Raw genomic sequence first — 60948 nt, forward strand, 5'->3', positions numbered from 1 at the left:
ATGCATAAAAGCTCTTTTTTGTCCCTGCTTGTGAGTTAAATAGGTAGGGAAATTTTTATTTTTCTGTGCCCATGGTTATATTTTGTTTTTAAAACAGTTTGCAAGATTCTGTTTAGTTGTGTGTTACTATTTTCTACCGGTCCAGTAAACTACAAAACACGGGCCGAGTCTGGTTTAGACTGTATGTTCCATTTAGTATAATCATTTCTTTTTTTAAACAGCGACGTTTTTAAAAAGTCACTGATGAATCGGGACTCAAATAATTAGAGAGTTATGGCTCAATAATTTCTCTGGCTTCATTGACTCGGTGTTTTGTCGTGCTATAGTCTAGTAGTGAAACATCTTGTTGTGCGTAGCCAATTAGTCCAGCTGTAAGTGTTGAAGGGTGGTCTAAAGATTATCAATATGTATCTCTATGATAAACGAAATAGATAATCGATATTATGTAAACCCATGATAGAAAAAAAAAACATTTTTGTAAAAAACGACAAATGAGAAGTCCCATGTAAACAATTGTGGTCCTTTGTGTAACGGTTTTTGCATTTGAATGAAGGAAGTGGGTATGTAGGAATGCCATGTTTTAGAGGTTGAAAGTATATACGTTACTACTATAACTGAAAAGTCAAGAATACAATGGCGTTGCCTTGACCGATGATTCATAGAAACCAAAATCGGTTATATAAAGTTTTGTTTAATTAGTAATTTTCGGTGGATGCACTTTTATAGCGTCTACGTACTTATCAGTAAACGGTCTCCTTAAAATGTTCAATTTTCAGTGAGAAATAGGTTAGGTTAAAGTTAACAGCTCCGCTGCATACCTACTAACAGTAAGGTCAAGGTAAAGTTCGAGTTTGAACGTTGTTTGCTGCAGGTAACACACTTTGTTCAGTTAGTTGGAAATTGTCATATTCTTTAATTCCAATCTTTCATTCCAAAGGTCATGGTTGAGTACGTCCAATACGGCTCTATAGTCAAAGAGGAAATTATTTTTTTTCTCTATGAGAAGGTGTCGAGATTCATCCAACTTAAATTATTTTGCTCTGTGTATAATGTAAAAGGTAGAACCGAAATGCTAATTTTTATGTCGTTAGTGTGTATTCTTCAGTGGTAGTATTCCATTGCTTCCGACAATAATATTTTTTTCTGTGTCTTGGTTGAGTACCAAGAGTAAATCATTGAACTGTGGTCCATTGATTCAAGAGTGGTCTTCTTCCTGTATTTCTGTTTGCAATGTTATTGGTTTCTGTTTGTTTTTGGTGAAAAATTGCTGTAATATATTTTCTAACTTTTCGTAGACGACTCTTCGAGAAATGTCACCTAGAACGTTGGTCATTTCTACAAAAGTTTTTTGGAGTGTTGTTTGTTTGAATTACTAAAATTCATTTATTTATAATTTTGTAACTTTGTGGTCTTGGGTAAGAAGAAACCAATCGAATTGGTATCCGGAAAATATTGCTATTTGATTTGTTCTAAGTGCTATTTTAGTAGTTTGTGTATCAGTTTGTTTAGGATTCCAGTGATAAGAATAATCTCTTCGTTCTTTGCTGTTGCTTCGAGCGCAAACATTTCCTACAACGCTTGAGGAAGAGTGGCTTTCCTTCACAATCGGTATCGTTTAATTACTGTGTTGCACTACAATAATGCCCTATGCAATGTCTTTCTCCGTTCTTTTAACGTCTTTTTGATAATATCAATGGCCATGATTTTAATATTTATTGGTGTTGCAAGAGCAGAACTCATGACTTTCTCTCAGTCAATTTATGTTCTTCTAATTTGTGAATTTCTCATATCTGGTGTGTTGAGAGCAAATGCTTTTCGAGCCATTTGTTCTAAGTGTTTAAATTTTAAAATTGATCTGCAAGACATTCGTGATCTGTTTTCGAGTAAAAGATGTGCCTGAATTTGTGACTGTTGGTAATCAAAAGCCTTTTACAATTTGCGACAAAGCTTGCCATTTCTTTTTATATTCTAATTGCAATTGAGACTACCATTGTTGAGCTGGGCAACCGAAACTCTTTGGATTATTGCAATTCTTTAAAGGATCAAAACTTCTTATTGCAGTCCAGCTGTGATAAGATTGTTTGCTGCAATAGCATTTAACAAATCTTCTGTAGAGTATGTTGGATCTGTATCAACAAATATTCTTAACAAATTTTACATGAGAACTGAGCTGCCTATGTTTGGGTCAACCATTTGGTTGTTTTTCGCACTGTAGGCGAAGTTGTTTGTGCAGATGCCACTTGTATATAATATGGCAACAGGGCATTAGTTATTGCCCAGTTATTCTATGATTTCTGTTGACTAACTTGTACAGCTGGCATTTGTACAGTTTGATAATTGCTTTTGAATATCTGATTGACGTTGTATTTTATTGTGTTTAACCGGTTGTGAGCTGAAAAGTACTAAAGTTTTTTCATATAATCTTGATAGTGGTTTTTTTAAATTTGGTAACAGGGTTAATGTAGAGTTTAAATTTTGGTTTCAATTTTGTGGTAGTTCTGTCGAATTTTGTCGATTGAAGTGGAAATTCCTTGTTAATTGATGTTCCCCTAGTGATAGGTTCAAAATTGTGTCTGAACAGAACATTGTACCATCAACCAAAAAAATGGAGTTAAAATCAGTAGCAACAGAGTCGCTTGGGTTCGTATTCATGAGTTGTGAGTGTATTATTGATTCTACTTTTTGTTGATCTTGTAGAGAAGTTTCAAGGACGTGTTTGGTGCTATGTTTGTCATCTACCGCAAAATGGTTGTGCTTCCGCATTTTGGTTTTTAGGCGTATTTTTCTCTCTGTGATTCTGCACAATTTTCAACAGAACTTCACATTGAATTTCTTGTAACATTTCAGAAAGTGTGTCTGAGAGGGGACAGAATAGTGTATTGTATAATAGCGAAACGTGGCAGCGAGTGATAGAACCACGTTAAAAAAGTATAGTCCTTAAATCACTTGTTGACGTAAGTTTTCAATTAAATAGGATGTAAATGCTATTTTGGTGATTTGCGAATTCTTATTGTCTATTGAAAGATAAAGTTATTGTTGTTTCTTTAGTTGTGAGGCTGCATTCGCTTTAATTGATAGTTTGTCGGCAATTCGAATATTAGTTACGTAAAATGGTGCGACTGCTGGTTCTCTTACTGTAAAGAGAAAAGTTGTTCCGCATCGTAAGCGGCATCAGATGAGAAGAGCATTTCCGTCATTTTATGTATGCTCATTTTTTCCTTGAAAGATTTTTTTTCTTTTGTTTGCTGTGTAGCCAGTTTTATATTAATTTGTCTCTTGTGACTGGGTCTATTTTACAAAAACGAAAAAAAGTTGGAATCGTACAAATAAACTGAGTGAAGTTTGTGATTTTGTTCGAGTTTTTTATGGTTAGTATTTGTTAACTCACTGGTCACACCAGTTTAGTCGGACCAATGGTGGGCTCTGTTTACAGTCTTAACGTTGGTATAGCTCGGGCAACTTATTTCTGCGCGCGAAGTAGACTTACAGAGGTCTTTCAGACTAACCGACTCATTCAAACACTGAATGAGAAATTCAACTATAAGGTCAAAGCATAAAGTATATGCCCTAGTTAGAGACAAAAAAACTGATTAGAACAGTGTAGCAAGCCCTATTCAAAAGAGAATATAGTCTTCTCAGTCTATGATTGGTGGAGAACTCACATTATGCATTTTCATCTGCTACAAAATCAGCAAGAAGTATTCAAAACTTTGCACACTATTAGAACCGCCAACAAAAAATGGCAGCAGGATACGAATTGCTATTCGAATTTGGGGAGTGTTGCCGTTACGTAGACTTTTGTTGAGTAAAACCGCAGGAAAGATTATGTCCACCTAATGTCCATCATCGGGTCCACTTTTCCAGCTGAAGAACCACTGAAACACGATCAAAATTTAAAGTAGGTTATTTCTTTCTTCATTTCTGCTCCTCTTATTTCGGTTATTCTGACATTCATCTGTCAATTAATGAGCGTCTCTGATTGTAAGCCAGAAAGAAACTTTAAAAAAATGAATGGATACGGAGTGAATATTAAGGATCCTTTTGAAGTTGATAGCAAAATTGTTCCAGCCAAATCCACTCGAAGACATAAAAGTTATGTTAGCGCCAGAAACTACAGGTCTGGCATATCTATAACTTTTTAAGAAATGCGCTGAAACTTTATTGATTCTACGTTTTCTCAAAAGCGCAGAAATTTTTTTACGGATGCGCTGCAGTTGCGCTGAAACTTTGTAAGAAATGCGATGAAACTTATGCAAGGACTATACTCAAAAAGCGCTAAAATTATGTAGGAAGTGCGCTGAAGATGCGCTAAAATTTTGAATTTTCAGCGCCTTTTCAAAGTTTCAGCGCTTTTCTTACATAATTTCAGCGCATTCAGCGCATTTCTTACAGAAAAATGCGCTGAAACGGCGCTGACATCTCGACCCGTTGACAGGGACTGACAAGTTTCATCAGCTCTGAATTCTAAATGTGTGCATCTTCCCAGGAATATAATCTGTGTACATGTTATTTAACAAAAACAATATTTGACCGATGGCTAGGTACAAGAAACGAAGGGGCTCTCCTGTTGACGAGACCGACCAAAACCGTTCAAATTAGTGTGGGAAATGACCGTTTTTGATCGGTAATTATAGGAAATGATTGTTTTTGATTGTTTTCGACCGTTTTTGATCGGTAATTTTAGGCAATGATTGTTTTTGATTGTTTTCGACCGTTTTTGATCGGTAATTTTAGGCAATGATTGTTTTTGATTGTTTTCGACCGTTTTTGATCGGTAATTTTAGGCAATGATTGTTTTTGATTGTTTTCGACCGTTTTTGATCGGTAATTTTAGGCAATGATTGTTTTTGATTGTTTTCGACCGTTTTTGATCGGTAATTTTAGGCAATGATTGTTTTCGACCGTTTTTGATCGGTAATTTTAGGCAATGATTGTTTTTGATTGTTTTCGACCGTTTTTGATCGGTAATTTTAGGCAATGATTGTTTTCGACCGTTTTTGATCGGTAATTTTAGGCAATGATTGTTTTTGATTGTTTTCGATCGTTTTTGATTGGTAATTTTAGGCAATGATTGTTTTCGACCGTTTTTGATCGGTAATTTTAGGCAATGATTGTTTTCGACCGTTTTTTATCGGTAATTTTAGGCAATGATTGTTTTTGATTGTTTTCGATCGTTTTTGATTGGTAATTTTAGGCAATGATTGTTTTCGACCGTTTTTGATCGGTAATTTTAGGCAATGATTGTTTTTGATTGTTTTCGACCGTTTTTGATCGGTAATTTTAGGCAATGATTGTTTTTGATTGTTTTCGATCGTTTTCGATTGGTAATTATAGGCAATGATTGTTTTTGATTGTTTTCGATCGTTTTTGATTGGTAATTTTAGGCAATGATTGTTTTAGACCGTTTTTGATCGGTAACTTTAGGCAATGATTGTTTTTGATTGTTTTCGATCGTTTTTGATTGGTAATTTTAGGCAATGATTGTTTTCGACTGTTTTTGATCGGTAATTTTAGGCAATGATTGTTTTTGATTGTTTTCGACCGTTTTTGATCGGTAATTTTAGGCAATGATTGTTTTTGATTGTTTTCGATCGTTTTCGATTGGTAATTTTAGGCAATGATTGTTTTTGATTGTTTTCGATCGTTTTTGATTGGTAATTTCAGGCAATGATTGTTTTTGATTGTTTTCGATCGTTTTTGATGGGTAATTTTAGGCAATGATTGTTTTTGATTGTTTTCGATCGTTTTTGATTGGTAATTTCAGACAATGATTGTTTTTGATTGTTTTCGATCGTTTTTGATGGGTAATTTTAGGCAATGATTGTTTTTGATTGTTTTCGATCGTTTTTGATGGGTAATTTTAGGCAATGATTGTTTTTGATTGTTTTCGATCGTTTTTGAATGGTAATTTCAGGCAATGATTGTTTTTGATTGTTTTCGATCGTTTTTGATGGGTAATTTTAGGCAATTATTGTTTTTGATTGTTTTCGATCGTTTTTGATGGGTAATTTTAGGCAATGATTGTTTTTGATTGTTTTCGATCGTTTTTGATTGGTAATTTCAGGCAATGATTGTTTTTGATTGTTTTCGATCGTTTTTGATGGGTAATTTTAGGCAATGATTGTTTTTGATTGTTTTCGACCGTTTTTGATTGGTAAATCTAGGAGATGATTGCTTTTGACGGTTTTAGAAGAGAATCGTTTCTTATAGTTTGTTTAGGAGAAAACCGTTTTTGAACGCTTCTGGGGTCTTTCCCATTACAGTCCATCCCCAGCTAACCTATAGCCCCCCAATCCTATACCTGGTCAGATAACCTATAGCCCCCCAATCATGGTACTTATAACTTAATGAGGGCTATAATTTCATGGGGGGCTATAATTGGAAAGACCCGCAAATGGTATGTCAGGGCTGGAGTCTAATTAAAAATTTGATGCCTGCCGGAGGTTTTATATAACGTTCTGTTTCTAAATTGCTGGGCTGCCTTCAGTTTTTTGCTTCCGATTGTTTTTTTACCCGGGGTTCTCTAATCTGTATATGGTCTTTACTGATTTTCTTCACATCGTGTATGCAATATAGATTAAATGAAACTTTTTGGCACTTACACATTAATTAAATCTGCTTGACCATCTCCGTTGGTTTTGAATGACATCCTGTACTCAGTCCAAATTGGCCTGGATCTTTTCGAACTAAATTTCCTGTGTTCACAAATGAAAAAGTAAGATCCTTTAATTCTGAACCAACGTAATTTAACAATTAGCATTCTGTGTGCGGGTTATAAGAAAGTTTTTCCACCATAAAGGAAGAAAGCTGGGTCTTTACCGTTTGTGCCCTTCCTATCCCCCCGTAATGTGTGCGCACGTTTTAAAATGACAAAAGTCAACAAAATTTAACATCTGGTTAAGTAGAAACTTCTGGCATTTTGACTTCTGGCACTGCAGACTTTCGGCATTTTAAAATGTGCACATGAGTGTTTTAAATCATTATGTAAAAGTATGGCACATGTGTGTGTGTGTGTGTGGGGGGGGGGGGGGGGGGGTGAGGGGCTGCAAAATAATATGCACCCACTAAGGTAGGGGGCATAAACGGAAAGGATCCTGAAAACTTCATCAATTCCCCACCCCGCCCTCGAAAATAACAGTGCGTGCACTGGGGAGGACGCCGCACCTTCTATATCCACATTACAAAGGGTTTCCGTGGCAGAAGTGCCGTATATAATGTATATGTGTAACATAAGATACCTCAAATTCGAAAAGATCCTAAGTTTTTAAAATTAAAACGAGCTAATGTTTATCGGCAAGTTTCTCTTCTCTTAATCTCATCTTGTTTTTATGCCACGTGTGCTCATTGCTAAAAAATGTTGCCGTTATAGCTCATTAGAGAACACATGGTATAATTTAAGCGGTCACTAAAACTTCGAGGCATAGAGCTTAGTTTGAAAGATAATTATCGAAATAAAAGTCTAATTTTTTGTCCTAAACTTAGTGTCCTATAGGACACTAACATTAGGACGAGAACTAGACTTAGTGGGACATCTGATTTTTGACACTTGAATAAAAACTCTATAAGTAATCGGCTTCTCCACTATCGGAAACGGAGATGTTTGGCTCATTTCAACTCCTGCATATTTTTAAGAAAAAAACTTTTCTTTCACTAATATGCAATTTTCTACTACTCTTAACTTTAATTTCTAACGCAAGTCAAAATTATTGTACCAATTGGCTCTCTGAATAAAATAGAACATTATCTTAGTCCCCTCGGGCCTCGGGTGCAACACTCGGGAGCCAGCTCACTCGTGTAAGGTCACTAAGTCACTCGGGTGACTAAGATGATGTTCTAACATCTACTAAAAGAACCCAAGAGAAAAATGATCCGGCGCTAGTGGTACGTTACAAAAATTGATACCCGGTAGGTTTATTTCAATGTCCGTAAATTTTTAATTAAAAAAAATTTTCTTTCACTAAAATGCAAAATCAGTACTACTCTTAATTTCACTTTCAAATGAAATTCAACACTTGCGTACCTTTAGTCTCTAAATACTTTAGAGCAAAATTTTAGTCCATCTCGGGCCTCATGCCAAGCACTCGGGTGCAAGCGCCCTCGTGTCTGGGCATCAATTCCCTCGGGAGACTAAAGTTTTGTTCTATCAAATTTTTAGACAATCAAGAGTTAAAATGATGAGGCGCTATTAGGATGTTAGAAATTTTTTTCTGTCCCCCGATCGGTTTATTTTAAAGTCTGGATGTTTTTAAAAAGAAAACTTTTCTTGAGCTATTTTACAGAATTGTACAACCACTAACTTTATTTTCAACTGAAATTCAACCCTATCGTACCAATTGGCTCTCTGAAAATTTTAGAATTATCTCTTAGTCCCTTTCTGGCGTCGAGCCAAGCACTCAGTTGTCAGCGCCTTGTGTCATGTCAATAACTAACTCAGGTAGCTCAGATCTTGTTGAATATTTTCTTATTTAAAACTGATCAGCTAGGGGTATGTTTAAAAATATTAGTTCCCGATTAGTTGATTTCTAATTCTGCTTGGTTTTAAGAAGAAAATTTTCCTTTCCCTAACTTAAATACAGTACCAGTCTTAATTTCAATTTCAAAATGAATTCGACATTTTCGTACTCTTCCTTTTTCTAGAGTACTAAAGGACAAAACTTTTGTCTCCCTCGGGACTCATGCCCAACACTCGGGTGCAAACCTCTCGTGTCAGGGCACTACGTTCCTCGGATGAATAAAACTTTGCTCGAACATTTAAATGTGGGACCCAATATACAAAGCATCCATTCTATTTAATTTGGTCCCTCCAGCTTAGTGAGCAGAAATCTTTTATGACCCCCCAGCCCAGCTGCTATTTTATACATATCAATTGTAACGGGGGGTCACAAAAAACACTGGGGGCCGAAACAAAATAGATCCAAAAAAACAATCAGGAGCTAGGGGAATCTTAGAAAAAATTGTTCACGCAATTAATTTATTTCGAACTCCAGATACTTTGGCAAAAAAAACTTTCTCTTCTCTAATCTGCAAAAATGTACTACTCTCAACTTCATAATCAAACTATATTCAATACATTCGCACCGTTTTTATCTCTAAACAGTTAAAACAAATTCGTAGTCCCGTCGGGGTTCTTGTCCAGCATTCCGGTTCAAAAGCCCTCTTTTCAGGGCAAAAGTCCCCCGGGCGACACAGACTTTGATCTAACATATACAACCCAGAATAAAAATGTCAGGGCAATAAGATCCTCAGGCGACTAAAACTCTGTTCTAATAAGTGTTTAGAGAAACTATAGTCAAAACTATTAGGCGCTAAGAGTTTGATAGAAAAAAAACTCTGGTTTTCGACTATTTCAATTTCTGGATGTTTTTGAGAAGCAATGTGAAAAAAAGGTTTCTCTCCACTAAACTGTTAAATTGTCCTGGTCTTAGTTTAATTTCAAATGAAATTTTACACTTTCGTGAAAATTCGTTCTCTTCATTGTTAGAACGAGGTCTTAGTCCCGTTGCGGTTCTTGCCCATTGCTTGCAAGCGCCCTCGTGTCAGGGCAATAGGTCCCTTGGGCGAATAAGATTCTGTTCTAACATATACGGATCGGTTCCGTTTGTGACCCCTGTTTAGTGGTTGCATATTATTTGCACCGCCAGCGGACGTGCCATATGTTCTCCAAATGGTTTACTATGTATTGGCACGTGATCTGTAACTTGGGGTTGAAATCTTTTCCATTTGTGTCCCCAGCTTAGTGTGTGCACATTATTTGCACCCCGTTCTGTCAATAAGACCATTAGCAGGCCACTTGAGATGTGGTGCCGAGGAAAATCTGATGAGCAGTTTTGTAAAAAGCAAAGCTCTTCAGCTCCGACTACCAAAAGCTTCAAAGAACAATGAAAATGAAGTACACCACTTCAACCGCATGATGCACCAAGGTAACGTTTCTAGCGCTGTCCGGCAGCTAGACCCAGATCATAAAGGCGGAGTTCTATCTCTCAGTCAGTCTCTTGGATCAACCACTGTTCTAGATGTTCTCAAAAAAAGCACCCAGATGCAAGCGAAGCCCATTCCGCACAGAAACTTGGTTTCAAAAATCCGATCTTCCATATCAGCCTCCAGTCTTTGAAAACATAATCACAGAAGAAATCAAACAAGCTTCATTAAATTCCATTGTAGCCATGGACCCTTAGGCCTTGATGCTGACGAATAGCGTTGTCTACTTACTGCATTTGACAAATCCTCCACCGACCTGTGCAAGCAACTCCACTTTATTTAGCCGCTTACAATGCCTGTAGTTGAATTCCAATAGACAAGAACCTTGGTATCAGACCGGTTTAAATCGGAGTAGTTTTGCAAAGAACAATCTTGCGATGTATTGTAGCGTGTTTCAAACAAGCTCTGCGAAATCAATGAGGCAATAGACTGCTGTGTCTGGGGCAAAAGTGTGGCATAGAGTATGCCATTCACACGCCGAGGACTTGCTTTAAAGAAGACAATAACGACGCAAAAGTACTAATTGATGCTAAAAAATCTTTCAACCAATTGAATAGAAATCTTGCCCTTCACAGCATCTCCAAGCAGTGTCCTTTACTCACAAATGCAGTGAGAAGCTTTAAACAAGTACCCTTTAGGCTGTTTGACGAAAAAAACACAATTTCGTCTAGGTCAAGAAAGGACAACTCAGGGTGCTCCCAATGCTAGGGCAAAATACGGCATAGCCACGTTACCGCTGACTAGTTGTGCTCAAACCGGCAGCATAGTACAGAAGCGTTATGCAGACAACAGCTCCACTGCCGGAAAACCAATGGAATTTCGAGATTTTTTCGATCCCCTTTGTCTCACTGGCGACCCTTACGGGTAACTGGTGAACGATCTCAAATGTCCGTTAGTGGTTAAAAAGAATAAACGGTAAGAGGCGAAGAAAACCTTTGCCAATACTGATGTCGAAATCAACAAAGGCACACATGTTTTCGGCTCCATGATTGATGATTTTGCCCTTAATTCCTCCGAAAAATATACGTCTATGTTTGAGAAATCCTTATCTTTTGGTCTCTTGGTATTCTTACTTTTGGTCTCGACCACCCAGATGGAACCTTTCGATGTATTTACGCACTACCCTTGCGCCTGTGTGGGTTGAAAATAGCTAAACCGACTGCAAGTACACGTAATTACTTCGACTCGATAGACCTCTCCAACCCACTGAACAACCGTGACCCTACCTAGGCTGAGCTCGTTCAAAATAATTTACAACATCATATAAAAACGCCCCAAATTAAGGAAGAGAAAACTAAGCTGGATAGTCTGAAAGAAGCAATGAATCATTAAACAAAATACTCCTTGGTGCTTCCTTTCACAAAAGGGCTCCTGCAGCTGGCTAAGTGCGCTGCCACTCAAAAAGTACAATTTCTGCCTAACCAAGTTAGAGTTTCGAGATAACGAAGACATACGATATGACGGCAAGTTAACGAAAACATCAAGTAGGTGTCCATTTGGTGAAAAATTTAACACGCATGCGCTGCACTGTGTAAAAGGCGGGTAAATTCACATTCACCATATGGAAACTCGAGACACGTTTGCGAGGTTGATGAACGAGGTTTGTTATGATGTCGAAATAGAACCAAAACTTCAGTCGCTTCAAGGAGAATCGTTTCAAGAAATAATCATAAGAACTGATGACGACCCTCGATGGGATATCAAAGCAAGAGGACTCTGGGAAAGTCAATTCTCTGGGAGGTTTTTGCGTTGTCAAAATTTCCAACCCCCGATGCATTTTCATGCCCAAAATCCATCAAAGATGCCTACTCCTATCACGAAAAACTTTTTTAAAAAAATATGAGACCCGAATAATCAAAATTGAAAACAGTACCTTCAATCCTCTGGTTTTCACCTGCACTGGTGGCCCTTCTGACTCTTCCAGAAAAGATATGAAAAATTTAGCTAAAAAAATAGCCGACAAGAGAAACGAACGATACACAGACACCATCAACTTAATCGGAACCAAGGAAAAATTCGCACTCTCGGTAAGCTGTCTCCTATGTCTCGGGGGATGTAGAGCCCCCAAGAAGTCAAACAAATCCGCCAATTTTTCTGTGTCTGCAATTGCTGAAGAAGTATGGCTGCACGGTTCGCAAATTGCCTGTCTGTTTCTGCAATTGCTGAAGAAGTATGGCTGCACGGTTCGCAAAAGCCTCCAATTTATTGATTAGAAGCAACTAAATTGAAAATTTAATTTTTTTTCTGATTTTTTAAACAAACTTATGCAAACTTTACGTTCATTGTCAGGTTAAAACTTTTCATGAATTCCTAAAATATAAAATGAAAACGTTTTTGTATTTGTCTGAGACTGAGACCAAAATATAAACAATTCTAGGAACTATTTTAAAAATTTAAATCGAAACTTTTCCATAGATACAATATCTAGCCTATTTACAACTTCGTTTTACATCAATTTATTTGAAAACGTTCTTATTCCGCTTTTTTTTAAAATTTGAGCCATGTTTTAGCTTTTTTAGGGTAATTCAGAATTTGTTTAGGGTATTTGCCAGAACCCTAAGTATGTTTTTGCTGGCTTTTTCCAAATTGTGTTTTCTCATGCAAAAAAAAAAACATTTTTTGCGCTATTTTTCTTCTCCCTAGTCAAAATTGAGATTTGAACTAATATTTGTGCCTAAGTTGACGCCCCCTATATTACTCACGTGTGTTTTGTCCTGGCTGCAACTTGCTGATGTATATAGGTTTGATGGTCATGGTTTTCTCTATTGTGCCACTATCATCCAGAAATTTCCATTCAATGTCATCCGTGAAGCTACCACCTTTAACAATATGTTGGCCTACCTGTCAATTGTTCTTCTGATGTTCTTACATCCTAGTGGTACAATGACGGCTTGCCTGCTCAACTTAGATAGGTCCACATCCACTATATTTAATCTCATATACCACGTAGGATTTCAGGTTTCTATCGAAAAATTTCGTGTTATGAATACCACTTGTTGTGTAAGTTGGACGCTGTATTGTAGAAAACGGTTGGTTTATCATGAGATCCAGTTTGGTTTTTTGAAGTTCTTATGTTGTTTTTCTCAATTGTTCTTTACTGCCAGTTATCATCTTCTCTAAAGTCTGGTTCACTATAATCGAAGCCCATTCATATGGATAATCATTTCTGGTTCATTATGTCTTCTTCTTTTCAGGCCCCCAATCGAAAGTCAACCAATCAAATAATGCGTAAAAACCTCTTGAACCGTTCTTTGAGTCAGATTTTTCCTATGCTAAAGCGGTGCGCAGCTGCAAAATTTCATTATTATTCCTGTGTCAATTGATTTTTCAAACCAATGACAGGGAATTTTATTTTGGTTACTCACATTAAACTCGATATCAATAAGATTCAAATCATCTTCTGTTTTTACTTTCTCTATGGTAAATTGCAGGTTGTTGCGCAGTAGACAGAAGGACACTTTAAGAGGGAAATTTGTTCAAAAAGTAGCTGGAGGACATTTTCTGCACCGTTCGTGGTGACGCGGACAAGAATTCTTGTCCGCGTCACAACGAACTGTGCAGAACATGTCCTCCAGATACTTTTTGAACAAATTTCCCCCTCAAGCTGTCCTTCTGTCTGTTGCGCGAATCCAAAGGACATTCTGCATGTTGGCGTATTCCTGAATTTTTATTTTTTGATATGTTGCATGAAATCATTTTATGCATGACTCACAATGTACCTTTTTTTCTCCGAAAGTCACTCTCTGGATGCAGACTTTGATATTCTCGTGTTGATCATATTTAAAGATATTTTTACCGAGCTCTGGTTTTGGTAGTGATTCCTCAAACGATTTCATCCACAAGTTTGCTAGTACACCAGCCAGTGCAGAACCCATAGCTAGACCATCTGATTGTACATACCAGATCCCGTTTTATTTAAAACGAACATTTGTCACCGTTAGCCTGAATATTTTTTTCCATTGAGGACATTGGGATCTCTGGAGCTAGGTTGTCCTGAGTAGAGTTTTCTTAGAAAAATTTTGATTGCCTCTCCAAGAGAGTGTACAAACGTTTTCCGTCAGGAGACACTATCTGCTCGTTATCCGCATGAGAGATTGACTCTAAAGCTTTTCTAGCTTCTTGCTTGTTGTATTCAATGTTTGCTCCCGGTATTTTCCGGAAAAAAGGTGACAGAATTGTGTTCAATTTTTCATAATTGCTAACCATTGTCGAAAAAGCGGGTCGGAGAAGTGTATCTTTTTTGTATCTTTGCTAGACCATAGAGCCTCGCTGGTTGTGAACCAGTTCATCTGAATCTTTGTTTATTTTGTCACAATGTTTCTGCTCATTTAGCTCATCTTCAATTTTTCTCGTCAATGATTACCCTAGAAAAATATTTGGGTTTTCTAGGGTAATCATGCTTCTTCTCACCCCTCCATCCATCGGAGTTTTACGTACATTTTTTGCATACATTTTTGTGGATGCCTCATTTTCTTACAGATTCTAATCGCCTGTGTTATGTTGTTGTAATTCACGTACAAATTTGTCAATGTCTGCAGGTAAGTACACCTCATTAATCTAAACTCTCACAGGGTGTTTAGTTTCCAACGATAGGACGTCAAGTAAAATTATGGAAGTTCAACACCATCCATTTTCACAATATTACTATGAAAGCAATTCCGCAGTGGTCTATCCTGTCTCTGTGACAGTTTATCAAGATTTCCATTAAGCCTATTTTTCAACGTTGGGGACTGATTCATTGTGGCAAACCTATTGTTGCTAATAACGGATGGCATCCTTTCTGGTCTCATCTTCTCCCTAAACTGACTTCTATCTGTTTCAAATTTTTCCTTGAACTCTTAACGGCCTTTCTCAGGACGGAGTTTCTCTTGTTGTCTAATTGTTTCTTTTCCTATTATGCTTGACTACTTCCTATTTGTTTAACTAATTTTATTAGACAGGGCTAAAAACAGCTAATTGATCCTGCTTAGGTCAATGACCTTTGCTATAAATCCATTGTGTTTACTTTTGTTTGACGATACTCTGAGCAAATTCTTAATTCCCTAAACATTCTGATGCTTCCTTGTCTCTAGTTTATTTTTTCATTTCATTAAAAAAGTGCGGGCAAAAGTTTCATGTGGGTCTCTAATGGGAAAGACCCGATTGGAGAGTGACTTCAAAAAATTCTGTTTTGTTGAACTTAATGTAATTCAGATGATGGATGCTTCCAAGAGAAAAGCAACGGCATCAGGAACAGATGCTAAGAAAGAATCCAAAGCAGATGCGTCGGATTTTTTGAGTTTGGCCATGTTTTTGTGTTTTTAGGGTAATTCCGATTTTGCCCGAGCCCTAATTGTCGATCTTGTGGGGGGTTTGAAATTTTTGTTTTGTCATGCACGAAAATGTTTTGCCTTATCTTTCTTCTCCCGAGTCAAAATTGTGATTTGATCTAATTTATTAGCGTTATTTCCCGCCCTCTATATTCATCGCGTGTGTCTTTTTACGGCTTGAAACTGCTAATTTATATAGCTTCGATGGTTGTGATTTTCTCTACTGTGCGACAGGCATCATGAATTGTTCATTCACTGTCATTCTTGGAGCCACCATAGTCAACAAGATGTTGACCTACCTGTGAATCAAAATTTTGATGTTCTGATATCATAGTGGTAAAATGACGGTTTGTCTGCTTAACTTAGATGGATCCATATCCATTACATTTTATCTCATACAACAGGTAGAATTTCAGAATTCTATTGAAAATCAATTTTAAGGCAGGGATGCATGATCTGATCTTAAATTTCGGGCTATGAATACCACCTGCAAGTCACATATTATCTTCAATCTGCTTGCAATTTTTTGTCTAAAGTTGTCTTTGTATTGTACAAAACAGTTGGTTTATCAGATTGTTTTTTAAAAGCTCTTGCGTTGTTTTTCTCAATTGATCGTTACCGCCAACCATCAGCTTCTCTAACGTCTGGTTTGCTATAATCGAAGCCCATTCATCTGGATACTGATTTTTTGTCCATTATTTCTTGTTCTTTTCAAGCCATCGATCGAAAGCCAACCAATCAGATAATGCGTTATAAACCTCTTGAAACATTCTTTGAATCAGATATTTCCTATGCTGAAGCGGTGCACAGCTGCAAAAATTCAATATTAATCCTGTGTAAATTGGATTTTGAAACCAATGACACCTAATTTTATTTTGTTTGCTCACATTTACGTCGATATCAAGAAGACTAAAATCCCCTTGCATCCTTGCAAATTGCTCATCCACGTCGCCACGAACTGTGCAGAAAACGTCCTCCACATGTTTTTTGAACAATTTTACCCCTCAAGCTGTCCCTCTGTCTTTTGATTGCTGCAATACGTACAAATCCAACAACATCCTACATTTTGGCGTATTCCTGATTTGTTTTTTTTTGGCATTTTTCATGAAACCAGTTAATACACGACAGGTCTGATCAAAATTTCATATTTTGCTCAATTGAGTTCTTGGAACTGATCCGAGTTTAGCTCATCATCAAGTTTTTCTTTGACTTCCTCATCACTTAGAAACCGCGGCCTTTTTCAAACGGTACCGCCAGCAAATATTTGAGTTTTCTTATGTAATAATGTTTTTTTCACCCTTCTATCTATCGGGGTTTTACTTACCTTTTTTGCATACCTTTTCATGGACTCCTCGATTTCAAACAGATTCCAACAGTCCGTGTTACTTGTTGTAATTCACGTACAAATTTGTCAATGTCTGCAGGTAAGTACACCTCATTAATCTAAACTCTCACAGGGTGTTTAGTTTCCAACGATAGGACGTCAAGTAAAATTATGGAAGTTCAACACCATCCATTTTCACAATATTACTATGAAAGCAATTCCGCAGTGGTCTATCCTGTCTCTGTGACAGTTTATCAAGATTTCCATTAAGCCTATTTTTCAACGTTGGGGACTGATTCATTGTGGCAAACCTATTGTTGCTAATAACGGATGGCATCCTTTCTGGTCTCATCTTCTCCCTAAACTGACTTCTATCTGTTTCAAATTTTTCCTTGAACTCTTAACGGCCTTTCTCAGGACGGAGTTTCTCTTGTTGTCTAATTGTTTCTTTTCCTATTATGCTTGACTACTTCCTATTTGTTTAACTAATTTTATTAGACAGGGCTAAAAACAGCTAATTGATCCTGCTTAGGTCAATGACCTTTGCTATAAATCCATTGTGTTTACTTTTGTTTGACGATACTCTGAGCAAATTCTTAATTCCCTAAACATTCTGATGCTTCCTTGTCTCTAGTTTATTTTTTCATTTCATTAAAAAAGTGCGGGCAAAAGTTTCATGTGGGTCTCTAATGGGAAAGACCCGATTGGAGAGTGACTTCAAAAAATTCTGTTTTGTTGAACTTAATGTAATTCAGATGATGGATGCTTCCAAGAGAAAAGCAACGGCATCAGGAACAGATGCTAAGAAAGAATCCAAAGCAGATGCGTGGGATTTTTTGAGTTTGGCCATGTTTTTGTGTTTTTAGGGTAATTCCGATTTTGCCCTAGCCCTAATTGTCGATCTTGTGGGGGGTTTGAAATTTTTGTTTTGTCATGCACGAAAATGTTTTGCCTTATCTTTCTTCTCCCGAGTCAAAATTGTGATTTGATCTAATTTATTAGCGTTATTTCCCGCCCTCTATATTCATCGCGTGTGTCTTTTTACGGCTTGAAACTGCTAATTTATATAGCTTCGATGGTTGTAATTTTCTCTACTGTGCGACAGGCATCATGAATTGTTCATTCACTGTCATTCTTGGAGCCACCATAGTCAACAAGATGTTGACCTACCTGTGAATCAAAATTTTGATGTTCTGATATCCTAGTGGTAAAATGACGGTTTGTCTGCTTAACTTAGATGGATCCATATCCATTACATTTTATCTCATACAACAGGTAGAATTTCAGAATTCTATTGAAAATCAATTTTAAGGCAGGGATGCATGATCTGATCTTAAATTTCGGGCTATGAATACCACCTGCAAGTCACATATTATCTTCAATCTGCTTGCAATTTTTTGTCTAAAGTTGTCTTTGTATTGTACAAAACAGTTGGTTTATCAGATTGTTTTTTAAAAGCTCTTGCGTTGTTTTTCTCAATTGATCGTTACCGCCAACCATCAGCTTCTCTAACGTCTGGTTTGCTATAATCGAAGCCCATTCATCTGGATACTGATTTTTTGTCCATTATTTCTTGTTCTTTTCAAGCCATCGATCGAAAGCCAACCAATCAGATAATGCGTTATAAACCTCTTGAAACGTTCTTTGAATCAGATATTTCCTATGCTGAAGCGGTGCACAGCTGCAAAAATTCAATATTAATCCTGTGTCAATGGGATTTTGAAACCAATGACACGTAATTTTATTTTGTTTGCTCACATTTACGTCGATATCAAGAAGACTAAAATCCCCTTGCATCCTTGCAAATTGCTCATCCACGTCGCCACGAACTGTGCAGAAAACCTCCTCCACATGTTTTTTGAACAATTTTACCCCTCAAGCTGTCCCTCTGTCTTTTGATTGCTGCAATACGTACAAATCCAACAACATCCTACATTTTGGCGTATTCCTGATTTGTTTTTTTTGGCATTTTTCATGAAACCAGTTAATACACGACAGGTCTGATCAAAATTTCATATTCTGCTCAATTGAGTTCTTGGAACTGATCCGAGTTTAGCTCATCATCAAGTTTTTCTTTGACTTCCTCATCACTTAGAAACCGCGGCCTTTTTCAAACGGTACCGCCAGCAAATATTTGAGTTTTTTTATGTAATAATGTTTTCTTCACCCTTCTATCTGTCGGGGTTTTACTTACCTTTTTTGCATACCTTTTCATGGACTCCTCGATTTCAAACAGATTCCAACAGTCCGTGTTACTCTGGCGTAATTCACGTACAAATTTTTCAGCATCTGTGGGGATGTGCATCTCATTAAACTTTTCTCTCGCAGGGTGTTTTGGTCCCAATGACAGGAGGTCAAGTACAAACTTGGGAAGTTCACCACCATCCGTTATCACAACATTACTATGGGAGCTGTTCCGCAGAGGTCTATCCCGTCTCCGTGACATTTTATCAAGTTTACCATTAAGTCTATTCTTAACCATTGCGGAGTGATTCGTTATTTCACGCCTAGAACTGGTAACAACTGAAGCCATCAGCAATGATCTCGTCTTCTACCTAAACTTACTCCTATCTGTTTCTAGTTTCTCCTTGAACACTATAGGGCCTTTCTCAGGACGGATTATTTCTTGTTGTCTAATTGTTTCCTTTCCTATTATACTTGACTACTTCCTATTTGTTTAACTAATTTTACTAGACAAGTCTAAAAACAGCTATTAGATTCTGCTGAGGTCCAAGACCTTTGCTAAAAATTCCTTGTGTTTACTTTTTGTTTGACGATACTCTGAGCATATATTTAATTTCCTAAACATTCTGATGCTTCCTTGTCTCTATTTTTTCATTACATTAAAAAAGTGCCGGCAAAAGTTTCATGTGGGTCTATAGTGAGATAGACCCGATTGAAGCGTGACTTCAAAAAATTCTGGTTTGTTGAACTTAATGTAATCCAGATGATGGATGCTTCCAAGAGAAAAGCAACGGCATCAGGAACAGATGCTAAGAAAGAATCCAAAGCAGATGAGTCGGATTTTTTGAGTTTGCCCATGTTTTTGTGTTTCTATGGTAATTCCGATTTCGCCATCACCCTAAGTGTCCATCTTGTGGGGGGTTTGAAATTTTTGTTTCCTCATGCACTGTCTCTTCATTTTCTCTTAATCTATTTTTCCATTTCAAAAAAAGTTTCCCATTTAATTATCATTTAAAAGTTTTTTTGTTTTCTTTTTATACTTGACTACCTATTTGTTTAACTAATTTAACTAGACAAGGTTTAATGCAGCTATTTGATTCAGCATAGGTCAATGATGCAGAGAAGAAGTAATTGTCAATTAAAACTTAAATTGATTAAATTGAATGTTCTCGAACTTTGCGTTCATCGTCAGGTTTAAAAAAATAAGGGAAATCATTTACAAAGTATATAAACTTGTCTGTAACTCTAATCCTAAGAAATGAGTAAAAACAACATCGAATTTTTGAATTTATTTACAGTTAAAATCACAATTACATTTTTTATATAATCTGATTACACTAAAATCAATTCATTTTTTATTTCGGGCTTTTGAAAATCCCATGTATAATGCTTTCTATTCCTGAAAGTGGATTTTTACTTTCATTCCTCTATGTTAGTTTTTTTTACTTGTTGGGGTTGGAAAATACATCGGATTAACATGTATCAGAAAAATTTTCGAATTTAAAAGTCAAATTTTTTGTTCTTGAGCTAATAATTCAATGTCAATTCGCCACCCCGGTACTCATTGCGCCCGTTTAATTGTGGCTTCACCTTTTTGATGTAAATCGCTTCTATCGTCATTAATTTTTTAACCTCACATGCACCAAGAATCATCCATTCAACCTTATGCGCTGTACCAAAACATTCAACGAGGTGTTGTCGCACAGGGGAATCCTTCTTTTGATGCTCCAAAATTCCAGTGGTAACATGTCAGCTGGTATGGCCAACATAGATGGAACTGAATCTATTACATACAACTTTTTTTAACACCTGGGATTTCACATTCTTATCAAAAGATGATTTCAGGGTGGGCAAGCATGTTCATAGTTTTCCTGTTGTGAAAAAGATTTGAATATCACACCATTTTTTTAGTCTACTTGCAAAATATTGCGTGATATTTGCTCTGCATTGAACAGAAAACCTCGGTTTAGGCTCCTTATTGTTAAGACATTTAACTTTTTTTAAGATGTTGTTCGTTTTAGGGGGCTTATGCTGTGACCTTTTATTTCGTGACTATTTTATCCAACGTCTCATTAGAAATACCGGAGGACCAAGCGGTTGGATATTGCTTTTCAGTCCAGACCTCTTGATTTTTCTTGAGCGCTACATCAAATGATTGCAAGTCACTGGTCGCATTGAAAATCCAATGCACAGTCCCCTGAATCACAATTTTTTTTATCTTGTAACGGTGCACAGCTTCTGAAATTTAGGGTTATGCCAGTATCGGTGGATTTTTGATACCAATGACAGCTAATTGACCTATCTTCGTTTACGTTTTTGTCTAGGAATGCCAGGTCTCTATCATCCTTTGGTGTCTCAAGAGTGAACTGTAAGTTCTTGTTAACAGAATATGCTTACTCAAGGTATTATATAGGGTTATCCATGACAGTGCACACTATGTCATCCACATACCTCTTGAATAATTTAAACTTCCTGTGTGTCCTTTTTGTTCCTTTTCCAGCACAATAGGACAAGATCCAAAAAATTTCCTGCATGTTCTTATAATCTGTGTCCGTGACGACTTGGCATTTTGCATCGAACCAGTTTTTGCATGATTCGCACTCGACGCGTTTCCCTCGGAAATTAACGCGTCGGCTACAGTCAATGCATATCACCTTTAGGTCAGGAGTTTTGTTCTCCCTTCAAAAAATTTCATCAACAAATTTACTAAAAATTTACAGCCAGCGAAGCACCTATTGCAAAAATGTCCAATTGAGTGTACCACATTTTATCACACTTAAACTGATTATTAGTTACGGCTATTCCCAAACGGCTCTTCATAGCTGACCTCGGAATCTCAGATACCTCGCCAGCGCAGAACAGTTCTTTCAGCGCAATTTTAATCACCTCCTCAACCGGTACCTCTATGTGTAAGCTTTTAACATCCTTATATTTGTCCCTGACTGGATGCTTTGGACCTAATGATAAGACGTCGAGGACAAATTTTGGCAGTTCAACACCTTCCAGTGTAACAACATTATTATGAAATCATTTCCGTAAAGGCCTTTCCTGTCTCTCAGACAGCTTCGCTAGCTTGTCATTAAGTCTTTTTTTAATCAATTTGGAATGATCTCTCATTTGCTTTCTAATGCTGTACACAATTCAAGGTGAAAGTTCTTTTTTCATCTCTTTCCTGAGAGCTGTGCACCGCTTGTTCTGAAAAAACTTCGTTTTTGGGAATTCGGAACTTCAAAAAATCCGGAATGATATCATTATTATTACAGTTTTTCAAAAAATCTAATCGATATTTACAGTTTAATAGATATTTGAAGATTTTACATAGTTTAGAAATTGTTTGAAGCACTTGTTGTGCCTGAGAATGTATCTGAGCCATGGTTGTAGTAGAAGTTTGCACACCACGAAACCCCGCTCAGGGACAGGGGCATTGAAGCCCTATTGTTCGGGAGCTACACTCTCGCTTTGTGCTCTTTCTACCAGTCTTACCTTTGCTCCCGCCTTGTTCTGTTGTTTTGCAAGGTTCTTCCCTTTTTCTTTCTTGAGCACAGCTTTCATGTTTTTTGGTGGCGCAGGACAATGTCCAGTGATTTGATCTCACGTGCCGGTTCCTAAGGAAGTAGTCAACCATACTGTAGTCAGCCGACTGTGTTTTCCCCCTTCCGTTTTGATATCAGGTGCTTTGTCACCCTCAGAGAGGGTATCCCTTTGCTCAACAACTCTTTAAAAATATCAGGGGTTCCAGTGCGCTGACAGTTTACCAGCGCTTTAAACTTGCTGTTATTGGTGGTCAAGTAGTTTGTTAGCCCTTGTACACTACTTGGTCTGTAGTTATTCGATTTGTGGCTTGAGATGCTGTTGTTAATTAGATCTTGCCACACAACAATGTCGGTCCTTGTGCTCAATCGGCCCTTGACCTGAAGATTTTGTGCCTTTTTCAACCGATTCTTTGTATTGGGATTGAATGAAAGCATTGGGTATAAAAATTTTGGGGTTGAAAGAAGATCAAAGAACTTCCTTATAATTATAAGAAGGTTCAATATTCGTTACATAAGAAGGTCAATGACCTCTGTGGTAAATATCCATTAAATTTTCTGAAAAACTTTAATAATAATGATATCATTCCGGATTTTTTGAAGTTGCGAATTCCCAAAAACAAATTTTTTTCAGAACAAGCGGTGCACAGCTTTCAGCTTAAGCCCATAAAGAAGGAAATAAGTCTTGCAGAACAAGGCCGTAGATAGTTCGAGGAAAAAAATGGGGAGGATAGGGGCATTCTCAAGAATGAGGTGAAAAAAGATCTTTTACCTTCAATTGTGTAACGCATTAGAAAGGAAATGAGAAATCAATCCGAATTGACTAGCAGGAGACTTAATGACAAGTTAGTGAAGCTGTCTGAGAGACAGGACAGGCCTTTGCCGAATGGATCTCATAAAAAAGTTGTTACACTGGACGGTGTTGAAATGCCAAAATTTGTCCTGGACGTCTGATCATTAGATCCAAAGCATCCGGTCAGAGACAAATTTAATGAAACGCACTTTCTTGCGGATGTATAAAAAATAGTTTGTGGGTTAAGGTTGAACACTGATGGTGGAAAATTATGTGAAAAAGAATCGTCCGCAAAATGGTACGCCAAGAATGTACGTGAGACACCAATGGATAGAGGGGTTAAAAAAACTAATGATTTTTTGAAAGATCAAAAACTACTAACTGTACCATTTGATAAAGGTTGCGGTTTTTGCGTTATGAAACAGACAACATACTCGGATAAACTAAATGAAATACTCAGTTTCAATTTGAGCATCGTAATGGAGAAAGTGATGATCAAACAATAAAAACGGAGAAACTGATAAATAGCAGTTTGCATCAATTAATGAAACAGGGAAAGGTAAGTGAAAAGATTTATCAAAGGCTCAGGACAACTGGATCTGAACCAGCCAGGTTTTATGGACTTGCTAAAGTACATAAAAGCAGTACTCCACTTTGGCCTCTTCTGTCAATATCTGGTAGCAGTTACGGGATCCTCGATAAATTTCTCTCTCCCTTTTTCGAGATGTTACCAGGTGTAAATATTGAAACTAACTCGAAAGATGCCAGAACCGCTCTAGAGGCAATCAAATTGGATGAAGATGAGCTAGTTATATCTCTCGATGTTAATAACTTATACAAAAATATACCGGCAGAGGAAGCAATTGAAATTGCGCTTAAAGGACTCTACTCCAGTGACGAGATACTTGAGATTCCGAGGTCAGCGATGAAGAGCCTTTTGAGACTAGCCGTAACGAATGTTCACTATTAAGGTAATAAATTGTGGCACACTCAATCGAACGGTTAGGCAATGGGTGTTTTGTTGGCTGTAATTTTGGCAAATTTGTGGATGAAATCTTTTGAAAAATCCTTATAGAAACCAAATGAGGGAAGGGAGAACAAAACTCCTGACCTAAAGGTGATATACATTGACTGTAACCGACGCGTTACTTTCCGAGGTAAACGCGTCGTGTGCAAACCATGCAAAAACTGGTTCGATGCAAAATGCCAAGTCGTCACGGACACAGATTATAAGAACATGCAGGAAATTTTTTGGATCTTGTCCTATTGTGCGGAAAAAGGAACAAAATGGACACACAGGAAATGAAATGATTCAAGAGGTATGTGGATGACATAGTGTGCACTGTCTAGGGTAACCCTCTATAATACCTTGATTATGCATTTTCTCTTCACAAGAACTTACAGTTCACTCTTGAGACACCAAACGATGGTGGAGACCTGGCATTCTTAGATCTAATCATAAACGTAAACGAAGATAGGAGCATTAGCTGTCATTGAATTCAAAAGTGCACCGATACCGGCATAATCATAAATTTCCGTAGCTGTGCACCGTTACAAAATGAAAATGTGATTCAGGGTACTGTGCATTGGATTTTTAATCCGACCAGTGACTGGCAATCATTTGATGTAGCGCTCAAGAAAAATCAAGAGATCTGGACTGAAAAGCAATATCCAACCGCGTCGTCCTCCAGTATTGCTAATGAGACGTTGGATAAAATAGTCTCGAAATAAAAGGTCACAGCAAAAGCCCCCTCAAAACGAAAAACATCTTAAAAAAGTTAAAAGTCTTAATAATAAGGAGCCTAAACCGAGGTTTTCTGTTCAATGCAGAGCAAATATCACTCAAAATTTTGCAAGTAGACTAAAAAAATGGTGTGATATTCAAATCATTTTCACAACAGGAAAGCTATGAACTTGCTTGCCCACCCTGAAATCATATTTTGATAAGAATCTGAAATCCCAGGTGGTAAATAAAGTTATATGTAATTGATGCAGTTCCATCTATGTTGGCCATACCCGCTGACATGTTGCCACTAGATTTTCGGAGCATCAAAAGAAGGATTCACCAGAGTGACAATACCTCGTTGAATGTTGTGGTACAGCGCATAATTTTGAATGGGAGATTCTTGATACATGTCGCGGGGTTGAAAAACTAATGTCATTAGAAGCGATCTGAAACAAAAAGCTGAAACCGCAATTAAGTACTTGCGATGAGTACTGGGGGCGGGAATTGACATTGAAGTATTAGTTGAAATGCAAAAACTTTGTCTTTTGAAATTCAAAGATTTTCTGGTACATGTTATTTCGAAATTTTGTCAACCCCAACAAGTAAAAATTAAAAAGCGATAGATAGGAATGAAAGTAAAAATACCTTTTCAGGAATAGAAAGGAATATACCCGGGATTTTCAAAATATCCGGAATAAAAATTCAATTAATTTTAGCGTAATAAGTGTAAATAAAATGTTGTAAATGTGATTTTAACTGTAAATAGTTTCAAAAATTGATGTTATTTTAATTCATGTAGAAATAGAGTCAAAGACAGTTTATATACTTTGTACATTATTTCATTTAATTTCTAAACCTGACGATGAACGCAATGTTCGAAAACGTTCGTTTTTCAGTCTATTGAAGTTTTAATTGACAATTACTTCTCTAAATGCATTGTCTTTACTTTCTGTTTGATAATGCTATGAGCCAATGCTTGCTTGCTTAAATCGTCTGATGCTTCATTGTTTCTTAATTTACTTTTCCATTTCATAAAATAATGGGGGCTATAATGGGAAAGACCCGAATAAAGCGCTACTAAGAAAATTTCTAGTGTGTTGAACTTATTTTAATTCAGATGATGGATGCTTCCAAGAGAAAAGCAACCGCATCAGGAACAGATGCTGGGAAAAGATTCAAAGCAGATGCGTCGGTTGCTCCATCTAGATTTGAGCAAGAGCTCGCCAAACTTGCTCCCTCAGATGTTTCTATATCTACAGATAGTGAAATTGAACAGGAGATTGAATCCTTTTCTCAAGAAGAGCGCTGGCCGCGACCCACAGTCTCCAAGGAGTTGGAGGTAAACGTATAGCTCTGAGCTCAGGAATATGATGTTAATATCCGACGCGCAAAGCTAACTTAATTATGAATTTTTTAACTACAATTTTTTGACCGGGAATTATTGGAGTCTGCAGTGCTCCTGGGATCAGTAGATTGCTGGCTCTTGTCTGTTATCAAAAACAGCCATGAAAAATTGTGAACTCGTTGTCTTTGTGTTATTGCTCTCAAACAAGGTTCTCTAAAACGGGGTAAACAGGTAAAGCCCGGAGGACTCACTGGGCTGGCTCTACTAGTCTCTACGTGTACAACTCGCCGAAGCTTCTGAGAAGACCAAATCGTGGTGCAGTGGCAGTTTTTTGGCGCAGTGCATGGCTTCCGTGATTTCTTAGATTTGATCTGCGAATCATTGTAGGACTGATAGTATCAAATACGATGCGATGAAATAGGATTCGGGAAATTGACGGGTTCATGTAATTAGCATTGGCTGATAAAATGGAGGCATCTTACTCATTCAGAGCAGGCAAACAGTTTGTCTTCTCATTTTCGTTGCAGGGTCCTAGGGGTTAACCGTTTTCAAATATTTGAATGGACGTGTTCGTTCTATTGGACATGTTCGTTTTTTTTAGTTCATTCTATTAATAGCCGCGAACCGATAGCGGCTATTATTGGGGACATCGTTGTTTTTTATAATTCGTCGTCTTCATCGATGATTCTTGCGACCTGACTTCTTGGAATTAACTTCAATTTCAGTGATTTCTACTGCTTTGTAATTAAAATTTGTGTTTGTGACGTCATTTGTTCTGCTCTCACCGGCTTTCGAAAGCAACAAAAGCATTCTACCAAATAAAACGAAGCATGACCGAAAGCGCCTCATTAAAAAATTAATTGAATGCCTACAATTTAATTGAACAGAATTCTAAAGCACATGTGGAATGATATCATGATGCGGTACAAACCAGAAAACGTCTGCACGTGGCAGATCTGTTGTGACTCTCAACACTGCAGAGAGACATGGACTAATTCTCTATAACTGTTTTGATCGGGAGAAATCCCTTCTGTAAAGAAAATCCCCAACAACAACAACTGGCTATGTCGTGCCAATAATATCATACTGTTCTCAAGCTTGGCTCCCAAACAGACAGCAGATGGAGAAAATTGAAAAGCTACAAAAAAGAGCCACTTCATGGATACTAAGTGGAAGGAACTGCACCTACAAAGAAAAGCTAATAGCACTTAAACTGTTGCCCCTAAGCCTGTACGTCGAAATGCACGATTTACTACTTTTACTACCATTACTTGACAATATATTCGACATCAAAGTAAACTTCGAATATCAAGACTTTGAAAAGACTAGACAAAGCGCAAAAGGGGAATTAAAAATAGCAAGAAATCGTCTAGGGAAGACTGATGAAAACTTCCTCCACTGAGTCAAACAACTTTACAACATCTTTTCCTTAAACAAAATACGAATTTCTTTAAAACAAAATACGACTTTAACAACAAATGTACGTGGAGAATCTTATGTAAATGTTGGATGTGCAACCCACGATCGAAAATCGGTTAGAAATAGGACACGAAAACAAGGGTGCCTTGGAGCATTCCCTGGGAAGACCCTAAAGCCTGAACTACTACTGCTATTGCGTGACTCACCTCTCTCGAAAAATGAATTCTGAACTCGCTTATTTTTCTGCTATAGATTCTGCTTTATTTTAACGCGGGAAATCTTTAGACAATTAAGCAGTTGAAGCAAAAGATTTGATTTGCTGGTAAGATAAATTGACTTTAAAAACAGTTTGACGTGAAAAACAGTGCGTTGATTTAATTGACAAAACAGACTTCGGTGTTCGAAGCACTGTGATGCGTTTTTAATAGAGGCTCTTATTAGACTTCCTGCATAGGCGATGAGAGTCTGAGTACGTAATTTACATAAAAATTCCAAGAAAGCCTGAAAATGCAGATCTATGAAATTAGTTGTTTTATTTGGATCTTTTGGGTCTTCCATCATTCTTGCGTGCTTGGGGCATAGAAACTGGAGGGTAAGAATTTTGAGAAAGTTTTTTTACCATAGATTTTGTCTCTGATTTTGTTTTCTCTGAAAATGTTTTTGATTTCATAAAATGTCATAAAATAAGGAAGCTCAATTCATTGAAAAGAAAACTTGTAACTCCAAATCTGAGCCAACTTCTCAAAATCAAAAAGTTTGAAAAAGAAATTAAAAAGTCAGCAGATAATGACCTGAAAATCTTTGAAGCAAAGATTTTCCAGACCAGGTGCTTCAGCCACATACAAAAGTATTTAGCAAGTATCAGAAAAAATCCTCTTATCCCGACTCGAGTAGTAAGCGGAGATCAATCGGCTGAGACAGACCAGGGTAGGTCTGAGCTTTACAATAATTACTTTGTGAGTGTGTTTAATGAAGGCCATTCCACGACCGAAACCTGCTTCCCGAAGAGTGAACTAAACACTCTAAAAATATCGAAGAACTCAATTGAAATTGTTTTGAGCAGTCTAAAAGAAAACAAAGCCAGAGGCCATGACGCAATTGGGAACTTGATTCTGAAAAACTGCGCCAAATCTCTATCAAGCTCTCTGAAGCTTGTCTTTCAGACATGTTGCAACAAAGGCACCTATCCAGAGGAATGGAAGATTAGCAAGGTGACCCCTGTCTTCAAAGATGGTGATAAAATTGACGTCTCATGTTACCGTCCCATCAGCCTTCTGTGTTCTATCTCAAAAGTCTTTGAAAAACTAATCTTTGATTCACTCTATCTGTTTGTAAAAGATAATCTCCACTCCAGTCAATTTGGGTTCAGAAATCATCGATCTACAGTACTTCAACTTTTGGTATTCCTTGATAAAATTTACAAAACGATGGATTTAGAGGCTGAAAATTATTTGGCAGTCCTATATCTCGATTTCTCTAAGGCCTTCGATAAAGTCTGTCATGAAAGACTCCAAGAAAAGCTAGCTCGTCTTGGTGTTGGAGGAAACTTTCTTAAACTACTGCACTCCTATCTCACAAACAGACGACAATTCGTACAGATTAACACAGCTAGGTCATCCCTAAAAGCAGTATCTAGTGGTGTACCGCAACGTTCGGTGTTGGGCCCACTTTTGTTTCTGATTTTTATCAACGATTTGCCGAATTGTGTCACACATCCGTGTTACGGCTTTGCAGATGACTTTAAGGTGGTAATTACAAACCAACACGACCTTGAGAAAAATCGAGACGGACTACAAAACTGGTGCTTGCAAAACAGAATGATACTGAATGCAAAGAAGAGCTCACTGCTTTTGCTCAAAGGGGACATGAAAACTGATATATTCGGAGTTGAACTACCAATCGTAAAAGAGCAGAAAGGTCTTGGTGTGTTAGTGAGCAGTGACTTAACATGGTCGAGCAACGTTGACTTAAGAACCAGCAAGGCCCTGAGAGCATTGTATCAAATAAAAAGAAATGTGAGCAAGAACGTCACGCTACAAGCTAAGTTGAATGCTTACACCGGATACGTCGTCCCGATTCTAGTATATGGTTCTCAGGTCTCTCATCTGACCACTATGTGCCTCCGAAAAGTGGAAAAAATTCAAAGACTAGCCACAAAGTGGTTCTTCGGAGTAAATGTTGACTATAAAACTCGACTAATTAAATGTGGTCTACTACCCTTATCAATGTACATTGAACTTCATGATGTTTTGTTTATGCGTGACCTGTTAAAAAACAAGTGTGACTACACTACCACTAACGAAATGAATCTCAAAGAGAGTAAAAGAACAAGACAAGATGCACAAAATGAACTCGAAATCCCTAAAGTGAACAGAAACAAGTGTAGTGAAAATTTCTTCCATCGAACTGCCAAGTTAGTCAACATCCTCTCGAGAAAATTGGGATCTTTGGAGGATTTAAACAAGCCAAAATTGAGTTATTTGTACCGAAACTTCTTCCTCGAACAGTATAACGAGTTGAATACATGCAGCTGGAGGATTCTTTGCAGCTGTGGTATTTGCAACCCTCATTCAAAACTCTGAAACTGTATATTTTTATTTCAAGGCAACGAACTGATGAACTGAAGGGTGAAAACCCTTGGCTGTGCCCTAAAGTCTCGACTACACTACTTGGGCATAATCCAGAAGTCTCAACTACTACTACTACTATTAATGGGATTGAATTCTGTCTCAACGTTTACTTTGGCTGTAAAAAACGAGTTGAGCCTAACCGCTTTTTAAGAATGATTGTTGAACACAACTCCGAAATCAGTCAGCAATGATAGTTGAATTTGCACAAATAAATCTTAGATCCCTGAATACTATCACTTGATTAGCAAAATAACTTGATGATGATGAAAGGGCTTTTGACCACTCTTTCTGTTCCTAAGAGTGGTTGTTGTTGGAGATCAATGTCATAGTTTCAGAAAGCTTGGCAGAACAAATGGGTTTTTGAGGAAATTTTTGAAAGTCGAATATTCTTTCGTCTGTCGTAGATATTCAGGTAGCCCGTTCCATTGTTTCGCTCCTTGGTAGCTAAAGCTTCTTTTTGTAATTTCATTCTTGCATTTCTGTAGACTGAATAACTCCTTCCTTTTGTGATGTGATGATGTGACGTTTCGAGAAAAAAAACTGAAAAAGGTACGAGGGTGCTGTTGTGCTATTCACCTTTTGCATCATGCATAGGATCTTATTAATAGCCGCGAAGCGATAGCTGAAGCTATTATTGGCCTTCTCTTGGTTTTTTAAATTTATGTCGTCAAGATTTTTGTTACGACCATATGACGTCACAACCACTTCAAATCTGCTTTTTGTTCATTCGTGCATGCAATAGTGGAGCTAGTTTTTTTGCTCAATCGCGTGATTAATTTTTTAGTTACACGTGACTTACTTCACTTTTAAAAGTGACTTCCTCACTCTGAAATTGACTTTTCTTTGCTTTAATTCAAAGAGATAAGGTCAAATGAGTGCTAGTAATTCTAATTGAAGGTTATTTAATAGCAGATAACAGAAACAGCAATAAGTTATACAGATTCTTAATCAAAATTTAACATCTCATCTTTTTTACCTTCTTTTTGAGATTACAGATCTATGAAGCTATTGCGGTTATTTTCTGGCAATTTGCCAGCTATGTTATGATATTCTGAACTCTACGGGTAACCAATGTAGTTTTTTCAACAGAGCAGTGGCGCTTTTGGAACTTGTGTATCCACATACGAACCTTGCTGCAGCATTCTGGATTCTTTGCAGTTTTCGTAGGAGTCCTTTATCAAGATATTTGATATACATTGAATTGCAGTAAACCAGGGTTGACAAGATAAAGCATGTCGCAAGTTCTTTCCGCTGTTCATATCTAAAATGCTTTCTGATAGAGTATAGTTTTCGAAGCTGTATGTAACATTAGCAAAATAACTTAATGAGGCACGTAAACCTTGTGTGTGCATGACCTTTAATGGTGGGAGAATTTTTTGAGGTGTCATTTGTTTCCGAAATTCTCAAAGTCAGCATTAAAAAAATTATGTTGCTCATGAATTGTTTTTAATCGTCTTGCTCGCATTCTTGTTCAACAGTTCGTAGCTGCAGCTATCTGATCATGTCTATTTAGGGTAACAATTTGCTGTTTCAACAATACGATGTGGACATGTACACAGACGATCGGAACGAGTTTTTTGGTTCCCAAACCCAGAGCATGACAGCTGTTGTTCGCCTGTTTGGTATCAATAAATCAGAGAACTCAGTTTGTTGCCACGTGCACGGCTTCCATGCCTACTTCCACGTTCCTGCACCCCCCAATTTCAACCCTGGGGATTGTGACATGTTCAGAAGAGTGTTGAACGATGCAGTCATTCGTGATATGAGGTCAAACAAAGATAATATCACCCAGGCCGTTGTATCAATCGAAAGCTGTATAAAGCAAAGTATCTATACTTTTCATGGGAATAAAAAAAGCCAATTTTTGAAAGTTACTGTTTCGTTGCCCAAATTTGTTGCGCCTGCGAAGCGAATCCTGGAGAACGGCTTCGAATGTCCCCCGAAATACAAAATTCACGCGTACCAACCCTATGAGGCTGATGTCAACTTTGAAGTGCGATTTATGGTCGATAACAAAATTCCGGGTTGCAACTGGGTTGAGCTCCCTAAAGGGAAGTTTAAAGTACGTATCGGTGCCAAGAAAAAAACTAATTGTCAAATTGAAGTGGATGTGAATTACACAGATATTATTTCTCACCCTCCAGAGGGAGAGATGGACTCAATTGGGCCTCTGAGGATTTTGTCATTCGACATTGAGTGCTCCAACCGAAAGGGTATCTTCCCAGAACCGGAGCACGATCCGGTGATCCAAATAGCCAACATGGTCGTCAGGTACGTTACTGTAATACTGACATTAATTTTAGTCGACTCTTGTGGTTAGCTTTTGATCCCTATTTTTGGCATACGCCGAGCTAAAGTATTTGGGATGCTTTTCCAAAACAATGTCACTTGAAACAATTCAGTTGGTTAACTTGAAGGGTCAAACTTAAAATGGTAATTAAGTTTGAGAAAATAGCAAAACTGGCTCGGTTTTTGATCATATCAAGTTGGGCCTCTTGCTGAAAATCAAGTCTCGTCCTCCTCCAACAAGAAGTGCGGAAATGCCGCCGAGCCTTTGAAAATGACGCATTTGTGGTGCATTATGGGCGTACACTTGTTAAAAAAACTTTGCTGTGGTTTTATAGATACGGAGAGTCAACTCCATTCGTGCGCAATGTGTTCACTCTTGGATCATGTGCACCTGTCGCTGGATCCCAAGTTATAGCTTGCAAAAACGAAGTTGAGCTTCTCTCCAAGTGGAACCAGTTCCTGTTGACTGTAGATCCAGACATCATCACAGGATACAACATGACTAACTTTGACTTCCCTTACCTTGTGAACAGGGCTAAGCATCTGAGAGTGGATGGATTTGCGTTGCTGGGTAGGGTTTTGGGAGAGAGGAGTACAGTGAAGGACTTGAACTTCCAATCGAAGCAGTTGGGCAAGCGAGAGAACAAGTTTGTGGAGATATTGGGACGTGTTCAGTTTGATTTGTTGCCAGTAATACAACGAGACTACAAATTGAGGTAATCTTTCTTTCTCTGACAGCAAGGGAAACATTGCACTCGAGGACAGTTTGTTTGAACCTGACAATGGCTATGAATATTATTCATAAGAATTGTCATAAAACCTCGGTTTGTATGTGCAGAAGAAAATCTATTTAATAGCCGCTTAGTGATAGCTGGGGCTATTATTGGCCTTCTTGGTTTTTTACAATTCAAAGAATTTGAATTGTATTGGGGCGCTGTCTTTTAACGACTCGGAGAGGAGTATTGGATTAGTCCTTTATTAATAGCCGCACAGCGATAGCTGGGGCTATTATTGGCCTTCTCTTGGTTTTTTACAATTCAAAGAATTTGAATTGTATTGGGGCGCTGTTTTTCAACAAAGTCAAATTGGAGATGTGATTTTGGTCACGCCGAAACAGGAAGTGGAGCGAAAAAGCGAGTGGTTCGGCGGCGTGAAATTTTTTGCTCTAATTTTAAAGTAGAGTGAGAAAACGGTGCGCTTTCTCGCTAGTGGTTTTTTGTTCACATGCGGCAATTTCACTTTGATTTTTACTGTTTTTTTTTTTCAATTTTTTGGGGTTTATATTTTTTCTAAATGGTTTTTACAATCCACTCATAGTCCGTTCTAGGTCTAGTTTTCTGTTTAGTCAATGAAAATTCTATGAATTGTTGGTCAGGACTTGTCCTGCTATGTTTTTTATTTCGTCGTCGCGATTTTTGTTACGACCATATGACGTCACAACCACTTTAAATCTGCTTTTTGTTCATTCGTTGATGCAATTTCAACTGAATTGCGTGCGTGACGTCATTTTTCACTCTAATTGGAGCTAGTTTTTTGTTCATACGCGTGATTAAATTTTTGGTCACACGTGACTTACTTCACTCTTAAAATTAACTTCACTCTGAAATTGACTTTTCTTTGCTTTAATTCAAAGAGATAAGGTCAAATGAGTGCTAGTAATTCTAATTGAAGGTTATTTAAGAGCAGCTAATAGAAACAGCAATAAGTTATACAGATTTTTAATCAAAATATAACATATCAGCCTTCAATGAAAAGACGAATTTTTTCGGTCTGTTTTTTTACTGTGTTTTTGAGACTACAGACCTACGAAGCTATTGCGGCTATTTTATGACAATCTGCCAGCTATGTCTTAAGGTTTTTTAAGAATCGGAAGTACTATTTGTTCAGGCGGCGTTTGATCTTATAGCGAAAGTGAGTATAATTGCAGTGTGAACAAATTTTTTCTGAGCGATAGAAGTCTTTTCTTCGTGCTCTGCGTTGAGTGAAAGACTTCATGACTTTGAAAAGTAGTTTTTGACTGAATGGCACATATAGATAACTGCTTTTAGCCATTTTTTCGTCCAAGTGGCCAATTTTTTTTGCTTGTTATTTGGTTTTTTGTCGAAATAATTTTGATTCGATGCTATATTGAAATGTAAACCTCGGAAATTGATCCCACAGTGTTTTACAGAGCCTGAAAATGCGTTTGAAGTTCAAAATTGGCACATATTTTTTAGTTAATTTTTGGCTTTTTTCATTAATTGCTTTGTTTTTGATCTTTGAGCGGACTTTTTAACTCTTTTTAATAAATATGGCAACTTCCTAATAGTTCCTGAATTAAATGCCTCTTTTTGAGGTGAGGTATTTTTGTTTTATGTAATTTTACACATACTGATCTGGTTTTTGTTCAAGTTTTCCTCTCAAGTCTTTGTTTGTATTTTGATTTAAATTATTGTAAGAAGTCTTTGTGCGCTTTCGGTATTTTTGGTTTCGTTTTTGATAATTTAATTGTTTTTGGCCATAAACTTTCGAAATTCGGTGAAAGTTTTCACCATATTTTGAACGTTTTTTCAAAATGTTTTAACTGTTTCTCAATTGAGCTATTTTCTTTTTATTGAGACAGGAAGATGACTAAATAACAAAAAATCCATGTTTTTGTGCCTCAGTTTTTTTAAATTTGATTTTGAATTAGAACTTTCTATTTGATTTACATGAAACTGCGAATTAGTTTTTTTTGTTTTTCTTTTTCAGATTGTCTGTATTCTCCACATTCTAGCATGTTTCTCTATCATTCTCCTAAAAGCTATAGTTTTATTCAACTTGACTTGATTAGTTTGAAAATAGTTGATTTGAACTAAAAAAAAGTTTTGTCTTACTTTCAAATTTTTTGAAGTTTTTTTGTATCAATTGATTTTACTTAATATAATATGGCACTGAGATTTTGCTAGCTTCACTTTTAATTATGCTCAACGCCATTTTTTGAATATTTATAGGGTTTGTTGGTAATATACAATTTTTTACGGTTAAATATTGTTCTGTCTCCTTTGTCTTGTTAATGATTAATTTAGATTCGATCGTTTTTGTCCATTGTTTAGTTTTCTCGCGTTCATTTTGATTGAAAACGACAACTTATGTGTAAAGTTTGTTTAATTAAAAATTGATTTTTGTTTTCATGTTGTAAAATAGGGTCCCCTTGGGAGAAATTAACGGAAGTTGATACATTTTGTAACATTTGCCATTTCTTGCAATATTTAAGTTTTTCTTCCAAATTAGAAAGTTTTGTGAGCCTAAAATGGCTTGCCTTTTGCTCCACTATCTGTTTAATGTTTTCATTTGCGAAAAAATGTAAAATTTTAGCTGGTTTCTTGTATAGGAGCAATTTACTTTTTTAAATCTTTTAAGTGGGTTTTATGGGCTATTTATCTTTTTGACTCAATTTTGTTTGGCTTTAGTAGTCACTTTACTAGGTATCAGTTGATTGAAAAGATTCTTTTTCATAAAGACGACTCTTAGATTCGTTTCAGGAATTTTATCCGGCTATGTTATTTTATCCGGCTAATAAATTTTATTGGAGTGAAATCTGAAGCAAGAAATGAAACGCGTGAAAGAATTTCATGTGTCTTGGGAGCTGAAAAAAAACTGAAGAGTGGAGCGAAAAGGGATTGGAAAAGAGAGCAAAAAATTTAGCTGTGAAAATTTTTTCTGTAAGCCAGCGAATTCTTTTGTTCGTGTGCGGCTTTTGAATAGTTTTTTTTCTTTTTTTTGGTTCGGAGATTTGATTATGATTTTGCATAACTTTTAGGCTGGTTTTGATAGTGATTTGAATGTGTCTGATAACTAATGTGAGTTGTATCTTAATTTGGAGGTTTTCCATCTGTTTCGCCGATTTTTAGGCGAATATTAGCAGTTTTTCGCCTATTGTTTTACTGCTTTAATTGGAATTTGAATAGACACTTATTACTTAAGGAGTTTTTAGATACCACGTCATTCCATTTTTTTGGTATAGAAGTGTTATTGAGAAAATGAACAAAAAAATTTGCAGCGTTTCATTACTCTTTGTGCTCAAGGAAACTTTTCTGTTCTATTTTTTCTCGTATATTGAAAAAATAATATGGTCTTGTTTAATAGCCGCCCTCATCTTCTCAGCCGGCTATCATAGCGCTCCTATTTTTTTTTACTTCGTCGAACTTTTTTTCGCTTTACCATTTTGCCGCTTTTTCGACATTTTGCGTGAAATCTTTTTGACTTCTCTAGGCTAGTTTCTCTCTTCTCTCATTCTTCTAAAAGTGAATTTGAACATCAGTTGCTCAGCAAAGCAATTCAAAATGAACAGAGTCAGTATAAAAAATTGAAGTCAGAAATAGAAACGGGATAAACCCATAAAGCCCAATTTCAGATGCCCGCTATTTGAACGTCGTTCCTATGAGTCTTAGTTACCATGTCTTATGCTTATTGGTAGTAGCCCCTGTAGCCTCTCTCTAAGAAACAGAAGTAAGTTCAACTACGAAATGCCATCAAAATAAATCGGACTTAAAAAATGTTTTTGAACAAAAATCTTTTTTTTCAATATCTTCTATTCTTTCAATCCCAATCAACCTTATTGGAATCAACGGCGGCTATTTTCCGGCAATCTGCCGGGTATGCTTTATATTCTTGTAATATTCTTGTTTTTTTCATTTAAAACTATTTTTAATTGCTCTTTTTTCTTAAAGGTGTTATAGCATTTGTTGAGATCTACGGTCCAAATTAGATGTTCAAATTATTGTTTTTTGACTTGACAGTTGAATTGTCAGTTGAATTGACTTTAATACTGAGTTGTTAAATATTATTGGCTTGTATCAGGCTAATTTCGTCAGATTTTCGTCTTTTTTTCTCGATTTTTGTTTATTCTGATTTTCTGATGTTCGCTACTTGTCCTATCTTCAAGTAAGAGCTTGTCTAGAGTTGCTGTTTCTAAAAGGTGCCACTGGATGCTAGACAAGGCACTTTTCAATGAAAAAAAAGAATACTGATTTCCATTTTTGTTGATTCTCGATAGTGATTTTTTGTTCACATGCGGCAATTTTACTCTGTTTTTTACTGTTTTTTCGATTTGGATTGGATTTTTCTAAATGGTTTTCTCAATCCATTCCTTGTCCTTTCTAGGTCTTGTTCTTTGTTGGAACAAAATCTCGCTTTCTCGCTTGTGGTTTTTGTTCACATGCTGCATTTTCACTCTGATTTTTAACCTTTTTCGCTTTTTTGGTCGAATTTTTTTCTGAAGGTTTTTCCCAATCCATTCATAGCTCTTTCCAGGTCTCCTTGTTTGTTAAGTCATTGAAAATTGTTTGAGTTGTTGGTCAGAACTTGTCCTGTTATGTTTTTGATTTCGTCGTCAAGATTTTAGTCATGACCATATGACGTCACAATCACTTCAAATCTTGCTTTTTGTTCATTCGGTCATGCAATTTCAACTGAATTGCTTGTGTGACTTTATTTTTCAGTCCTAGTGGAGCGAGTTTTTTTCATTCGCGTGATTAAGTTTTTGGTCACACATGACTTACCTCACTCTCAAAAATGACTTCCTCACTATAAAAATAACTTTTCTTTACTTCAATTCAAAGAGATAAGGTCAAGTGTCTTTCGCTCTAATTGAAGGTTATTTGAGAGCCGCTAATAGGAGAAGCAATGAGTTATACAGAATCTTAAAATATGACATCTCAGCATTTTATGAATAATTTTTTCGGTCTGTTTTTTACTCCCTTTTTGAGACCGCAGATGTACGAAGCTATAGCGGCTATTTTCTAGCAATCTGCCACCTATGTTGTTTGCAATTGAGTGTTCATTTGGTACGCTGAAATTAGTTTGATTTCTTAGAAGCATATACAAGGTATTGACTTTTTCCTGCCAACATTTTGAGCGTATTCGGAACTGAGAAAAACGCAAACGACATAAGATAGCAGGCGGTTATCAAATGAATCGAAAACCAATTTAATCTTGTGATGATTAGTTTTGATGTTTTAGATCGTACACTCTCAACTCAGTGTCATTTTACTTCCTGTCTGAACAGAAGGAGGATGTAGACCATGCCATCATCACCACTCTCCAGAACGGAGATGAACAGACCAGACGTCGACTGGCAGTCTACTGTCTCAAGGATGCCTTCCTCCCTCTGCGACTGCTGGACAAACTAATGAGTCTGGTCAACTATATGGAGATGGCCAGGGTCACCGGGGTTCCGCTCAACTACCTTCTGTTCAGGGGACAACAGATTAAGGTTCTGCTTTCAATAGTCCCTTTTATCGGCATTAGACTTTAGTAATGCTAATAATGGTAATAAAACTAATAATACGATTTTAAGTAGCTCATGAACCAAGTTAGATGGGTTTACAAACCACTCTTATTCAGAATTTTGAAGTCATTTGAACTAGATGGGGTTTTAATTGGGAAAAAACTTAGTTCAAAGTAACTGAAACAGTAATTTGTCAATTCAAGTTAAGATTGTATCTGAAACAAACAGATCGGCTAATAATCTGTGTTGTGCGTTAATCTGAACTGTTGAGCGTTATGCTCATTTGGCTTCCTTCATTCATTCACTACATGCCACTAGGATACAAGGAAGACGACTCTTTTTGAGAGCCATTTGTCCGACAACTTTTTTTTTAAATTTGCGTAATCCTTTGATGAGGATATATAATCCTTCTTGAAGATTGTGTCCAACTAAGAGGACTATGAAACTACATGATCTTTGAAGCCTTTGATTTAGCTATTATAGCTCTTCGGAAATTCAGAAACATCGCTAAGAGTTCTCAGCTATTAGAGTTCTTTTGAAGCTGGTTTTAGCAGCAGAATTAGTCCTGCACCTTATGCATTTTGTTAGTCTGTTTTTGCGATTTCAAGAAAAAATATCGGGGCTTCTAATGTTTTCCTTTAGCTGGACCACATTTGGTCACTTGAACTTTGACTTTTTTTAGAACATTGACTTGTTTTTTCTACGTTAGCCATTAACATTTCGAGAACGCTCGATTTGTTCTAATCTACAGTAGTTAGTACCCACTGGAATTCCAATAGTTGAGTCTTCTTAACAGTCTTATAGGCAGACCTCATCTCTCATCTAAACCCCTTCACTTACTGCTGCTCACTTTGCGTACCCTCCACCTATCTTTGCCGCCAAATTAGACACCCCAACCTTATATAACCGTCCCCCATTTACAACTACCCTTCAATAACTTCTAACCGCTGCCATGATGAAAAGCCGCGTCATCTCAGCTGACTATTATTGCGCTCCTTTTTTTATAACGTCGAACACCTTTTTTTGCTTAACTATTTTAAACTTCTCTGGACCGCTTAATTGCATTCAAACAAAGTTTGTAGCCGTTGTTTTGGTCCTGCGTTCATGCTGTTTTTTGCTTGACCGATTATTCGTCTGCTGCTTTTAACTTTTAGTCCTCAAAAGCGGGATAAGTAGGTTAATCCTGGAAGGCGTTAAGAGGCTGAGTAGCTCTCTAAGAGCCTTACACCTCACTAGTATGCGATTCACCAAAAGTGTTTTAAGGAGACATTATTAAATGGTGTGAAGGGCGGTTCTTAATCTTCATCTTCAGAGTTTGATCCCTCCTCTCAGTCAACCCCCCCCCCCCCCAGTTACTCCCTTTTCCACTGACCCCATTTCAACCTCCTCCATTGGTCGAATCGAATCCCCACTCCGCTTACGATTACAAAAAGAACAACAAATACAGGCAAAAACGGAATTTCACTTTAAAAAAGTTCGAGAAGCGTGGAAGCCATTAAAAAATAAGCTATGTAGTGAAAACTTCTGGGCAATTGGCCCCTTCTTGACATCAATAGGATCTGTTAGGATTTTCACTTCAATAGGATCTGTGAAATCATGAATTTTAATTTAAAAAACTCGTAGTATCAGAGCCATTAAAACCATCTTTCAACGGAAATAGTAAATAGTTTAACTATACCTCATAGGAAGCCAATGAGAGCGAAACATAAAGCGGGTAACCAGTTAGTATTTTCTTCAGAATAAAGAATATGGGATCTGTCCCAATTGGGCGACCTGTAAGTTCACAGAAATAAGTTCTAAAAGGGGGTAAAGTTAAAAAAAATTGCCTACGTTTTTGAAAAAAGTATTTTAATGAAAAATTAGTCATTAGGTGTCAACTCGAAGTATTAGACTGGATCTCTTTATCCTCTTTAGGAAGGTAATTGTACTTTTAATTATAGGTATGTCATAGGACTGTGCAAATTGAAGCAAATGCAGGCGAAACTGAATTATTAAAAGTTAACGATAACAGTTTAGAAGCCATAAAAACTATGAGCTATTACATGAAAACGATATATGTTTATTGGGCCTTGATGTGAAAATTGAATGGCCTGTAATTTACATTAAAGGAAAAAGAGTTGTGAATTTTTTTCAAAAAAACAGCGCTCCAATTCGAATCCTTTTATTGTAAAAGTATGACCAAAGCTAGCCTTTTGATTGCTGCTCGTTTATTAAGAACGTAATTGTTCCGAATTTTGGAGTAAAGAACATTTAGATACAAGAAAATCTCAAGTTAAAGATAATTGACGCTTAAAGTGAACAAAAATCACGTCAAATGTCAAATAATCACAAAAACTTAAACCTCGATATCTCGAAAAACGAAATTCAAAAAATCTTTTCAATTTCAAGTTCTACGCTTGAATGGACTGAACAAATTTGACTGAACAAAAAAAACGCAGTTGAGCGAATAGTTCCTAAATCCACTAAGCGGGTTCGGAAGAATAAACAATGGTGATCTCATCTTTTGCTGTTCCATTTTTTTATACTTCTCAAAGTGAGTAAGATATTGTAAAAGAAAACATTTCATCCTTTAGTTTCAACAAGTAACTTCAGGAGTTGCGTGTTGTTTACAGGTTGTATCTCAGTTGTTACGCAAGTGTGTGGAGCATGACATGTTGATCCCGACAGTGAAGAGTGAACCATCTGATGAGTTCACGGGTGCCACTGTCATTGAGCCAGACAAGGGATATTATGACTTGCCCATTACCACCCTCGATTTCTCCTCACTGTATCCCTCCATCATGATGGCTCACAATCTATGCTACTCTACTCTCATCAAACAGCACCACATCAAGGTACGTAGCAGCAGTTTGAGGTACTGGTTGTTCTGATTAAAACTCGTTTTTAATCGTTATCATGCAGCAATTTGAATAACATTGCACGTTTACTGCGAAAATGATTATGAAAAGTAATGATAGGATTTTCACTTCAATGTAAAAAAACCTTTGATTGTTTTTACTGTGAAGTGAAAATCCTATCAACACTCACGGAGAAGAACTCTCGTTTTCTATATCTTAAAGCCTATAATCCATAGGGGATCAATTGTGGACCAATGCCCCCTTCCTCCTGTTTTAGTTAAATAACACTTGTATATACTACTCGTAATTTTATGAAATTAGCTCGTTAACTCAGATCAAATGTAATTTCAGGAATACAATCTGTCACCTGAAGACTACATCAAGACCCCAACAGGAGACATGTTTGTGAAGAGAAGTGTGTGCAAGGGACTTCTACCTGAGATCCTGGAGAGTCTTCTTGCAGCTCGTAAGAAAGCGAAGACGGATCTCAAGAACGAAACAGATCCCTTCAAGAAAAAGGTGCTCGATGGTCGTCAACTGGCTCTCAAGATCAGTGCCAACTCCGTCTATGGATTCACTGGTGCACAAGTGGGCAAGTTGCCCTGTCTGGAGATATCTGGAAGTGTCACTGCTTTTGGTCGTATGATGATTGACCAGACTAAGAAGGTTGTCGAAGAAACGTATACAATTGCCAATGGGTTAGTTTTGACCTGACCACGCTCTAGGAACTACATTCTTTTACTGAGAAAAAAGAAAAAAGAATAAGTTATGATAACAAGAATAGTCGGATTGTATTGGATGCCAATAAATAGCAGTCAATTCGTATTACAGTGTTGAAATCGAGATAAGTGGATTGCAGGATTATTCCTTTGCCAGAGACATTTTCTAATGTCAGCATTCTAAAGTCTATATTTTCTCCCGCTACTTCATTTTGAGGTTTCTGATTTTCATAGGGATGTTTAATTGCTCTTGAACGCAGTTCATAGCAATTATTGTAAACGTGTGTGTCTTTTTTTATGCAAAATTTTCGCTTGACAATTTTGACTTTTCGAGTCTTTTACGCCCTTGACTTTTTGCGTTTCGCGTGATCTAAAGTTCTCTCTCTATCACAATTTCAAGCAGCTGAACTCAATTGGTGGCAATTTAATACTAGAAGTCAAATGAAAAGTGCGCCGAAACTGGTGTAATTTTTTACTTTAAATCTTAATAGTGGTATATGTTAACCTCTAATGTGGTTATTTGAAGTTCACTATTGAAATTTTCACTATTAAAGCACGACTGAAGCAGGCTGCAATTGATTAGAGCTCCCACTAGTCTATTCTTCCGACGTTTAGTCGGTTATGTTTTTTAATAGCCGCACAACGATAGCGGGGGCTATTATTGGCCTTCTCTTGATTTTTTTACAATTCAAAGAATTTGAATTGTATTGGGGCGCTGTTTTTTAAGAACGGGATAAACAGGTAAAGCCCAGCGGGCATTAAGTTTCATTGGCCCAAAGTGGACGTTAGTAGTCCTTCAAGTGCTTAGTGGTGCAGCTGCTGGGTAGCCTCAATTGAAGGTTAAAAGGTCATTTTTAGGAGTTTTTGGGCTCAAAATGGTTTAATTTTTCATGTTTTTTGTGATTTTTAATAGCCGCGTCCACAATTCGAGGCGGCTATTTTAGCGCTCCTAATTTTTTTTTACTTCGTCTAACAGATTTTTGTTTTGTCTTGCCCTGACTTCATGGAATTGACTTTTTCAATGACTTACCTCACTCAAAAAAATGACTTCTGAACTCACTTATGCAACTTTAAATTTTATGAACATTTACTTATTAAAGCTCAATAGTGTGCATCTAAGTAGTGCCAAACATATGCCCTAATTCTTGAATATTAGAGTCTTGAGTTTTTGATTTCGAATATTAATTTTGGGATCTTCTCCGTTTGTGCCCCAGTACGTTATGCGCCCCCCAGTTACAGAGTACGTGCCATTGCATAGTAAGTCAATATGTAAAAAATATTGCAGATGCATCTGAGGGGTGCAAATAATATGCGCCCACAAAGCTGAGAGGGCACAAACAGAAAAGATCATAATTTTGAAGCCCTATTAGGGCTTTCTCCTTATAGAGCTTATGTGTCTCATGAAAATGACAGTCCAAAGCTAACCCAAAAAGTTTAGTGCTCTATTAAAGGACTGGTGGTCGATCTGTCTATCTAATCTCTTTAGTTGTTTCAACTCATGGAAGGCCCCAAGCGTCTATCGCGGCTATTTTCCTGCAATGTTTGTTTTTTGTTTGATTAGTCTTAGGTTGAAGTTTTTAAAAGTTGATGAAGGCCTATTGCGAGACAAAATTACTCGTTATGACCATTTTACGGGCTATATGTTTTGCTGTCACAAACACGCAAAATGATACTATTTTTTGCAATTTTTTTCAAGTTTTTTGAAAATTTGTTATTCTTTGAGTTTTTTCAGCTTCAGGGGCAAGGGAATCTCCTTCAAGGTTTGATAATAGGGCACTATACAGTTTCTAGTAACAATGGATTGGTATTCAACATTTTGTCTCGAATTTTATCATTTTTTGATAAAATCTGTAATTTTTTTAAGTTTCCCTAAAGTTTTTGTCAAATATTTGATATTTGTCCATTCTCAAGTGCCAGGAAAACTATTCCACGGTCTGGAAAAAGTTAATGCATGGTTGTTAGTGTCAATGGATTTGTTTTCAATAATTTAACCTTCCAAATTTTCAAAATTTTCTGATAAAATTTGCAATTTTTAATTGTTTTTCAAAACATTCTTCTTTCAGTTTGTCTTGCCTAACTAGCCAGATAACCTCATGCAGGGCTTGAGAGTATGTTATTGAATAGTTGCTAGGGTGCAATTGAATGGTTTTCAACATTTTAATAGAACGGATTTCTATTTTTTGAAATTGAAATTTTTAACAAAAACTTGTCTATCGATCTTTGAACCAATTGATTTTTTAAGGATTGGAATTGGTGTACTGGATAGCCTTTAGATACACAGAAAGAATTCTTAAGATATTAATATCACAATTTTCAGCAAGATTTAATTAAAATTTGCAATTGATTTCATTTTTTTAAAAAAATTTTTGGGTGATTTTCGAGTTAATCGATCTTCAAGGGCCAATGAATTTTTTCAGGCCTTGCAGATATAATAGTGCAGCAATTTCAGAAACAAAAATTGGTTTTGGAAATGTTTTGAAATAGGAATTTTAAACGGGATAAAATTTTGCCTTAGGGGTAGAAGCTTCAAAGTTTTAGCATTGATTATATTTTTTGATCTGCTGATTAATTCAAATTCTATCCCGGTCAGTTAGAGTACTTCTCAGTTTTTCATATAATTCTTTGAATTGTGTTTCAGGACTTGTCCTATGTTCTTTTATTTCGTCGTCGCGACTTTTGCTACGACCTCACAACCACTTCAAATCTGCTTTTTGATCATTAGTTCATGCACTTTCAACTGAAGTGCGTGTGTGACATCATTTTTCGCTCTTAGTGGAGCGAGTTTTTTTGTTCATTCGCGTGATTAAATTTTTGGTCACACTTGACTTACCTCACTCTCAAAAATGACTTCCTCACTTTGAAATTGACTTTTATTTACTTTCATTCAAAAAGATAAGGTCAAATGGGTGTGTGTGTGTCACCACTCTAAATGAAGGTTATTTGAGAGCAGCTAATAGAGTCAGCAAAAACTTATATAGATTTTAAATCAAAATATAACATATCAGCCTTCAATGAAAAGACGATTTTTTTTTGGTCTCTTACTTTTTTTTGAGAATGCAGATCTACAAAGCTATTGCAGCTATTTTCTGGCAATCTGCCAGCTATGTATCAAATTTGTTCCATAAAAGAGATAGCATCAGAGCTACTTTTTAACCTTTTAACGGATCTCAAGAAAACAAGTCTTCCAAAGTTCTCTGGATAGATTTTTTAGTTTAACTAGTAGGCTCTGATGATTATGTGCGTGCCACATATTCCCAAATTCGAGCTTCGCAGAATACGATGTATCAAATTGCTATAGTTGAAATGATGCGGAAATGTTTGCTATAGCTATAAACTTTTTCTTTTCGTTAGCTTCTGCAAAATTGGCAACAATTTTCTAACCCAAGTTTGCAGAAAAAGAGGGAAAATTGAGTTTTCTGAACCCAAAATGCCTTGGTAACCTTCGTACACCAACGAATTTTCTACTTGCGTCTATTTTTTAATTGTTTACTTGATGGTGTTGCTATGATGCCAACATCAACCAGTTAGGTACCACCTTTTTGCATTAATAGCCGCCCTCAGCCTCTCAAAGACTATTATTTAGGCGCTCGCCTTTTTTTACAATTCAAAGAATTTGAATTGTATTGGGGCACTGTCTTTTTTAAGACTCGAAGAGGATTTATGGTTTGCCGATTTTACGACTTGTAGAGGAGTATTGGTGGAGCGTCTTTATCGATAATTATGTTAGTGTGTTTAAAACAGGCAGTGAATTGTGTGAAAACAAAATGTTTAGCTCAAATTGCTGAAGAGCGGAGAGAAGAAAGAGTGGTTTTCTGTTCATGTCGCATTTTCGAGAGAGAGAGTGGGAAAAATAGGTGTAATTTTTTTTCATTTTTCTGATGTCGTGCGTTTCGCAATGTTGTTTTGTTCAATTTTTAATTTTAGAACTAGTCTATAGTTTTTGCTCCCATAAGTTTTTATTGAAAGCTAGACAAGTAATTTTTAACTGCAATAAGTAAAAAAATTTTCCAAAATTTTTCCGGTTTTTTTAATAACCGCTGTCAGTCTTTCAATGGCTATTATTTAGGCGCTCTCCTTTTTACAGTCCAAAGAATTTGGACTGTATTGGTGCGCTGTGTTTAAAGATAAACATGTAAACGGGATAAACATGTAAATCTTACCAAGTTTTATTAGAAGCCCGTAGCTGCCTTTAGTAGTCATTCAAGTGCTTAGAGAGGTGAAGCTACTGGAAAGGCCGTAATTCAAGGTTAAAAGGTCATGTTTAGGATTTTTTTAGCCCAAAATGCTGCAATTTTTCGAGTTTTTTTGTCATTTTTAAATTTTTGTTCAAAGCAGCCTAAAATTGAGGTTTGTAAAAGTTGATGAAGGTCTTTTGCAAGACATAATTACTGTTTATGACCATTTTAAGAGCTATGTGTTATGGCACTCCAAACATGAACACGCAAATTTATACTAAATTTTAAAATTTTTTATAAAGTTTTTTGAAAATGTTTGTCAGTTTTTAGCCCTAGTTGTCAAGGAGCCTTCTCTAGGGTTTGGTAATAGGTTACTGCTTAGTTTCTAGTGGTAAGCGAATGGTTATCAACATTTTATCTTCACGAATATTGGCTATTTTTTGATAAAACTTTCAATTTTTTTTCAACTTTTTAAAAATTTGAAGCCCCAGAAGCCAGTAAGCCTCCTATAGGATTTGATAATAGGTCACCGGAAATTTTTTATTTCCATGGAATGGTTTTCAACAATTTAATAGCACAAATTTTAGCAATTATTTGATAAAACTTGCATTTTTGAGTTTTTGAAAGTTTGTCGTTTTTAGGTTTCTCTGACCTCACGGGTCAAGGAACCTCCTCTGGGGTTTGAAAATAGATTAGTGCATAGGTTCTAGTGGCTATAAAATAGTCTAAATTGTTTAATATCACGAACTTAAGCAGTGTTTCTAAATATGGCTTGCAATTTTTTCAAGATTTTGAAAATATTTTACCAGCCAGTTTATCCGGCTTCATGGGCTAGGGGTAATGGATTGGTTATCAATATTTTAAAAACACGAGGTTTTGCAATTTCTTGATGAAATTTTTATTTCAATACTTATGAAATTTTTTTATCATTTTCCAAATTTATTGATCTTTGAGCCAGTGATACTTTTTAAGGTTTGAAATAGAGATACTGGATAGTCTCTGGAGACAATGAAATAGTTTTTAAGATCACGAATTTTAGCACGATTTTGTTAAAATTTGCGATTGTTTCTTAATTTTTTTGTCATTTTCTGATTTTAACAATCTTTGCTGGCCAACCAAACTTTTTAGGTCTTGCAGATGGGTTAAGTGGCAGAACTCAGACCAAGAAGTGGTTTTTAACATTTTTTCCGCAAAATTTAGAAACTTTAAATTTTGCACTTGTCAGTTTTTTTGACGCATTTGTCATATTTCTCGAGTTTATCTACCTGTAATGAATAATATATTTTTTAATCTCTTTTGGTTGAGATATTGAATTGTAATATTTGGCCTTCAGGGCAAAAGCATCAAGAGTTGTAGCAATGATTTTTTGTTTAGTTTGATTATTTTAGTTTCTCAGCTTTTGAGATTGTCTTATTGGCTGGGATTGTTCAATTGATCTGCTGGTCAGGTACATTATTTCTCAGTCTTTCAATCAATTCTTTGGATTGTAGTTCAGGGCTTGTCCTGCTTTGTTTCTTCTTAGTTCGTTTTAACGTTTGATCACATTTTACGTAAGTCACGTTTGACTTCTGTCTTACATCACTCACTCACTGTTTCAACTAAATGGATTTTAATTACTTTCACTCACTGAATTACGCAATATAGTGAATGCGGTCAAGGTCAAGAAGCGAAATCAAAGGAAACTGGATAGACCACTAAATCTCGGGCTGTAAGACTCGATGTTTAAAGACTTAAAGCGTTAAGTTATCGAGGTTCCGTAGAGTATAGTGCTAAGTGGTATAAGTATTAAGCTTAGTGTTCTCCAGGTCAGAGGTCTAATTAAACAAATTTATTGATTCTAATGAAACTGCAGAAAAATTAGAGCTCTTTGACACTTACAAAATTATTAGCCTGTTGTCAATCTTTCTTTTTCTTTCTAACTGTTTCAGTCCCAAAGGCGGTCAGCGGGGTCAACGGCGGCTATTTGCCGGCAATCTGCCGGCTGTTTTTTTGCATTTGCATTGTTGTTAATGTTGCCTCCAGGTTTTGGTTGGATGAATGGTTGAGCAAAATAGAGAAGTTTTGCCCAATGCAACGCTTGTGAAGTAGCGTCTTATCATTTTCTGGATGATTTTGCTTCAGAATTTCTTACGGAGTATAATTTTTAGTTGAGTTTGTCCTTATTTTTTTCCTTTTCCTCGGTTTTCTTCATATGAAGCATTTTCTAGGTTTGTTGTCAATTATTTAATGTTTATTGAATGATGAATAACCGTATCGCAAGCGCTTTTGCCATTCGTTTTTGCCGAGAGGCGCAAGTTAATAAAAAGTTGTCAGATGCTTTATCAATTTTCGTTGTCAGATGCTTTTCCGTTGTCTGTTTTTGTTTCCAATTGAGTTTAATTAAGTAATATGTTAATTATGTCGTTTATGGTAGTTATTTTTCTTCTTTGTCGTTTCCGGAACTCTTCCGGCTATGTTTTTTGATAAGTGAGCGAGCGAGAAGAACGGAAGTTCAGGGAGTGAATAAAGTTTGAAAAAGTTGTTTCTGTGAACAATTTCGAAGAGCGGAGAAGAGAGAATGTTTTTTTGTTCCTGCCTTCTTTTGAAGTGGGTGTGAAAAAGTTTTTGTTTATAGATTTTTTTTATTCTTTGTTCACGTGCGGATTTTTCAAGCGGTTTTATTGTTTTTTTACATTTCTGTTGTTCTGAAAGATTATTTTCGGCCAAATTTATACTTTTCAGGTTGTTTTTAATAGCATTTAGATGGTTTTTCGTTAATTTAAAGGAGTTTTACGTTAATTTGGAGGTTTTTCAATTAATTCTCCGGTTTTAAGGGTATGTTAGCGATTTTTGTTCCGTTGTTCTATATTGCTTTCACTTGTACCTGAAATTTTGCTGAATGCTCGTTGGCAGTTTCGTTTAAAAATTAAGTACAGTTTCTTGGGTACCAAGCAATTTTTTTCGTGGTATTTGAGAAAAAATTGTTAAAATTTATAATTTTTTAGTTTTTTTGCTTTTGTCAAAATTAGAGATCTTTTTATGCTTATTTTGGCTGGTCTGAAATTCTATTCTATGAGCAATACCGTTGTCTCGATTTTGTTCTTTTTGTATTTGTACTTGTACAAATTGAAAACGTAATTGAGCTTTTTTTTGGTTTAAATTGCTTTAGTTAAATTCAATTAACTTAAATTTTTATTTCAATTAAGATAGTCTTTCCACTTCCTTGATGCTCATTGCCATCCGAAACCAGTTATTCGACCGGCTGCTTTTTGGCGAAGACACTTGGAGTCGTTTCAGGAATTCTTCCCGCTATGTTTTTAAGATCTGTTCACACATTTTTTTCAATTTTCGAAGCCAAATCGGAGAAGTGATTTTGGTCGGGCGAAACAAGAAGTAGAGCGGGAAAGCAAGTGGTTTTTGCAGCCTGAATTTTTTTATTCCAGTTACGATTAGAATACGAAAACTATTTCTCGCTTATGGTTTTTTGTTCACATGCGGCAATTTCACTCTGAAATTTTACTGTTTTCAACTTTTTTGATCAGATTTTTTTCTAAATGGTTTCCCAATCCATTCATAGCCCATTGTAGGGCTTGAATTTTGTTTAGTCAATAAAAATTCTTTAGCTTGCTGGTCAAAACTCGTCCTGCTAGGTTTTATTAAATTCGATGACGTTCTTTATTCTACATAAGTCACGAATTTCACGTTTGCACCCTGACTTACCTCACTTATTATTTCAATTGAATGGATTTTAGATTTATTCACACCCTGAATTAGGCAATGTAATGAGTATGGTCAAGGTCAAAAGAGCAAAATCGTGGAAACAGGATTAACCGATAAAGCACGGTCATTAAGTCATAGTGCATTAGATGACCAAAGTTCATCAGAGAATTTGCTAGCGGGCATTAGTATTCAGTCTAATAGCCTTCAGTTTAGCAGCTGAATTAAGTACAATTTTAGAGCCTAACGGAAGCTACAACAAATAAGGACACTTTTGGATACTTAGAATAAATTCTGTCAATTTCTATCTCCTTTTCTTCTTGTTCCAATCCCGATATGACAAGCTGGTCAACGGGCTATTTTCCGGCAGTCTACCGGCTATGTTTGACTCTTTAATTGCTTTCAAACGCAGTTTGTAACACTTGTATTACTCCTGCGCTCTTTTTAGTGGATTTTTCGCTGGACCCATCTTACCTTTGACTTTTCATCCTCAATAACGGGATAAACAAGTAACGCCTAGATGGCATCAAGTGCTCTTAGAGCCTTACGGCTCTCTAAACTAAGTATGCGATTCACCGAAAATGTTTTGGAGACATAGTTTATTTCATGTTGTTGAGTGTAATTTGACAACAGCTGATTTTGCTTTTATCCTTTTTAATTTTTATCCTTTTTATTTCAACTGTGGCTAAAAACTACAGCCTGGCAACCGAAACTTTTCAAATTTTTGATCATAGTTAACTGAGCAATGTTTTCTGAATGCGTTTTAAATTCAACAAGTGCATGGAACTAGCATGAAGAAGTGAAAACTATTTAATGCCAAGAAATTAGGCACAAAATTAGGTACAATATAAAAATGGTTCTGGCAAAAATACAAAGCACAAATTCTGAATTGGAAACCAAATAAATGAGAATATTTCATGTCTGGCAAACTGGCTGATTTACAGGAGGAGATGTTTTTCAACAACACAACTGAACCTGAACAATTCAGCTTAAAATTATATTAATGAATTCTTTTAGAGCTCTATTGATTGTCGAAACATGAAATAAGTAAAGACAAAATAATAACGGGACATGAAATGAGGGCAAGAAAGCTATTTTATTCATACTTTCAAAAATAAGTTGCGTCAAAGTATTAAAACACAATTTTTAAAATCGTTCTGCAGCACAACCTATGAAAAAAATGAAAAAGCACATGACACGAATTTGGGGCAAACTAAATTCTCCGTGAATGATGAAAAAGCAGGTATCAAAATCATTAAAAAATAATTGACTTTGAATCGCAGCTAGATATGTTTTACACTGCGATTTTCGTTACAGACGATGCTTATTGGTGCAAATTAGAGGCTAATTTGCCCGTTGAATTTAAATTTATTATTTCCTATTATTGTTCTAACGTTTTGAAGGCTCTATCTTGTTAATCATAATGGAAAGCCAAAAAATTAAACACTGGATGTAAGTTTTTCACCTTACGCTGCCTTCAGTGAAGTGTTTCTATCACGGCCTATTTAATATACTTAGATTTTGTTCAAAATATGCAGCAATGTTTTAGATGCATATTCTTTGCTATAATTTCAACTTTCGATTTTTGGCTGAAACTTGCAGCCTGACAACTAAGTTATCTAATTTTCTGCTGATAATTCGCTGGGTAGCATCTCTTTAAAAGCATGAGAATACAATGAACGAATAAAAGCAGCAAAAATAGATCAAAAGAAAAAATTGACGAAATGAAAATTGTCTAGCGGAGCAAGTCTGAAATTCAATTGAACAGTTTCATAAACGTCAGAGCTGGCTTTCTGATTCATTTAATTACAATGGATAATTTTAAAGCAATTGAACCTAAGAGTTTAGAAAAAAACGAGATCTAATAAAAATCACTTTGTATTTTCCAGCTCTGGTGCTGTCAAACTACTTGGAAAAATGTTTGATAGTTGATCTATATAAGCGCTCTAAGACAATATATACTCGGCGCTATTTAAATAATTGACGCTAAGATTAATATGGGGTCATGAAATGTGGAAGGGATAGCGAATCTGAAATTTTCAGATATTAATAAATAGTAAGGAAATTTTAGAATAACTATTTTTTAAACTCGTTCAACAGAATAGTTCACATACTCGCTTACGTAGAAGTTATACATACACATTACTGAAAGTTTCCTGGGACAATGTAATAATTACGACAAGAGTTTGGAGCAAAGATGAAATTTTCGCAAATACTTCTAAACAAATACGTTAGAACATTGTCAAAGTCGGTAGAATCGTTCGCTTTTTCATATTAAAAGTAAGCACTTGAAACCTTCTATTTTTTGCATGAAAACAAAACAGAAAAATTTAACGACGACAGCCAGGAGTTTTTAAAAATCGAAATGTTTTGGATTTTTTAGAAAACCTTAAGGACAAAAAGCCACTGACTTCTGAGTTGATTCAGATATCATTAATGAGAGAGTTAAAGTTTTTAAGAAAACCCCGAGGACCCCATAAAATGGACAAAAATAGATCCGAATTAAATTGAGAAAGTTTAAGAAAAATTCAAGTAATGAAAAATAAAATGGCAGTTTTATTCGAGAATATGTTGTGTGCTTTAAACTTTGTATTGCAATCAGGCTAAATGAATTGAACAAGAAACCTGTAAACAGATAAAGCATTGCCTTTTTATTAGGCAGGCAAAACCTGTGATTATTGATGCTCAGACAATCAGCAAATGAAATGTACATTGGACAGAACTAAAAATGGACTGAAATTTTACCAAAGACAAAATGACTTAGAGTTCAAGAGTAAGAATCCCATTCAATAATTCCACAAGTAGAAACTGATTTTTTAGGTATAAATCAACATTAGTCATAATGCAGTTATTGAACAAAAAAACTTGCCAAATTCTGTTTTCTGTCTCACTTTCAATGAAGATTTTCACGCCCTAAAGCAACTTGTTCTTTGATACATGAGCTATTACGGTGGAACTTGAATCACGGTGCAATTTTGAATGTTAAATGAATACCGAAATAATTGAAATGCGAGAGCAGATATTATAAAAGACGACGCTGAAGTAAAATGGAGATTCAGTGAATTGTACATTAAGGAGCTTATAAGCGGACTGAGTTGATGGTGCCGCTTATACCGACTCAATGGTAATACTGGTAAAAAAATATGTACTCAGTGCAAAACCAGTAATTTTGGTCGATGTTGAATCGGTTTGGCCTCTGAACTTAGTAGAGGCTGAATTAGGTACCTAAATTAAGTTTAATTTAAGTTCAATATGAGTTATGTTCACGCGATAGTTCACGCAATATTTCACAAAAAATCATGAATAATTGACGAATTATGGCAGATCTGAAATGATTATTTTCTTCCTGTTTCTTAACAAGATCTCGACGATTTTGTAAAGCAAGAAGCAAAATTCGTAAAAACAACCTAAACAATTTATTGCTTGTCAAAAAATGGGCTGAAAAATTGTGTTTCGATTTCCAAGAACGTTTTTCGAAGTTAGATTGTGACAGTGTTGGAAAGATAACACAACTGTTGTTTCGGTGTACCAGCAGAAAAGTTGCTCGTTATCGAAACGATTGAATAAGAGCTAATTTTGAAAGTATTCAAAATCTAGGGTAAATTGACATGAGATCGTGCAATTTTTTTGCAAATCGTCGTTCATTTTTGTTACGACCCTCTTGAGGGGGAGGAACTGTATACTCAAATGGTTTTTTTTGTTCAGACAATTTTGACCGATCGATATATTCATCGTACAGAATTGTGAGTGGTGTCATTAAAAAGCCCGTCCAGCGTAGAATATGGAATTAAATATATTTTTGGAATTTCGTTTTCTAGAGCGATTTATCGTGGTTTAAATTTTTGTGAATATTAGACCGATTTGCCTTATTTTTATTCACATTTTCCGAATTTTTTGCCTAAAATTTTGTCAATTTTGCCAAAATTTTTAAAATTTGTTAGCAGTAGTAATGTTGATTTTTTTAAAAAAAGACAAAAAGTAGTGTTGACTATTTTGATTTAATTTTTTTGGCTAAATATTTCAAATTTCAGCCTTTTTGATCAAAAACTGCCCGAAATAAGCTTCTTTAGTCCACTTTGGTTAAATTTACCGAAAGTACACACGCGAAAACAACTAACACAATCTTCTTAAACTACAAAGAGAGCTAGGGCTACTTCTACATCCGTTGAAAGTAATCTGGAATTAAGATCTTTTAACTAACAAATTATCTAGATCTATAACATTCGAAACAATTGAGTATTCTTAATGGACGAACAGCAATAGCAAGGCCGCTTTTTGTTCCAATCTTGCACTGTTACAATCCATAAATAATGCGGATTGTAGTCAGTCGGTCTTTTTATTTTAAAGGAAAAAATTCAATCTTTTCTTTGTTAATTAAAGAACAGAACAGTTCAAATCAAAGCTTACTGTTGATAGGTCCAAATGGTTTCCTAAGCAGTTCCAAATTAATTTATTTAGTTTCTTTACCCGAACAATAATGATCGTTTTGACTTTTAAAAATGTTTGATTTTTAAATAAACAATGGCTTATTGAACTTTGCCACTATTTTTCTCTTTATTTGGTCAACTTGTAGCTTAGTTTCAACTTGTAGCTTAGTTTTTACAAGTTGCTCTTCCTTCTACCGAATCGAAATTTAAACTTTTTGCGGTTTTACTCGTTAATTTATGCTTTTTGGCTTACTACTAGATATTACTATTTTTTTATAGGCGTTTGAAAATAATTGTTTCCGAAAAATACAAAAGCATTTAATTTTCCCTCTTTTTCTATTGTTTTGTCTACTTTTTACCTAGTCTCATTAATGAGAGGTCACATACCACATTTTTGGGCTTATCGAAGATGGTGCAATCTAACATTTTTTGAGGGGCGAAATATGGCTTTACGGCTTCGATAGCTTTTTCTCGCAAGTTTTAATTGAATTTTTGTTGTCTCTATTCGTTGTTCTTTTTGTAACCGCATAAGAAATTTGAATAATGACCGGTCTTAATGCCCTCCTATAGAGGCATAGGTTATTGTAAAAGATTTGGATGTTCTCAGCTGATATCTAATGGTTTTCATTACTTTTGATATAAATTGTTTTTAAAAAATGTAAGCATTTTTTTAACTTCGCTGATTTTGTTCTTTTGTCTATTTGTTACCGAGCCTTATTATGGACGGGTCCCATATCTTTTCAAATAAGTACAAGTTATTTTGTTTAGTTTCAGTTTTATCTGACGGTATCTTGACTTTGTGATTAAGATTATTTACTAAGTTTTTTTTATTAAATGGACATAAAGTTTTGAATGTGATTAATGTTTGTTGTTGTTTGATTTTTTATTTCGTTTAGCCTCGCGTTCTTAATAATGGCAGAACGCATCAATCTAATTCGGCGTTTTTTATTCCACTGGATTATTTGCGTTGGAGGCGATCTTCTTATCCATACACCAATTTTTTTGAAAAATTGATTAGTTTTTAGGTTGTTTTGTCTGTTCCTCATTTGATAGACAATTATGCCAAAAATGTGATGAGCGGGGTCGGAACTTTATGTGCGAACTCACATTACGGAGTCTCCTTGTTGAATTCTAGACAGAGATAACTTTGGGAAGGTAACACAGTCGTTGTCCTTGGATGTCATGAAAAAAGTTTGAACTTTTTTCAAATCATTGTAAAAAACTAATTTTGAAACAATTTTATCAAAATTTAGGCCAGATTTACGTGAAATGCTGCCAAAATTTTTTAAGTGAAGTTCTTGATGTTTCTTTTTGTAATGAAATTCTAAATTTCTGTAATTTGATACCACATATGTTTGTCTTTGAAGCCCCCAAAAAGCAAAAAGTGTCTGAACAAAAAAAAACGGGCTAGCAAAAATCTGGGAAAAATTAACGCAAAAAAATTGGTGTTCTCGAATGAAGTGTTAGCTCTTTATTTGCAATTGACTAAATATACTAAAAAAGAAGTGTTTGATTTTCCAGGTACAAGCACAATGCTCATGTCATATACGGAGACACGGATTCAGTCATGATAAAATTTGGCGTCGATTCAATTGCGGAAGCCATGGATCTGGGTAGAGAGGCGGCGGAGTTTGTGTCTAAACAGTTCATCAATCCTATCAAGTTGGTTATCGTCAGCGGTTCTGATTTTTGCCGCTTATTTTGGGAAGCCATTTGATTTCGTTTTCTCTTGGCCCTACAAACGGCGCTACAAATCGACACATAAAAGTTTTCAAAATTAAAATGTTTCGTCAGTGTTAGCAATTCTCGGTCAGTGTTAGCAATTCCCTGAATTATCTAGCTTTAGGCAAAATGCGACAAAAAAAATCAAACAATATGGTCGTCAATTTCGTTACATATTCTTCTTTACAATTTTTTCACATAATATACGTAATTCATTTATACAAAATATTTACTTTCAGGCTTGAGTTTGAGAAGGTGTATCGCCCATACCTGCTGATCAACAAGAAGAGATATGCTGGACTGTACTTCACACGACCTGAAGTACACGACAAAATGGACTGCAAAGGTATTGAACGTAATCGATTACGGGATCGTGAATGAAATCTTCACTTAATTCTGATATGCAGCATCTTATATGCGAATAAAGAGTAAATGGACTAAGCAATACTGTACATGAAATACAGCGAGCTGTTGTCTCAAGAGGCTTTTTAGAAATAATAGAGAATCAAGTGTATTTAAACGATGTGAAATTGGAAAGACTTGTTTGCGTATTTTATTAGAATATAATCGTACATAAAAGCGTGAGCTCTGAACAACAAAAACTTTGTAATGTGAGGATATTATAGTTGGTTCCTTTAGGTATTGAGACAGTGCGAAGAGACAACTGTCCATTGGTGTCGAATCTTCTGAATGTAGTGCTTCAAAAACTGTTAATTGAGAGAGACCCAGAAGGTGCGACTAATGTGGCCAAACAGACTATCAGTGACCTGCTCTGCAATCGAGTGGACATGTCACAGTTGATTATTACGAAAGAGTTGACCCAGTCTGACGAGGAGTACAAAAGCAAGGTGCCACATGTGGAACTGGCTAAGAAAATGAAGAAGAGGGATCCTGGATCTGCTCCTAGTTTGGGCGACCGAATTCCCTACGTCATCACAACTGGTTAGAGGATAGCTTTGTTTGTTGCTCAACCCTGATGCAGGAAAATATAAATTATTAATAGCCGCCCTCATCTTCTCAGCCGGCTATTATAGCGCTCCTATTTTTTACAATTCAAAGAATTTGAATTGTATTGGGGCGCTGTCTTTTTTCTGTTGCTGAAGATCTGTTCACACATTTTCATGATTTTTGAAGTGAAATTGGAGTAGTGATTTTGGTCACGCCGAAACAGGAAATGGAGCGAAAAAGCGAGTGGTTTTGCGGCGTGAAATTTTTTCGCTCTAAATTTAAAGTAGAGTGAGAAAACGGTGTTTGAACAAAAATTCGCTTTCTCTGTAGTGGTTTTTTGTTCACATGCGGCAATTTCACATTGATTTTCAGTTTTTTCGATTTTTTGGATAGGATTTTTTTCTAAATGGTTTTCCCAATCCATTCATAGTCTGTTCTTGGTCTAGTTTTCTTTTTAGTCAATGAAAATTCTTTGAATTGTACGTCAGGACTTGTCCTGCTATGTTTTTTTACTTGTCGAACAAAAAAATGTTTCGCTTTACCTCATTTTACCGCTTTTTCAACATTTTGCGTGAAATCTTTTGGACTTCTCTAGGCTAGTTTCTCTCTTCTCTCATTCTGCTAAAAGTGATTTTGAACATCAGTTGCTCAGCAAAGCAATTCAAAATGAACAGAGTCAGTATAAAAAATTGAAGTCAGAAATAGAAACGGGATAAACCCATAAAGCCCAATTTCAGATGCCCGCTATTTGAACGTCGTTCCTATGAGTCTTAGTTACCTCTCTCTAATGCTTTTTGGTATTGATAGTAGCCCCTGTAGCCTCTCTCTAAGAAACAGAAGTATGTTCAACTACGAAATGCCATCAAAATAAATCGGACTTAAAAATGTTTTTGTACAAAAATCTTTTTCGGTATCTTCTATTCTTTCAATCCCAATCATGCTTATTGGAATCAACGGCGGCTATTTTCCGGCATTCTGCCGGGTATGTTATCAACATTCACCAATATTCGCCCACAATCTGATCTATTTTTTGGGATGTCTTGATTTCTCAGAAATGATGGTTAATGTGATGTGTATTTTGTGGTTTAAGTTGTAAAAAAATAGGTTATAAGTTACTTTGTTGAATGAGTTAACAGAAAACAATTTTGACAGACTGAAACTTAGATGATGCAAAAAACTCGAATTTGGTCCTTCGAATTAAAAGTTGAGAAACTTTTCAGATGTCACAATGACTCACGAGTTATGACTCAAAACACAAGTATACTGTCCGGACATTTAAGACCTTCAAAGAAGAAATAAATAAATTTCAAGTTTTATCAGTTGTGACAGTGTTCTGTTTCATGCTGCAGGCAGATGTAAGTTTAGTTTCCGCTTGGTACAGGGTATCTTGAAACTATCTTCTCTTTGTCAAATCTCTTTTCACCACTCATCCATTTCTGATAAAATTTCCAAATCAGCTCTCATTTCTGGCAACAATTTCACATCTATATATGCTTCTAACACTCCCTAATTACATTGTTTAATTCTCACTGGCATTTCAATCGTTTCTCTCGTTAATGTAAAATATTTTTAAAATTTAAAAGACAAGGACAGCGTTTTGAGAATCGCACAATCTTGTTTGAATTACCGTTTTTCAGTTGGAGTGAATTCATTGGGCTAATTGGAAAAAAAAGAGAATCTTTTAAGATGTTATTTGTCGACATATGGTTGGGGAATTTGTCCAGGTTTAGAGTTGGTAGTGGCGTATGAACTAGTGGAGACTTTTGTAGGTAGCAGAAACGAGCCAGTGTACATGAAGGCAGAGGACCCTATGTATGTGTTGGAGAATGGTCTGCCAATAGACACTAAGTACTACTTGGATCAGCAACTGAGCAAACCACTAGTCCGAATATTTGAGCCCATCTTTGGGGAATCAAAGGCCGAGTCAGTGCTGTTGCACGGTGAACACACCCGAGTGAAGAGCGTGGTCACGTCCAAAGTGAGCGGACTGGCTGGCTTTGTCACTAAAAGGGACACATGCTTGTCATGCAAGGTTGGGCAAAAAGGATTGGGAGTATAGTCCAAACTGCTTTCAACAGTTTTAGGATTAAGAACTTCGCGAATTGAAAAGGGATATTTGCGGTGAAACGCAACCTTGGTGTGCCTTTGTCCCGAATTCGACTGCTCAGAAAAAAATTCCCTGTTGCTCAAAGCCTTTATTTTTTAAAACATTGAAAAATTAATTTTGGCTACTATTGCATGTTCTTTATATAAACGCGAATTGGCTGTTGTATTTTTCAGCAGCTATAGATATCACAATTTGGCACCTAACATTTCCTTAAAATTTTTTTAATGTTTGAACATTTTTGGGCGTGCTAAGTACAATTAATCCTTATCTTAGCAACCTTCCTTTGTTTTAGGCCGTTTTGCCCAATGACTCAATGGTCGTGTGCAAATTCTGCAAGCCAAAAGAGAGCGAACTTTACCAGCGGGAGATTTTGAAACTGAACAGTATACAGGAGAAATTTGCGCGTCTGTGGACACAGTGCCAGCGATGTCAGGGGTCTCTTCACGAGAAGGTTCTCTGTACCAACAGAGACTGTCCCATTTTTTACATGAGACAGAAAGTCAGACTGGATCTGACTAGCCAGGAAAAGTTGATCAACAGATTTGGATCGCCTGCCGATGATTGGTGAATTACAGGAACTCTAATCTATTCTGACAAACTGATTATTTAAACTCATGTATGAGCGTTTTTGAATTGCTTTGATGAACTGACCCCTTGTTTTAATTTGCTAGGTGTGATTGAACTGTGAATACATTGCTTATGAACATTTTATAATCAATTCAATTAAAATCTTTTTGTAGTTGTTCCTTTACACCTGACTCGCGAATGTTCTTGAAGCTAAATACTAGATTTCAAACGCAGTGATATCGTAGAATGCCTAATTAAGTGGTTGGTTGAGCGTGTATGGCTAAAAAATAATCAGGGAGTGGAAAAGGAATTTGCTATTAGAGATAACTTATAGATTAGATATACAGGTGTTGAAGAATTCAGCAGCACTCAAACTTTTGTTTAAGAACTTTTCTGTTCGTGTCGCAAGTCGTTGTTTTTTGCTAGGGATTTACTAAAACAAAAATTTTATCAAAATACGATTGTTCCCACATTTGAAGAAATACCCCAATTCTTTTTGTTCACACAATTTTTGACCTATTGACGGCGAACCAAACTCGGTGGTTCATTTTCGAGCTCTCTGCTTCTAAAATGTACTTGCAAGGCGTCCTATTTCTGCAACCTTGAGTCGCTTGTTTTAAACCCTTTTCTGTCACACTTGCGGTAATTTTACCAACAATTTTCCAAAATTCAGTTAATATTTCAATTAATTTAGCACCAGGAATAGATCTGTTGTAACAGTGATTTCCTTAAAACAGTTAACGAATTTCTCCGCAAAATAAAGTTCGAGACAGTAATTTTTGGCTGAGTTTTTCATTTGCAACTCAGGTGACGCAACTTTATGAAAATTAACCATTAGTATTGTAGCCCTATTTGTTTTCTAATAGACACACAGCGATAGCTGGGGAAATTATTGGCCTTCTCTTGGTTTTTTTACGACTCGAAGAGGAGTATTGGTTTTCTTAAGGTTTTATTTACCGGAAGTACTATTCCT

The 60948-nt window shown here is 36.2% G+C and overlaps 2 protein-coding genes across 4 annotated transcripts in view; one reads left to right on the forward strand and one right to left on the reverse strand.

Annotated features, from left to right (window-relative positions):
- LOC142337082 (uncharacterized) overlaps window positions 1–7314 on the reverse strand; it is a 65449-nt gene extending 58135 nt beyond the window's left edge. For 2 of the 3 annotated variants that reach the window (XM_075386150.1, XM_075386149.1), the window contains exons 1-3: window positions 7239–7314; window positions 6603–6671; window positions 3834–3875 (exon numbers count right to left, since the gene is read on the reverse strand). In XM_075386150.1, the coding sequence (XP_075242265.1) occupies window positions 3834–3875; window positions 6603–6649 (89 nt within the window). In that variant the 5' untranslated portion in view covers window positions 6650–6671; window positions 7239–7314. Of the gene's footprint in view, window positions 1–3662; window positions 3876–6602; window positions 6672–7238 lie in introns of those variants that run through there. The other variant, XM_075386152.1, reaches the window with a different exon arrangement.
- An 18628-nt stretch (window positions 7315–25942) lies between these two features.
- Window positions 25943–60151, forward strand: LOC142336231 (DNA polymerase delta catalytic subunit-like). The gene is made up of 11 exons (XM_075384910.1): window positions 25943–26183; window positions 31752–32509; window positions 32863–33243; window positions 38510–38762; window positions 41390–41611; window positions 41966–42312; window positions 56153–56293; window positions 56593–56699; window positions 56993–57295; window positions 59071–59333; window positions 59701–60151. Exons 1-11 carry the CDS (start codon window positions 25962–25964, stop codon window positions 59974–59976), a joined length of 3273 nt encoding a protein of 1090 aa, XP_075241025.1. The 5' UTR covers window positions 25943–25961; the 3' UTR covers window positions 59977–60151.
- Window positions 60152–60948: the final 797 nt, after the last annotated feature.

Source organism: Convolutriloba macropyga, chromosome 3, assembly GCF_964194025.1.
Source record: "Convolutriloba macropyga chromosome 3, txConMacr16.3, whole genome shotgun sequence".
NCBI classification, from domain to species: domain Eukaryota; kingdom Metazoa; phylum Xenacoelomorpha; order Acoela; family Convolutidae; genus Convolutriloba; species Convolutriloba macropyga.

What these genes read in the sequence shown, in the direction of transcription:
- LOC142336231 (XM_075384910.1), top strand. Translation starts at nt 25,962, where the DNA reads ATGATGGATGCTTCCAAGAGAAAAGCAACCGCATCAGGAACAGATGCT. An exon ending in CAGTCTCCAAGGAGTTGGAG is followed by an intron (nt 26,184 to 31,751) that starts GTAAACGTATAG and finishes ATGTCTATTTAG; the next exon opens with GGTAACAATTTGCTGTTTCA. An exon ending in ATAGCCAACATGGTCGTCAG is followed by an intron (nt 32,510 to 32,862) that starts GTACGTTACTGT and finishes GTGGTTTTATAG; the next exon opens with ATACGGAGAGTCAACTCCAT.